Here is a 72089-nt window from a genome sequence, read left to right on the forward strand (position 1 = left end):
GTACCATTCAAACAAGGCAAATGGCGCATAAGGAAAGCAGTTGTACAACATTGATTAGCCATCAAGGACGCATAAGGAAACAAGTATCTACTAAATAAGGGTGATGCCACAGAAGGAAAGAAGCGTTACAGATTAATAAGCTCTTGCTTTATTCTTGGAAATTAGGATCCTCAATATTCCTAATTTACAAGAATCAATTCTCTTGGGTTGAAATCTCTGCTGAAAAAGAGTCTAACGACCAATTGATTTGAAGACTATATATTCAAGACTCTAGAGACGAAGAAAAACATACTTTCATCTCATACTCTCAAGCTCTGCTATTCTTGAGTGATATAGTGTAAACAAAAAAGAAAGGAGAAAGATATATATTTCAAGGCATTGTATCAAAAAGATTACGTGTGTTTGAGTGTAGACGTAGGAGCTCCATTCAAACAAACTATTGTACCAATCCATTTACAAAGAACTCAGAAACACCTTGCAACCCAAGGGGGCTGAATTTGGACAAGGATTCACATTGAATCTGAACCGAATAAAATGCACAATTTACTTTGGCTATTACTTTATAGTCGACTAGTGTTCTAGGTTATCGGATATAAAAGTTACAATTCACCCCCCCCCCCCCCTCCTTCTTGTACTTTCAACATTGACAAAGGACTCTTTGCCGATAAAATTTAGGCATAATACATAAACAGGCCCTCAAACTTGACCTCAGCTAGCAAGTATGCCCTCCAACTTTGAGTGTGCACAAGTAGGCACATCAACTTGTAAAAAATTTATGTTTACGTGTCACGTCAGCATTTGTGTTTACGTGTTCAATTTTTTACAAGTTGAGGTGCCTACTTGTGCACACCCAAAATCGAGGCATATTGCAAACCAAAAAGTTTAGAGATATAGTATGTATTATGCTTAAAATTTATTTACCAAGTTTTGTTAATCCATCAAGGTCCCTAACCTTGACCTTCTAGTAGGCTTGTTACCCTTATCTTTCGGTTTGACCGTGAGCCCCCATCATTTCAAGCCAGCTGAGTGTGTAAGGTTACATATTTGATAACTTCGTGCTGATGTCCATTGTCACGACCCAAACAATGACTAATGCCACCACCCGTCCAAATATAATCGACCGAAACTCGAAAACAATATGGCAATGCAGAAAAGAACGCCCTCATCATGTCATACTTCAAAAGAACCTCGGACCACAACTTAACCAAACATAACAAAATACGGATTCACATATCCAAAACGAACTACATCTTTATAGCTGACCAAACCATATATATAACCCACATATGTCTATAAACCTCTAAGAGTATAACAATGTCTACGTCAAAAAAATTCTCAAGCACTTTTCCATAGCCGGTAAGCTAGAGGATCACCAACTTTATAGTCGTACTCATGAAACGTCGACGGAGCATGCGAGTATGTAAAGCATTCCAGACAAATATGATAATCAAGGAATACCAAAACATCTGTACTTTATGAAATGAGTCATGCATATATATATATAATATACCGTACCCAGTCCATTATGGAACTCGGTGAAACAATCATATATCTACCGTACTTGACCATGTAGGTTCGGTTCGATATCACCGTACTCGACCATGTAGGTTCCTCGATATCACCGGACTTGTAGGTTCTTTCAACATCCCGGACTCGACCACGTAGGTTCGGTTCGATATCACCGCTCGACCATGTAGGTTCTGGCTCGATATCACCGACTCGACCACTTCGTACGTGGCTATATATACATATATAGAAGTGCATAAGTAAAAGCAACATTTTCATCATTATTATCCTTGTTGAATACATCTATCCTTAGCATTGTAAGATTTTGGGAATCATGAACTTCTAACATTTCTTTTGGAAGCAATGATGTTATGGAAAACATACATGTATGGGTTCATGGGAAGAGGATCATGCCTTTAGCAAGAAAGTGAATAGCCTAACATACCCGTTCGACTTCCTACTAGTTACGTATCCGTGTCAAATCTACATTTAAGAGGATTTACGCTAACGTTAGACTCATCATCGCACACTCGTCCTAAGTTTTCAAATCAAACTATTTTATATTCTGCCGTGTTCAAAAGATCTCCCCCGTTTATATGCCTAGCCCGAAACCTCAATTCAAAGAACCAACAACAACAACAATACCAACATCAATAACAAGATTTCCAAAGCCTAATATATACCATAAAACAACATGTTGTTTTCCAACTTCGTAACTAACCCACTTACTATACAATTATTTAACGACTTTATCTCCGTAAATAAGCCTTAAATAATACCAAAAGAGAAAGATTCATACCTTTTTCTTGTCAAAACGATAATATCTTCAAGATTCAACCTGGAATACAAGCTAAATCCAATGCAAGTTAATACCGTGATCACAACTACGCGCTATTCGAGCCTTGATTAGCTAAAATCACTCAATTCTCTCAACTTTTTATGACCAAAATACCCCTATATGTGCTGAGCTCCCAATCTGATTTTTTTGTGAAAAAAATGGGGTTTTTCCCCTTTTATAAGGTTCAAATTCGGGGGGTCACTGTAGCAGTACTGTAGCAAGTACTGTAGCATGCGTTTCTGCTCTGTCAGCTGAACTTGTAACGTCCATAATTCTCTACTCCGATGTCCTATCGATGAGCGGTTTGTTGTGTTAGAAACTAGACCCGACGAACTTCATTTTAGGCTTTTGTTTCACTTCAAAACACTTCATATGCTAAGAGATATTTGTCCCCCAAGTTGGACCAAAATTTTCACACACAAACTTCACTCATCCTTTCTCCAAAGTCGTACTACTCCATTACTTCCACTCATTTCCTTATAAAACCTTCCGGTATACGTTACATACATCCTTCACTTATTAAATATACTTAGTAATGCTTGCTCCATACATTCCAAAGTGGTTTTACATAACCGTAACACAACATACTTATGTTTCAAATTTGATAAGTGCTTCTTCGAAGATATGGGTGTAACATCCCTAGTCTCAAATTCTTTGAATTTAGCGGAATAACATATTCCATTTGCATCAAGAGAACTCCTCTGCTTGAGGAAATTATAATGTCCTTGGCTGAAAAAGTGTTTTTTCTTGTCAAAATGTGAGAAAACTGAATTTTATTATTTTTAAAAAATGTGGAAAACCCATGTTTTAAACTACATCTGGAAGACTAGATTTTCTTTTTTTTTCATATCTATAAAAAAATAATCAGTTTAGAAAAAAACTTTAAGCTTTAATGACAATTAATTAGGTGTAATTAAACATGAAGTACCCAACTAAAAAATGACACGTGTCAAATTTTTATGCTTTTCACTCTCCCAAAGAGAGTGAAATACACTTTAAAAAGCTCTCTAACCTAGCAAAAAAATAAAACCCTATTATACACCAGAAACAAATTGAATGGCCACGGCGGCTGGCAACCAACCACCACTAGTGGTTGGTCAGCCTAACACAAACCCAACACCTGTAGCAAAGTACTTGGCGGCACTAAACAATAATGTGAATATGGAGACCGTGGAGCCTATGGATCTTAAACCTATTATGTATTTGCATGGAGAACCAACCATAATGTGGACGAAGGAGGAGTTTGAGCGCCTATGTCTACGACAAAACTTACAATATGCTGTGGTGGCTAAATTTTCCTATGGCAGACCAAATCAACACACTTTGAGGAAAAATATGGCAACACAATTGGAGATCAAAGGAACTTGCACTATTGGGTATCTTGAAGAAAGGCACGTTTTACTTAGACTATAACGTTTTACTTAGACTATCTCGTTTGGAGGATTATGCAGCATTAATGTCCAGAGCATCGGAATTACATGTTCATAATAGATACTTCCCAATTCAATTCTTGAAATGGGGTCCATGATTCAATCCCAATGAAGAGACTGCGGTTGCAATATCATGGATATCATTTCCGGGTCTCCCTACTAATCTTTTTGACAAAGAATCCATGTTTTCCATGGCAAAAGCAGTGGGAGCTCCATTAGTGATTGATAAAGCTACAAATAATCGGACTAGGCCGAGTTGTGCAAGGGTAAAGTGGAGGTAGATTTATTGAAGGAATTGCCAAAAAGGATCCAAATCAATTGTATTGATGAGGAAATTAGAGAGATTAAATCAAAATGGAAAAAAATTCAATATGATTACTTACCAAAATATTGCACACATTGCAGACTTCAAGGACATGACATAGAGGGATGCTGGAATATACATCCAGAATTTAGACCAAAAAAAGAAAATGCAGAGCAAAAAGAATATTTAGATGAGGGGACTAAGGAAAGGGAGAAACAGTTGACAACTAAAGCAAATATATCTTCTGAGAAACAGCATCCAAATCTGGGTAGCAAAGGTGATAAACAACAGCCAAATTTGGAAAGCAAAGTTAATGAGCAACACCAATACAATCAGGGAAACAAGGGGAAAGGGAAGAATGAGGAACAAGCAAGCAAACATGCATCAAGGATTCTAAAAGCAGGCAAAATGGTGAGAAACATGAATGAACAAAAACAATGGAATGTGGTTCATAGCAAGAAAAATAAATAAAACAATAATAAAGACATACAACGAGAAAGAGGACAAAAAGAGGGGACGATGCAAGTGAAGAGTATGAAGGCAAGGAGAAGGGGACTGAGAACAATAATAAATTCAGTTCTCTGGTGGATTTAGACAATGAAGAGAATTTAAAAGAAGTATAAAAGTCTCAAGAAAAGGGCAAGAATGGTGCAGAATCCTCCAAACCTTGGGTTGAGGATTCATTTGGAAAACAAGAAGATAAAGAAAGTGGAATCAAAGGCAAACAACAAGAGCAGCATCCAGATAAGGAGAAGGAAAGCAAGGAGAAAAAGCAAAATCAAGAGGATAAGGTCACAATAAAAGGACAATATAATGCAGAAGGTAATAAAGATAGGATTGCTATCTCTGATGACAACAAAGTCAGTGATAGTAATCTGCAAGATGAGAATAGCATTCACATAGAGGAAAGCAAAGAAATGGAAGCAGAGAGTGTGAATAATGTAGACACTTACATTATTCATAAACCAACTGAGGAGACACCACCGGAGGAAAAGCCACCAGATAAACCAGGTGAGCAAATAAAAGATGCAGAGTCAAATAGAGATGGGAAGCCAACTGAGAATATGAATACAGGAGATGCTCAACACACCATGAAACATCCAGAACCACATGTGTAATTAGCAGAGCAATCACAAACCAATGACAAGGAGAATGAAGAGATATGTGATGCACAAAACAATAACTAGGAGAGGGGATAGTCAAATGATAACTTGGAGATGCAAGCAAAGGAGTTGGGACTAGTGGAAGATAATAGTGACTCACATGCAATGGACCATGGAGGTGTGCAGATTGATAAACCTCAAATTGATATTGGGGATGATGATTATGTAGAACAGAGCTCACAGTCACAGCATGAGGAAATTACAGGCAATATAGGAGATATATCTCCTAAACACATAGTAAGGGCAAGGAAAGAAAGCAGACACACAAGAACCATCAGAGATAAGAGTGTTCCTCCTAAAATAGCAGGGAGGGGTGTGCAGACAAGGCTAGATATTGCCAAATCATCTCATTAATGAATCACTCATTGATATGGAATATAAGGTCTGTAAATACTCAGCAGGTCGTTGAGAGGGTAGTCATGATGAACAGGCAAAAGCAATTTAACTTTGTAGCATTAATGGAATGTTTTCAACATATTAGACACATTGACATGTATAAACAATATTTGGGAATGGGAACAGCTTGGCCTAATACCAATGGGAAGATATGGGTGTTTGTAAAGGAGGATGTTCAGGTAGATATAATTTTGGATACTGTTCAAGTATTAACTTTGCATCTGAGCCAGATAGATGGACCTCAGGATATCACTGTTTCATTAATATATGCTAGTACTGACAAAGCCACTAGAATAGAGTTATGGGATGCTTTATATTATCTATCTACTCAGATTCATAATCCTTGGCAAGTGGGTGGTGATTTCAATGTAATTCTTAATGAGGTTGAAAAGTTTGGTGGTTTGCCAGTGTCATTTGTGGAGACTGAGGACTTCTTACACTATTTGAATGTATGTCTACTTTCGGATCTTAATTTCATTGGTAGTATTTATATTTGGTGGAATGGAAGATCAGATGAGGCATGTATATTCAAAAGATAAGATAGATGCTTGGGAAATCAGGCCCTTGTGAACAAATTTCCCAATCTGGAAGTTGAACATCTAATTAAACAAGGATCTGACCATGCCCCTCTACTGATTAATTACAAGGAAGATAGCGGAAACATTAAGAAGTCTTTTAGATTTCTCAATTTTTGGGTGGAAAATGATACTTTCTTGGATGTTGTTAAACAGAACTGGGTGGGAAACTTTGGTCCAGACCTTTTTTTAAAGTGCACAACAAAATGAAGCAAGTCAGTAAAGCATTCGCTAAGTGGAGCAGAGATACATATGGAGACATTTTCAAATAAATTGCAACATTAGAGGAGGTGGTTAAGGTACATGAGGTGGAATTTGAACAAAATCCCTCTAATTCAAATAGGGGGAGACTACAAAAAGTACAGGCAGAGCTCATCAGATTTTATGCAGTGGAAGAGAAGCTCTGGAAACAGAAGGCTGAGATGCAGTGGTTCAAAGATGGAGATAGGAATATAGTATTTTTCCATGCTCATGTAACTGGGAAAAGAAAGATGTTGCAAATAAAGAAGATTTAGGACTCTAGTGGGAATTAGCTTGAGCAGGAAGATGATATCATTCAGGAAGCAATCAGATTTTACAAGGACCAGTTCTTTGAGGATCATATTCCAACAGATTTTGATATCCTGAAGCATATACCTCAGATGGTCACTATAGAACAAAATCAGTTGATTCATGAAATTCCAGAAGCAGAAGAGGTGAAAGGAGCAGTTTTTGGGTTAAATGCAGATAGTGCAGGAGGACCAGATGGATTCACTGGGAAGTTCTTTCAATATGCTTGGGAAATAATTGCTGAAGACATGGTGCAGATGGTACAAGCCTTTTTCTGTGGGCATAGTCTACCTAGATACATTACTTGCGCTAATCTGGTCCTAATACCTAAGAAAAAGGAGATTATGACATTTTCAGACTTGAGGCCTATAAGTCTAAGCAATTTCACAAGTATGATTTTCTCGAGAATTATCCATGACAGGCTTGTTCACTTACTTCCAGCCTTGATTTCACCTCAATAAGCTAGCTTTGTGAAAGGTAGAAGCATAGTGGAGAACATCCTTTTGGTGCAGGAAATTGTGCATGGTATTAGAATTAGGGGAAAACCAGCTAATGTGGTCATCAAATTGGATATGACTAAGGCTTATGATAGAGTTTCCTGGCTATTTTTGACTAAAGTGCTTAGGCAAATGGGGTTTGGAGAAATGTTGATTGATATGGTGTTTAGAATTATTTCAAATAACTAGTACTCCATCCTTATTAATGGATAGCCTCAGGGGTTCTTTAAATCCACAAGGGGGGTGAAACAGGGAGATCCTTTATCACCAACCTTGTTTATCTTAGAAGCTGAGTGTATGTCAAGAGCTTTAAATGTCCTTCACGAAGATGGAAAATTTAAAGGATTTGGAATGCCAAAATGGAGCCCCTACATCAATCATCTTGCATATGCAGATGATACTATCATCTTTGCTTCTGCAGATGACTATTCTTTGAAGAAAGTGATGGAGACTCTGACTGAATATGAAAAGACCAGTGGCCAGAGGATCAACAAAACAAAAAGTGCAGTGTACATGCATGAGAAAGCTTCAGAGATTGCTGTGACATTGGTGAATAATGTTACAAGGATACCAAGGAAAGAATTCCCCTTCACATACTTAGGGGTGCCTATTTACTATAGCAGAAGGAAGATTGAGCACTATAAAGAGATTTCTGACAAGGTAAGTAATAGGTTGTTCTCATGGACTGGAAAATTGCTTTCTATTGGAGGCAGAATCACTCTGATAAAGCATGTGCTACAGAGTATGCCCATTCATCTGTTGTCAGCTTGTGATCCACCTGCTGGGGTCTTAGCTAATTTGCATAGGATGTTTGCAAAATTCTTCTGGAGTAAGTCTATAGGAAATTCCAGTAAACACTGGACCTCCTGGACAGTGTTGTGTCATCCATATGAAGAAGGAGGTCTAGGGTTTAGAAGTCTGCAAGATGTATCTAAAGCTTTTTTGGCTAAATTATGGTGGAACTTTAGAACAAAGCAGTCTTTATGGATAATGTTTTTGAGCAATAAGTAGTTGAAAAAGGAGCATGCTGTTTTAGTAGGATGGAAGAGAGGCATTTATGTTTGGAAGAAGATGTTACAAATAAGGGATCTGGTGGAGCATGAGATTTGGTGGCAACAAAAGCAGGGGAATTCTCATTTCTGGCTGGATAACTGGACTGGACTAGGTTCTTTATATCATGCTACTGGTACTAATTTTGATTATGATAGAACAGTAGTGCAAGTACATGAGGCAGTAGATGTAGGGGGATGGAATGAAGGCATGCTAAGGGATTTGATTCCTAATAAAATTGTGGAACATATCCTAAGCACTGTAACACCTCCAACTAATCAAGATGCAGTAGATAAACCTTTCTGGAAGTTAGAAGCTAGAGGCAAATTCACAGTTGGTTCTGCTTATCAATTTGTGAGACAGAGAAAGGAGCCTAGTCTTTTATATAATAACATGTGGATAAAAGGGCTTCCTATTAAAATTTCCTTCTTTATGTGGAGATTCTGGAAATTTAAAGTCCCTTTAGATGATGCGGTGAAGAAATGGGGAATCTAATTTCCTTCAAAATGCTAATGTTGCCATAATCTAGAGATTGAAAACTTTTCACATGATTTCTTAAAATCTCCAGCAGCTCAGTTTATATGGCAACAATTCAGTAGACTAGTAGGCTTAAATATACAGGGGTTATAGCTTTCTCAAGTTATCAACCTTTGGTGGGAAGCTCCAGTGAACCCTCATGTAAGGTATATATTTAAAGCTATTCCAGCAATTATTGTTTGGGAGTTATGGAAGAGAAGGAATGCTATTAAACATGGGGGAAATATGTCGTATGTTAAGCTTATGTACCAGATCATGCATACTATTGTTCAATTCATGAAGGTAAGAAGAAATAATTTCAAGTATGTACCATATAGATGGCTTGAACTGGTGGCAGTGTTAGAAGCTTATACTCCCAAAGTTAAGATCAAACAGGTAATGTGGAAATTCCCTGAGGAAGGATGGCTCAAATGCAACAGAGATGGGGCCTCCAGGGGTAACCCAGGAAGAAGTTCTTGGGGATTTGTGTCAGGAATAGCTCAGGAGATCTTATACATGCTCAAGCAGAGGAGATGGAGGATGCATATACCACTAACACACAAGCTGAAGCCATGGCTATACTAAAAGCTCTAAAATACTTGAGAGGATCACAGGTAAATCAGGTTATTATAGAGACTGATTCTCTATTGTTGGAAAAGGTGATCCATAAGGTCTGGGAGGTACCTTGGCAAATTGTTACCCAAACAGAGGAGATCTGGGGACTTATGATCTATATGAGGGTTAATGTGAACCATATCCTAAGGGAAGGGAACAAATTAGCTGATTACCTTGCAAATAGGGCTCTGGATCAAGGAAGACAGTGTTTTACCTCTTTTCAGTAGATGGAAGAGCAGGGAAGAAGACTGATTAACAATGATAAAATGCAACTACCATATTTGAGAAGAAGATCATGCAAATGAATAAAGCCACTGGGAAGACGTACTTGAATTTCTATGTCCAAATCTTATGGAAGGAGGGCATAAGAATCTTTTATAGTAACTGTTTGCTTCATTGTATAGGGATAATACATATTAGAGATACACATGCTTTAAACATCTGTGGGGGGAACAAGAAGCAGCTAACCCAACAAAGGAAAGAAGGAAACTTTATATATTGCATCATATGCTTTCCGCTAATAATTGATAGATGGGTGGTATTAGTACCAACAGATACTCATCCCATCGAACAAAAATTAGATGGAAGAAATAGGATGCAGAAACAGAGGGACATCATACTGCAACAGACAAAACCAAGGAACAAGCAGCGGAAAGAAAAGGAAATTCATACGCATCAGCATACATCAAGATATCCAAATGGGGACAAACATTTTCAACAAACAATCAGGGATATACTAGCAAGGGAACAACAACAGCTATAGATTTCATTTGAAGGAGGCTTTATACAAAATTGAAGGAATACATAGGCAGATTAACAAAGATGACACCGGAAAAAAGAAACATACCGGACGGACATCATTTTAGATCGCAAACCCAACCATCAACTTTTCAGCTGTCGCTTAAAAAATAATGAAGGGGGAGGTTTTTTTTTTTTTTTTTGCAAGCTCGATCTTCAGCTGCTACAAGCTCTTCAATGGACTAGATTCATAGTAGCAAAGAGATCGATCTCTGATTTTGATCTCCAGTTAGCACATTTCACTTTCCAAATTAGGGCTTTTGCTTTGGTTTATTTTCTCTTTCTTTCTAGAATAGATTCACTTTCCTATTTGTTTGTACAGACTTGGTTTTTGTAATAAATAAATAAGCAGCCTGCGTGGCCAGGTTTTAAAAAAAGAAAAAAAGAAATACACTCTCCTTGCCACGTCAGTGCTTAGGGTGATAATTATTCCGTTTTATAAAAGTTCAATGGGGTAATAGGACCCTTGAAAAGGTAAGATGTGCTGTAGCAACTTTGATCAAAGTTCAAGGGGGTGACAATGCTTTATCCCAAATATAAAAGATAAAAGATAAAATCATGAAGTAGAGAGAGGGAGCATGTTTATGAGAGTTTTATTCAAGTTATATGATTAGAAGTGGAATTTCTTTGCTTTCCTGTTTTTGAATTATTTGCAAACATTATTTAAAGGCATAATACATAAATATACCCTCAAATTTAGCTTCAGCTGACAAGTATATCCTCAAACTTTGGGTGTACACAAATAGGCACCTCGACCTATCTTCACTCTGTCAGTTGAACACTCAAACTTACAAAATGATTATCTAGACACTTTCAAAATTTATGTGCCACGTCAATGCCGTGTCAGCATTTGTGTTTACGTGTTCAGCTTTATATAAGTTGAGGTGACTACTTGTGTACACCCAAAGTTGGAGGACATACTTGCCAGCTGAGACCAAGTTTGAGGGCCCGTTTATATTTATGCCTTATTTAAATCCTACCATACTTGATAGAATAATTAATTTGTCCTTTTATTTTCTTTACAAAAATTAGAAAATATAAATAAATTTCAACATAATCTGTCCTGCATAACTGCACTGTGGTAACTGGTAAGCATTAGGCTACGCGTTAAAAGTCACCATTTAAGCGGCATCAGACAACTGAAGAAAAAGAAACGAAGAGACAGTGAAAAGTTGAGGCAGTTTTCAATCTCTACTATATGTAAGTCTATCGACTCAGTTATGTTGCTCTCTCTAATTTCTCTTTAACGTAAGAAGTTGTATATTTGCCTTCTTTTTTTGTCTTCTTATTTGCCTTCTTTTTTGTCTTCTTATTTGCCTTCTTTTTTGTCTTCTTTCTTGAATCAAATCAACTGATCGTGCACCCTTCACCTTAATGTTCCCTTTGCAATTCCCACTTTCATTCCACACCATTGTCTTGTATTGGTGAATTGGATAGCAATATTACACGAAGGAATTACCGAGTTTATTTGGAGCCTATTTTTGCTTACTAATGATTTGAAACACAGACATTGGTAAGAATTGCAAAAAAACACGAGACATTTGGTCTCCAAACGTATTTGTTGTTTCCTTTGCCCTATTTAGAGAAGGAAAATAACTACGGAATCAAGTTTGTTTGCCTTCTTGCTCTAACAATCTCTAGGTTTACGGGTTGCTCCTTATTTTCTCCAAGTGCTAAATCTGGTATTCATGCACCATGTGCTTATTTTACTTTACTTGCTCTCCATTACTTTCTTGAATTATAAATTGTTCCCTTACAACAGGTCATCATCGAGATTCATCAAACTTCCCTATAATAAAAATTGCTTATGAAAATTTTCTTTCAATTTCACCTCCTAGTGTGTTTTGGTTGTCCTGTTTAGAGAAGAAAATCCATTTCTTTAGATGTTCCTCGCAATTGAATAGCTAAATGCACTTATTCCCTCCAAAGCCCATGGTACATATTGTCCGCTTTGGCCTAACAGACCTCACAGATTTATTACTCGGGCTATGCCATCGTTGAGCAAAAATGCGTGCGTACCATGTGAATTTGTGCTATACCTTATAAAGCTTTTTACTTGTGCAATCTTTAAGGAATTAAAATTAGACGAGAATATTACATATGAATTCTAATCTTGCATAACATCTTTCCCGTCGATGCTCTATCTGAGGCATGCTCCGACTTTTATTTCTAATATGTTCCAATTGATAGTGCTAGCTCTCCTGAGTCTTTTTTATCTACTGAAACTATGTGATTAGATAAAATATGTCTTACTTATATCTTTTTGGCAGTTATGTATTAATGGCGAAGGCTCATGACTATTTGGGAAATGTATGGTGAACTGTGAGTTTAATTGGAAAGAAAAATAAAGTAACAGCATTTTCCTTGAGGAACCCTGGCTAATGCGAGGAAGAAAATCATTATATAAAATTTCAACAAGTTAGATGGACTTAATTAGGGGAAGAGTAATGAAACCTAAGTAGGGGTTTTTTGGCTTTATTTGTTGATATTAACAATGTTCTCTCAGCATGAAGTTCGTGGTCCTCCAATCTTCCAATTTCTGCTCTTTCCTCTCTTACATACCTTAATTTTGTCTCTCTGATATAGGAAAACATAAAAGTATCTAGTTGAAGACATTGAACAATCAGTCATTTAAGGCTATGTATATGCTGCTGAAATATGTATTCATGTATTCATCTAGTTGAAAACATTGAACAATTGCATATTGCCTTTATATCGAAATTCTATTGAGAAATATTGAATACTTTGAAAATCGAGAAGTGCATTTGCTTGGTACTTTTGCTTAACTTCCCGGATTTTCTTGACTTTCAGAAGTGCCTGCAAACTCGTCAATACTTGACCATGAAAAGTGCGAGGAGATCTGGTGTAGATAAAATTAGCAATTTGCCTTGTAATGTTCTGGATGGAATTCTAGGGTGCTTGTCTTTGAAAGATGCAGTAAAGACCAGTATCTTGTCAAAAAACTGGCGGTACAATTGGGTAACACGTACAGAACTTGATTTTGATTATCACCTTTTCAGGTCACTTGCACATGAGCAAGAAGCTAACACAATCATTTACCAGGTCCTATTACTCCATAAAGGACCAATACTGAATTTTATACTCAGCGGCTCTAACTTGATAAGCTTTCCTGAAATTGATCACTGGATACTCTTCTTGTCAAAGAAAAATGTCCAAAAATTCACCCTTCAGATATATTCACGCAATAGCTATCATTTACCTTCCCACCTTTTTACATTCAAGCAACTAAGGCATCTGGAACTTGGTATGTGCTTGTTCCACCCTCCACCCGGTTTCAAAGGATTTGAGAAGCTTATCAATCTTGATCTTAAGGACGTCACTTTTGTTCCAGCAGTACTTAAGAATCTTATTTCCAGGAGCCCATTGCTTGAAAGATTGAGGTTGTGTTGGTGCACAAACTTTGACACCCTTGAAATTGATGCTGTTAATCTCAAATGCTTTGCCTTCAGAGGAGCATCGAAGTCCATCTGCTTCAAGAACGCCCCTATGCTTAGGAAAGCTAATGTGTATCTTACTTCACCCGCTTCAGCGGATGCATCCCCTGTTTGTTCCAATCTTACAAAATTCTTCTGTTACATGCCTCGCCTAATGGAACTGGATATAGGTGGTTTTTTATTGAAGGTAATGAGCATTTGTGGTATTAGTTATTATAGTTTAGTGAAGTTTGGCACTTATTATAACCAAATGATGCATCTGATTTGTATCTTTAACAATTTTTTCACATGCTTCTAGTACTTGACGATGGGAGGTCTGCCGGAGAACGCTCTGACTACTCTGAACAATGTCAAATCTCTTAGAATTGGGGGAATGTTATTTAGGACCGTTGAGGAGGTTTCATGTGTTATTTACTTGATTTCAAGCTGCCCCAAATTACAGGAGTTGACTATTGAATGTGTAATCACTCTCTCCTTTTTTTCCCATTAAGGTGATTTAATTTTTGTCGTGTGAACCCAGGCTGACCACTTCCTGATATTCTTTAGGAAACAATGAACACAATGAACGATGTTGCCGAACCTATTGTACAATTCTTACGAGACCAATCAAGCTTGTGTGGTGTTGTGAAGATACTTCAAAGAGTGTATATGTGTATGTTCAGTGGTCTTGAGATGGAAATTGAATTTGTGAGGTCTATATTAGCATATGCACCTGTACTTGAGGAAATTTCCATTTGGAATTATTCATGTCTCCTCATTCAGACGGGTAAGCAACTGACGGATAAGATGAAACAATTCCACCAAGCATCACCCAATGTTGAAATCATAGTTGATGAAGTTGATGTAGAAGATTAGTATTAGTTTTTGTTGATGGTGCAAGAGAGGGATCTTTTATTATTATTGGTTTTTGTTTTGTTTGTGGAGCTATTGCAGCAATTCTTGAGTTTGGATTTGCCTGTTATGCACTGTTTGTGTTGCCTAAGATACTTATATAAATCTAATTAATGGAAAAGGGTCATATTTGCCCCTCTATTTTCTAAAGTTATTCATATATCTTGAGTATTTGACTATATATTAGCCAACCATTACCCTTTTGAACAAATTTGGCCCTCAACCATTAGAGACTCGGTACCTACGAATTAAAAAGACATGTGGAGGGCCATATACACATTTGTATATGCCCGATAGCTTTTACTCAAACCCAAACCCCTTATTTGAAAGCATAACTTACTTAATGCTAGTGAATAACATTTAATTTGATTCTATTCTACTTTCTTTTCAGTGTCGGTTACCATCTCGAATTTTCTCATTAGAGAAGAAGTAGGTTGTTTGGATTGGGGCTTAGGTGGTACATTTGAGGATGCTTAGGTGGAACAAGTTCTAGGGGAATTGGTGAGAGTTGAACCTCCTCGTATTTTCACCAATTTAGCAAATTAGAGTAAGAAAATCTCTTATTTTTAAGAGAGTATAGTGATTTCCAAAAGGTTTATAGGAATTCAATTCGAGTGGGGGCCTAAAAGAGAGGACCCAAAAAAAAAAAAAAAAATTCTTCAACAATAAATTAGTATTATTTATAGTACCACTGTTTTCCTTGGTAATTTTTGTCTTTCCTCTCTTTCTTTAGGGGTGTCAATGGTACGGTTCGAGCGGTTATTTTATAAAAATTATAACATACCGATTTTTCGGTTATTTTATTTAGTATAACCAAAATTATTAGACTTTTCGAAACCGTCCCATCATCTCGGTTTTTCTTCGATATCGGTACGGTTCGGTTAATTTTCGGTATCTTTTTAAAAACAAAAACTTCATGTAAAAATCATTAGTAAAAGTTAGAATAAAATACCATGCATACTCCGGTTGGACTTTGACACAAACTCTCTAGACATTTTTACTGTTTAAAAAGTGATGACTCAAGAAAACATGAAAGACGACAAGAAAGAGATTGATCTCACTATTTTACGATAGTGTAAAACAATGTTAAGCAAAGAAAAAGATATAATTTAAATCACACAAGTGGAAGAAATCAATCAAGATGAGACTCAAGAATTGAGTCTACTAAGATTAAGTATTCAATAAGAGAAATATAATTTAAATCATACGAGAGAAAGATATCTAATATCTTGTAGTTCGCTATCCAAAATCATTCTATTACCTTGTAGCTTACATGTTAATTATTGAGATCCCAGAACCAATTTAGTTTTAATATATAGAAGTAGTATAATAGGTTTCAGTGTTAGTACCTTGGGTGTTAATTATGTTACCTGCTAATAGTTGTTTCCATCACCCCAGGCCCAAGGTGAAAATTTTAGTATTTTATTATTTTGAAACTTATTATCTAAAATATATTTACATATAAATATATTCTGTACGATTTGGTATCTTTTCGGTTTATTTTTATAAAAATAAAAACCAATCTAATTATACAGTAAGGTTTTAAATTTATGTAAAAACCGTCAGTTTTCTTAAAGAAAATGTAAAAATCGGTTCGGTACGGTCGGTTAAGTCGGTTTCTTAAAAACTATTGACACCCCTTTTCTTTCATTCTTTTTTTTTCCTTACATACATATATGCCCCTCCCACGTAGGTTTTATTGTCGTGACCATCTCTAAGCGATTTCTATAAAGTCAATCGTCCTTTTTATGTAAACCAAGCTACGATTGCGTAGCACGATAATGCCATGTAAATTGTATTGTAAAGTTGCATAAAAAAAGGAAATTATTGTATAAACACAATTGATGTAATAACATTAATAAAAGACAAGTGTTCTGAATCAAAACACATTTTTTAAGCATCGGAATGGTTAATTAGATTGTAACCTAAAGGAAATATGCATATTAACTAACAATTAAATCCTTGCGAATAAATCCAATCGTACTCAATAGTCAATACCAGCACATTATCATAAAACACCAAAAACATTAGAAGCAAAAAAGAAAAATATATGTACTACTTTGTTACTAAATTAGGAAGCACTATAAATTAGAGGCAAACTAAACATAACTTTTAAACCCTAAAGATGTAAAAACAACACGTGATATGCAATTAATCAGATGATTGTGTTCATTTTTTTTATAAAAAAAAAATCAGATGATTGTGTGTTTAGAACTTATCTCAGTAATTAAATTGTAACCTAATATGACCTTTAACATATTCTTGCGGCAAAGATAAATGTGCCAATGAAACTCTATATAAAAGGTGGTTCAAAGATTTCTTTTTCATGTAATATTCCTATAATGACTTATAAGGATCGAATTCAAGAACGAGTAAGACATAATAGCCAAAATAGCTAAAAAGTTGAACTTAGAATTAATAGTTGTTCTTTTAGGTTTAAGACATATGTTCAAAAAGAAAAAGGATTAGAGCTCATTAATGAAAATTGCTCAATATTTGCATTTTATATTTATATTCGTAAAATAATATAGAAGATTATTTTTCTATCAATAGCTGTTAGGACATTTTAGTTTTTCTATTTTAGCAGAAAATGCTTACCATCACCTTTTCACCGAACAAACTAGCTGCTTGTTATTAGTTTCAACAATTCTATCCAAATACGTAACTGATTCTTATAAACTCAATTCCAGCACCTAAAAGTATTTTTCAGAACTTGATGCTTATCTACAACCTTTAACCCGCTAATCCAAATGGATCATTATTACTCACCCAAGCCCCACACAAAATTACTACAACATTTGAAACAGAACTAGACAGCTCTCAAAGATTATTGTGATGTTTTGTTTTTGCCAAGGCTTCGGGGGAATGAATCTTGATCTATTGTGTGCTTGTTTGCCTAAACTTTCAAAATCTTCTTATTTGGAAAAGTACTTTTTGTTTAACTAAAAAGAACTATATGATAGTATCAATCTGTGTTTGACCGGATCAATTGAGAAGCACTTTTGTTTGTATCGTAGAAGTATGCTTTTGGCCAGTCTTTCGCAAAGTGGCTTTGAGCTCTAAATTGCGGAGAAGACGTGCCAAAATTCACTTTACTGCTAAATTTTGAAGATTGTCCACGTTTTGATCTATGTTTACTAGTTTGCATAAAGACAGAGATGCGTGTGTCTGTGACTTATCAATGGAAAGTCAAGATTTCTTACATCATGTTGCTCCCGTAACTATCACTGCCTTTTCCTTTAGACGATGGGGGAATATATGAAGAAACTCATAGTTAGATGCAAAATTTACAAATCTGAAAACAAGAAGAAAATTAATGAAACAAAAAGAGACTATGAAAAGCAACTCAAAAGTTAAGGTAGCTTTGAGTGGACTTCGCTACAGGTATGCTATGGACTCAGTTATGATATGTCTGATTTTATTATGGTGTTGTTCTGTCATGTTAAGTTTCTCTTCTTTAATTTTTCTTTTTCCCTGTAAGAACTAGGTGTATAATCTGATTAGTTGCCCTCAAATTTGAGTTCATCAATTCAGCTTGTTATGAACCCTTAATTTTTCGTTATGTGTTTTCTTGACAATTCCCACATTGTCCAGTCCACACCCTTAACTCTGTTTCGTGTAATATGATAGTTTGTGTTTCTTGCAGTCTATTTGTTCATAATTGAGATGAAATAGGTAGATTTTAGTAATATATAGTTTGCAAGAAACTCACAGCACACAATATAAAGATCGCCTTTATAATATTTGAATATAAGATTCATAAGACCAAAAAAAATGTACAATTTTTTTGCCGGTACCAGAAAAATCTTGAAAGTTGACTTTGTCTGCTACCGACATCCTTCGTGTTGTTGCTGGTGCTGGGGTGTTGGCCACATATAATAAGCTTCAGCTGATCGTTTTCCAAGAATATACTGGTTTTGCCTAAATTCAGACCATATACATCAGCATTTAGGTATCAGATGTTGATGAAAATCTGTGTGCTGTGTTGGGATATATACTATTAACCATGTGTTTGTATATAGTATTTATTATAGAATAATTATTTATTCATTGTTTAATAAAGAATTAAATAGATCATGTACTAGTATGTGTGTCCTTTACTTATATAGAGATGATTTAGTGTATAAAGTTTAGCTTATACATGGAAGATTTGATGGTATTATAAGTATAAAATTTATATTCACAATCTAAGTTTGGCACTTATTATTGTACCAACATGATATAATGCATCTGATTTTAAAATCTTTATCATGCATTCTAGTACTTGACGATGGATAAGTGTTTTTGCCCGAATATATAAAACAAATTCTCTAGTTCATTAAATGTACTTATACTCTTAATCTTGATATAATTATTATGATCACCGTGATTTGTTCATTATTTTGATTTATTAAAAGGTACGACTCAATTGCCGAGATGTATTCCTGGTAAATTGGATAATGGCAAATTACATTTGTGAAATAATAATTAGTTGATAGAATCCATTGACTTTGAGATTGATGTAATAAGTCTCTCCTTTTTTGTATCCCATTAAAAGGACTGATTTAATGAATTAAATTGTCGTTTAATTTAATTGATTGGTATCAATCTTAACATGAGGAGTTAAATAAGATTTAATGAAAGATTTCGAAATTAACACAATGAACGATTTTTAGTGGAATAATTCGTAATTTATTATGGTAGGATTAATTACGAATTAATTCCATAATAGAAAGCCTGTGTTTCGTGGTCCCCGCTTGCCCGAATAATAAAGAATTAAATGGAATATTATGTGTAAAATAAAAGTGGTTTTGAAAAAGGGAAACCCTAAAACTTGTAGTTATAGTATAGGGGTTTATTCCATTAGCATTTATAAGTTTCTACACTTTATAGAAATTCGCTTTTCGTTGAGAGAATTATCCATTTAGGAATTATTCATGTCTCCTCATTCAGGTTTTTTGGGTAGACAATTCGAGGTTACATTCACGCTTCAAGATAAGATCAATTTTATGTTTGATTAATATCTTAATTATGTGTTGTCTATATTACCCAATGTTGAAATCATCAATTGATCAAGAGTTGCATCTAAATAGATAACCTAATATATATATATATATGTTGTACGATTATGTGCATGTACACGTTGTATTTTTTGTGTCTGTTTTGTACGGAAAAGAAAAGGAGGGTGGCGTTGTTGTTTTCCGCTGCTACTGCCTATGAGAAGAATCGAAGATAACCGACTTTTGTAATTCTTTTTGTGATTGAGTTTAATTATAAAAAAAAAAAAAAAAAAAGGGAAAACTGGTGGTTGATTCGGTTCTCGAGGCAGTGGACTTGTTTTCTTAGTACTTTGATCAAAATGGATACAACATTGAGATTACTGTGGCGGCTAGGTTTTTTGACAGAGGTGAAGTTTTCTTTTGCTAAGTATTCCTCTGCTTTATTTGTCATTTAAAAAAAAAAAAAAAAAAAAGGGTTTGACTATATATTAGCCAGCCAATTAGATTTTTGATTTTTTCTTTTTGTCTAAATTTGAGCCCTCTCTCCATGAATATATTGACTTGTATATCTTAAGAATTTTAAAAATAAACGACCATTCAAGTGGTTTGTTTATTTGGAATTATTATAAATTTTTATATTTTATATATGTGAGATTATAATACATGAAAGAGCTTATATCCATGAACTGATCTGCTGGTCTGTGTATTCACATAATATTTAATATTTGTCTTTTCTAGTTACTTCAAGAATGTATATTTGATGCCCTGTTTGGCTAGAGAAGTTTTATCATGATTCCTCATCATTGTTCTAACTTTGAAATAGAGCCTTAGAGAAATTGAAAACTAGGAATATTACTTTGATCATTAGAAGTACGGTAAAACAAAGTAATTCATTGTTTGTCTTCTTTCCGTGGACATCAAGGATGCTTTCCTGATTTCAGTGTTTATATGAATATATATAATTCAATGGTATCTTATATGAAGTGTTTTTGCTCTCAGAGAATATAACCTCCTATAATATTTTCACCATAAATAAATAATTACTATCAATTTTATTTATAATCATTTAAATCTCTTAAAATTTTATAGATGTGAGTATTTCAGTGATTTCCAGATTGAAGGATTTAAATAGGATCACTATATCATTTATTTGAGTTATTAAAATATGCTCATGTACCTTAAATTCTTTAAAACTGTATCTTTTTATCATTCCTAAAGAGAGGATCTTTACCAAAAAAAAAAAAAAGACACATCTTTTTTTTTGCAAAATGAGAAAACGTTCTTGGATTTATAGTACATTAATCGAGAGGATAATTTGTTGTGAGTAAGTGTTGTATGTCTTCCCAAAGTCTCTTTATTGTAAAAAGAGAATGAAAATGAGAATCTGTTTTTTTTATAAAATTTATAACATACCTGTTTTTCGATTATTTTATTTAGTATAACCAAAATTAGGCTTTTCGAAATCGTCTCATCATCTTGGTTTTTCTTCGGTATAGGTACGGTTTGCGGTTAGATGGTTTTTGGTTTTTTCGTTTTCTAAAAATTAAAAAAAATTACTTCTATGTCTAAAAATCTTCCTTATGGTTTTCATGTTAGAAATAATAATTTATGTGTTGACTTTAGGTCTTCTCTCCATCGGACTTTGACAAAAAATCTCTAGGATAACATTTTATATCGAGTTACATGTGATAGAACTCAGAGAAAACATAATGATATTCACTTGGCTTAAAGAGATTGATACTCACTATTTTACGAAATTTATAGAGTAATAACATCACATATATATGTTGCATGAATTGTTCTTTTATATGGAAATTTGTTGTTCAAGATATAATTTAACTGGTGAGTTTTGAATTTTATATTCAATGATTACATAAACATGCTAATTTCCAAAAAGCAAGATGAGACTCATATATTTTAAAATTTTGAGTCTACTAAGATTAAGTATTCAATAAGAGAAATATAATTTAAATCATACGAGAGAAAGATATCTATTATCTTGTAGTTTGCTATCCAAAATCGTTCTAATCCTTGTAGCTTACATGTTAATTATCGAGATCCTAGAACCAATTTTGTTTTAATATATAGAAGTATTTCTTCAAAATAGGTTTCGGTGTTAGTACCTTGGGTATAATTATGTTATATGTCGATAGTTGTTTCCATCACCCTCGACAGATTCATTATGGTAAATTATTGGTGAAAATTTTAGTATTTTATTATTTTGAAACTTATTATCTAAAATATATTTATATATTAGGTATGGTTTTGTAACTTTTGGGATGAATTATCTATTTATTTTTGCAAAAATAAAAACCAAGTAATTGTTTATGTGTGATGTGTGTTTTGAAATTTATGTAATAACTAATGATCTATTTCTGAAAAAAAAAACTTTAAAAATCGGTTCGGTTCGTCGGATAAGACATTTCTTAAAAACTTATTGAAACTTTTTCTTAGGAAGAATTTTTTTTTTTTCCTTACATACATATATGTTCCTCCCACGTACGTTTTATTGTCGTGACCATCTCTAAGCGATTTCTATAAAGTCAATCGTCCTTTTTATGTAAATTATTTTCTATCAATAGCTGTTAGGAGATTTCAGTTTTTCTATTTAGCAGAAAAATGCTTATCATCACCTTTTCTTATTTAGAAGGAAAATGACTAAGAGACTTCTCTCTTAAAAGGAAATATTAGTTTCTAACCATTCTTTGTGTGGTATAATGAACTTCAAGGCAACTGATTCTTATAAACTCTCAATTACATTTATTTGAGCACCTTAATGTTTTTTTCAAGCACTTGATGCTTATCTACAACCTTTAACCCGCTAATCCAAATGGATCATTATTACTCACCCAAGCCCCACACAAAATTACTACAAAATTTGAAACAGAACTAACGGCTCTCAAAGATTATTGTGATGTTTTGTTTTTGCCAAGGCTTCGGGGGAATGAATCTTGATCTATTGAACAATGTGATTGTTTGCAAATCTAAACTTTCAAAATCTTCTTACTTGGAAAAGTACTTTTTGTTTAACTAAGTTTTTGAAACAGAACTATATGATAGTATCAATCTGTTTTGAACTATTTATCAATTGAGAAAACTTTTGTTTGTATCGTAGAAAGAAATAGCAAATAGTCATTTTGGCCAGTCTTTCACAAAGTGGCTTTGAGCTCTAAATTGCGGAGAAGACGTGCCAAAATTCACTTTGCTACTAATTTTTTAAGATTGTCCACGTTTTGAACTATGTTTACGCGTGTGGCTGTGACTTATCAATGGAAAGTCAAGATTTCCTACTTCCTGTTGCTCCCGTAACTATCACTGCCTTTTCCTTTAGACGACGGGGGAATATATGAAGAAACTCATAACTAAGTTATTTTTTGCAAAATTTACAAATCTGAAAACAAGTAGAAAATTAATGAAACAAAAAGAGACTATGAAAAGCAACTCATATTCTAACAATTGTCATGGTTAAAAGCTTTGAGATGGATATATACTTCGCTACAGGTATGCCTATGGACTCAGTTATGATATGTCTGATTTTATTATGGTGTTGTGTCCTTCTGTCATGTTAAGTTTCTCGGAAGATTAAATCGTCGGTTCTTTAATTTTTCTTTTTCCCAATCTAAGATGAAAAACTAGGTGTATAATCTGATTAGTTGCCCTCAAATTTGAGTTCATCAATTCAGCTTTTGTATTATATATAAAATAAATTCCTAGTTCATTAAATTTTTCATTAATGTGTTTTATTGACAATTCCATTATTTTGATTTATTAAAAGGTACCAGTCCACACCCTTAACTCTGTTTCGTGAAATATGATAGTTTGTGTTTCTTGCATAAGTCTATTTGTTCATAATTGAGATGAAATAGGTAGATTTTAGTAATATATAGTTTTAATTTAATTGATTGGTACTCAACAGCACAAACAATTTATGAAAGATTTCGCCTTTATAATATTTTTTAGTTATAAGATTCATAAGACCAAAAAAAATGTACAATTTTTTTGCCGGTACCAAAAATCCTTGAAAGTTGACTTTGTCTGCTACCAACATCCTTCGTGTTGTTGCTGGTTCCTGGGGTGTTGTTTCTACACTTTTTCCATAGAAATTCAGCACAAATTTCGATCGTTTTCCAAGAATATACTGGTTCTAGTGGTGCCTAAATTCAGACCATATACATCAGCATTTAGGTATCAGATGTTGATGAAAATCTTTTTGCAGTTCCATGTGAGGATTCGTTTTACGTTTTACCTCTTTTATTTTATTGAAAAATTTAATATTTAATCAGTTTCAGATATATTTCACACAGTTGTATCTCTTTATACTCAGGCAAATTATGTTTTTTCCTGTGCTTTCTGTTTAAAAGAACAATAGCTCGTATTTTCCTGTTCAAATTCATAATATGTCTGTTACTGAATGAGCTATATAGAAACCTCATGATATACATTGAGAAATTTTAATGTTTAAAACAGATTAACTTTGGAAAGAAATATGGCTCTGGTTGTGCCCAAATCAGACCATATAGCATCCTCTAGAATTACTTGGAAGTACCCACTGTGATCCAAATATGTCCAATAACATACACCATAGTTGCCGTAGATAAAAGTCTAGTATTTACGTCAGGAAGGATACAAAGGCAGAGCCTTTCCATTGAGTTTCAAATCGTGCACCACATTGCCCTCTGAGATTTCTCGGTTATCAAAAAAATAACTCCCAGGCTACCTTAGAGAGAAAAAAACAGATGTTTTACATCATTTGAATCAGCTTTACACAATAAGCATTGAGTGCATAGTTGAAGTTCCCTTTTCATCAAGTTTTCTTGCATTACACACGCTTTGTACAACTTTATCCAGCTGAAACATATCATTTGGTTGGAGAGATAGTGGTGCACAAATTGCTTAGCTTAGAGTACAAAGACAATGCATTTTTTTAATCTTCTGTGGTACATCTAGTTCTATAGCAATACCCTTAGTTTAGGTCTTAGTTTCCCTCTGCTTTTCATAGTCGTTCACAGTTTGCTTTGATTCCTTCCCGGATTGTAAAAGTTATCTTCCTTTTGGAGTTATGTAACAAGACACTGTAAGAATATGAACTTGAAAAAAATAAAATTAAAAAAATCAAGCTAATGAAGCTCAAATAGACTAATACAAACCTTGTCAAGTCAAGAAAAGAAGAAAACCAGAAGTAAACGCAAATGTGAGACATTTCACAAAATAAAGCTTCAAAATGAACATAGGAGCAACATAATCCATTACGCCAACGTCTTCTTAACCTCGACATCTGAAAATTTTAAAAATAAGATAGTGAGTCAAACACTTATAATTAGTTTCCAATATAGAGAGTTGTAGCTGCACCATGCTAAACTTAAATTATACGTCAGTTTCCACTTGAAACACATGTTAACTTTCTTAGAAACGTCGAAACTTAGTCCCTGCAATGACAGCTTCAAACATTGGTATAGATTTAAAAATGTAAAATTTACTAGCTTATCAACTGAGGCCAATCCTTATCAAAATCTTCTACTTATTGAAATTATTGGAAATAAAAATATGCTAAGTTTAGAGCATCGATTAGTTGTTGTTATAACAAAAGTATAAAAGCTAAGATATTAGTAGTTACGATTAAGTAAAAGATCAGGATAGAGCTTAATTGAATACCTGAAGTCCTGAAACTTATAACTTGTCTAGCATGGTTTCTTCTTCAGTAATTCCTTTGACCTCGCTGCCGCTTTCTCCTTCGCATAATAATTTTGTGTTCCATCTCTTCAATGATTCTTGCAAGCCATCTCAGATTTGGAGTTGAAATCATGAAATATATTATGGATAATTCAATACATAGCCCACTTCCATATCCCATAAAAGCAGCTTTCCAAAAATCATTCAGAAATTCAGAATGGCTTTCTTGATCGTCTAGCACAGATGTGGTATCATTTGTCTCTGCTACCCTATCATCACCACAACCTTTTGAAACAGGGAACCCACGTAATCCATTATTGCCTTCATATGAATTGTTCTCAAATGTAGCAAATTGTCGTCCTTGAGGGATGCATCCTTGGAGATGATTGTGAGAGAGATTTAAGAATGCAAGAGATGTAAGAGAAGCAAGTTGTTGTGGTATCTCTCCCGAAAGCTCGTTAAACGAAAGGTCCAATGATTCGACTACAAATAAACTTCCAAGTGATGGTGGTATATGACCTTGTAATCCATTATGAGATAAATTCAGCACCCGAAGTGCAATGAGATCTCCCATAATACTTGGAATACGTCCTTCAAATCTGTTACTTGAAAGATCGATTGTCGTGTAACCCATCAAAATTCTATCCAGTTCAAGCTCCAGTCCCTTGGTTGAAACTGTTACAGAATCATTGTAATCTCTCTCTCCAGATTTACCAAGATATGTCGGTACCTTCACTTTTTGATCAATTATCCTCATTGCTTTCAAATTTTTAAACAGACTAGTCGACAAGTTTCCTGTGAAGGAATTGTAAGAGAGATCCATGATTTGAAGCTCACGAAACATGTTTTCATCATTTGAAGTTCTAACCAGTCCATGCAATTTATTCGATCTCAACCTTAACACTTGCAGCTTTGGAAGAGTTTCAAGCCACATCGGGAATGTGTCGTTAAGGTGATTATCTCCTAAATCAAGAACTTGCAACTCCTTGCAATTGGCCAAAGATCGGGGGATTTTCCCCTCTATTGCATTGTCATGCAAGTCAAAGCTTGTGAGTACACTTCCAATGCTAAAAGTTGTTGGTAGAATCCCAGAAAGATTGTTTTGGTGGATATCCAAAACCTCAAGATGACCACCCATTTTGCCAAAACATTGTGGAATTGGTCCCTTTAGACTATTTCTGCCCAAATCTAGAACCCGTAGTGATGTTAGCTCGCAAATAGACGAAGGGATCTCTTCACTGAAATTATTATATGGTATTGTCAGTACTTGGAGTCCACTGATATTAACTACACATTGCAGAATTTCTCCCCTCAAGTTGTTTCTCCCCAAATACAATACTTTCAATGATATCAAATTGCAGATAGTTGAAGGAATTTCCTCAGTGAGATTGTTGTTTTGGAGATACAGATATTCCAAGTTTCTCAAGTTGCCAAAGGAAGCAGGAATCGAACCAATAAGTTGATTAACAGATAAATACATAGTAACAAGGCTTTTCAGATTCCCCAACTCACTAGGAACGGGACCAGAAAGGTTGTTAACATAAAGAGACAAAAAGATACAAGCCGTTCAAATTCCCCAGTGAAGCAGGAATAGAACCATTAAGGAAATTAGTAGACAAGTCTAAATAATTAAGAGTACTTAGGTAACCTATTTCTTCAGGAATGGAGCTAGTAATGTGATTCTCACAAAGAATCAAAGAGGTCAAATTGGTCAAATTCCCCAATGAAGTAGGAATAGAACCATTAAGAGAGTTTTTACCCAAAATTAGTTTATTAAGAGACCTTAGGTAACCTATTTCTTCAGGAATGGAGCCAGAAAGGTGATTCTTATCAAGATACAAACTAGACAAGCTGGTCAAATTCCCCAGTGCAGCAAGAATAGAACCATTAAGAAAATTATTAGATAATTGTAAAACATTAAGAGCCCTTAGGTAACCTATTTCTTCGGGAATGGAGTCAGAAAGGTGGTTCTCATAAAGAAACAAACTAGATAAGCTGGTCAAATTTCCCAATGAAGCAGGAATAGAACCATTAAGAAAATTATTAGATAATTGTAAAACATTAAAGCCCTTACCTTCGGAATGGAAGAGATAAAGAAACAAACTAGATAAGTGGTCAAATTTCCTATTTAGAACCAATAAGAGAGTTAGTACTTAAAGCTAGAGAAGTAAGAAAGACTATTCTTATAAAGATACAAAATAGACAAGTTGGTCAAATTCCCCAATGAAGCAGGAATGGAACCATTTAAAAGGTTGTCAAAGATGTAAATTGTCTGAAGCTTGGCTAGTGAGCCGAGCTGTGGTGGGATTTTGCCTGAAATCTGATTGGTGTGCAAGTCAACATATACAAGATTAGTAAGATTACCAATTTCAGGTGGGATGGTGCCAGAGAGATTGTTCACGCTGAGATCAACATATTCAAGAAATGGGAGAGTTGAAAATGGAAAATCATAGAGTGTACCGATGACACTAGCACCTCTAATATCCAACTTGTTTACCCTGCCATTAAAGCATAGAACTCCATGCCAGTCCCTGCATGCATTAGAACTTTGTGTCCATGAAGCCAATAAGGAATTATTCTAGTTCTTGAATGTTGCTTTCCATTTTAAGAGAGCAGTTGTTTCCTCAATGGACGCAAAAGTAACTGTAAAGAGACATAAGAGAATGAGAAACTGAAGTAGTGAAAATATTTTGGGAACCATCATCATAAATTGCTACACGATTTTGAGTTGGATTAATTTTGCTTTTGAGGAACTTGTGCAGCATACACTTTTATATTGTAGATTTTTTTTTTTTTTTTTTGTCTTCCCAGTCAATGGCATATAATTGTTTTTGTCATGTTCTCTCTTGTCTATACTAGATTGTCCATATCTTGCCTAAAATTATAAGTTTCAATCAGATGAGCGTTGTGAAAGGCAGACTTATTTTAAAAAGAATTAACCTATTGCCCAATAATTTGTCTAGTCAAGCACAAGAAGCCAAATGAACATGGAAATATTGTTCTCAAATTAGTCAGGGTTAAGTCATATATATATATGATAGAGTATCATGACTCTTTTTCTATAAAATAATTTTGAAATATTGGTCTTTAATTTCATCAATAAGCAAAGACAGGGATTCTTAAAATCACTTTATCTCTCTAGTAAGCTGTTTCTATGATACTTTATTCTAGATGGTCCTATATCTTGCCTAAAATCAGAACTCAGTTCAGAGAACCAAGCATTTTGTTTTTGGAATTGATACTATAAATATATGTTATTGGCCGGCCGATAATTGGTGTAGTCAAGCATAAGAAGCCAAATAAGTAGGAAAACATTATAACTTTCAAACGGGTCTAGTCATTGGTCATCTTTTGTAAGTATTTAATTTGTCTAAAGATATAAATTATCTTTTCTGAGACCTAAATAGACATCATATTTAGAATATTCATTCTCAACTCAAAGAACAAGTCTTGTTCTGTTGATTATAAAAAATTATCGGCCAGGTCTGTTCGTCTAAGAAAATAATTTATTCTATTATTTCTTGTTCAAGACCAAATCCAATCCCTCAAGAAAGTAAGAAAAAGAAAACATATATCTACATTGAGAAGACAAAGATTTATTAAAAGTTTTAAGACTTTCCCATTCATTTTGGAGTTTAAAAAGAGGTGTGACAATTACCACTTACACACTTAAATTTGCGGGGTCTTATGATCCCCTAAACTATTTTGAATTAGAATTATTAACTCTCCCAAGTGTTGAGCTTGCAAAGAGAGTATATTTCACACTCTCGAAGAGAGTGAGAAGAAGAAGAAAATGTTTGAAATTTATTTTATCATTTTTTATAAAATATTTATTTTTCTAGTTTATTTTTTTCCATTTGCTCATTTTGTTTTTCTTGTATTTTCTTTTCCTTATCTTTATGTTTGTCTTTAATCCTTTTTGTTCGATTTTCTCAACTGCATCAATATTGCGCAAGTCTCCACCATTGCAGAAGTCATCACCAGTGCCAATAATCTCTCTCATCGTTTTTCTTTTTCCAAAATCAGGAAAAGAAAATCCTAGGCACAATACATAAATAGACCCTCAAACTTGGCCTCAACTAGCAAGTATACCCTCCAACTTTGGGTGTGCACAAGTAGGCACCTCAACTTGTCTTCACTTTGTCAGTTGAACACTCTAACTTACAAAATGATCATCTAAACACCTCAACTTGTATAAAGTACACCTCGAAAAGTTATGTGCCACGTCAGCATTTGTGTTTACGTGTTTAAATTTTTACAAGTTTAGGTGTCTACTTGTGCACACTCAAAGTTAGAGGGCATATTTGCCCGCTGAGACAAAATTTGAGGACTTGTTTATGTATTATGCCAAAATCCTGTTATCGTAGAAAAATCACCGCTCTCATTGAAAATACAGCAAGCACCACCAACCCCCCCCCCCCCCCCCCCCCATCCCACACACACAATAATAATAATAATAAATAAAGGACAACTATAGCCCCTTTCTAATATTTTCTTGTTTTACTAATTCTGCGAACATCTTTTTCGAAAAGTTCATTAAGAATTTTACCAATAATTTCAGTTTCTGTTATATCCTTAGGGATTTTTTATATGAGTTGATATGGTTAGAAAGGGGTGGATCCATCAAGAAGATCAATAGTTCTCTTGTGATTTGTAGATCTTTTATTTTTTACCTTTGTTTCTTGTTACCAACCTCACCATACATGCAATTTTGTATAACTTTTTATCGGTCAATTGTCACTTTCTTTCTTTTGAGGACTTTTATGATCAATTTCAATTCCATCATATTTGTGACGGTTGGGTTTGGTCCTTGAAATTGTAAGTAGATATTAAATCTTGTAAAAAAATTTCTCGGATTAAATTATTGTTAGATTAATTAGAACTGGGCGTAATGGATAGAAGAAAGTAGTGGTGCTGCTTGTTTGCCATCCGCATTCTCGTCTAGTTTAGGATTTGCATCAGAAATAACAATTTTGTTACTATAATTTTTGTCAAATTTATTCACCCTTTTAGTATATAATATCTACACATGAGTTATGGGGCGGGTAGGTTCTTTTTAATGGAGTTTGTATTTATTAGATTTAAGAAAGAAAAAAACATTTCCCACATAAAGTTGGATTTTCCGGTAGATGTGATTATTGTGTTAGTAAGCTCAAAGTTTTGTTACTTTTGTGTTATAAATTATAGTTAAGTGATTTTGGTGAAAAAAGTGATAGTTACGTGAATTTATTGTTAGAAAACATAATTAAGTGACTTTGTTGCAAAAAGGTGATAGAGACCTCTATGAAATTTACCCCTCAATCAGTATTTCCGGTGGATTCTTTCTCATCAATGCCATCAAGGGTAATTCAATTGGTACTGAAGCATTGGGTGAATTTGATATATTACATTGTCATGATCAAAACATTTTTGGATAGTCGTGATTGAGCCTTTTGATTCCGAAACTGGAAAACATTAAAATATTGAGCGATTTTCAAACAATACATTCTTCATTGTTATTTACCAGTCATTGTTTTTCTTTTAGTGGAATTTTTTCCAAAAAGATATTTGCTAGGATTAATAAAATAAAAGAGAATATTAGAAAGGATAACATAATCATAGCACTATTTTTAAAATTAAAAATAGATAGGATAAAAGAATTGTTACAAAAAAATTAAAATAAGGAAGATAAACAAAATATCAAAAACCAAAAGGAAGGGTAGGGCTATGAGGTCAAACATGTGGGAACGTAGCTAAAATTATACCAAAAGAAAACAAATTAATAAAGGGGAAAAGAGAGCATAAACCGGACAACTAGCACATTTCTTAAACAGTTTTTTTGACCAAGTTGAACATCCTCGTATTCCTCAACAAACTGAGATTAAGGAAAAAATTTATGGTGGGGGAGGCACGCCATGTCATAGTTGTGTGAGTGTTTCATTAATTGACAAGTGTACATTGTGGGTCCCATTTTAATTTAACTTTTCCTTCTTCCTTTACCCATCACCCCTTATTCCAAGCACCCTCATGACACCAGTATTACTAATATATCGAATTTTGTATTTCCGCAATTAATTAATGAAGGTCGTTTAAAATGTAGAAGGATAATGATAAGAATAAAAAGGTTGAATATACTCTGAGTAAGAATAAACATCAACTAAAGTAACCTTCCAGTCATTATGCCAATTCAAAGGTGCGTTTTACGTAGATTTATTTTTTGTATTTCTTATAAACTTCATTCACTTAATTAAAATCATAAATCTTAAGACATTTTCTCCTTAATGCAAGAAAAGGGTAATAACGAATTATAAGTTGGAACTCTTTTGGTATCGGATTTCTTTTAACTCGATGAATATTTTTTTGACGCAAGATATAAATTTATATGTAAGAATTAAAAAACAATTAAAATAAATAGTAGATATAAACCCATAATTTTTAATATATAATAATTGCAATGAGAACTTTAAAATTTGAATGCATAAAACTTAAATCTTTTATCCTTCATTGATTATACCAAGCACCAAATTAATTTGGGTCGATTTTTGCTTAAAATTAAAATCAAATCAAGTTAGTCGATATTTAATTATTAAAACTACACCAAATCTGATATAATACACATTTATCACATTTGGTTGTTGTTGGTTTGGGTCGATTTTTTTATTTTAAAAAAATATAATGATATTAATTTATTTTTTATTTTTTCTTACAATAACAAAAAGAATTTGTCATTATTTGCTAACTATAATCATTTACCGCCCTTTTATTATTGTAGCTGTAATTTCCTTGAATTATGAGGAATGTCTTGAGATCTATGAGCTTTAATTAGATGAATAATGTTTATAAGAAATATAAAAAAACCTATAGCTAAATATCTCATAGTTTTTATTATATAAATTGATTTTGATCATTTTTTTCTTTTAAGAAATGGGCTTAAGGCCTAAAACCTATTAGTCTATTAGAGATAAATAAAATTTTGATGAAAAATTATATAAAATACTTAAAATTAGTATAAAAATAATATACTACATACAAAATAATTATAAAAAGGGTATATATTAAGGACTTTCAGTTAATGAAAACATTAAAATAGGGAAGAAACACGTTTCTTTGAGTAAACAAATAAAGAGAAGAAATAGAAATTAGAAAGCTGCTGGATCAAAAAAAAAAAAATTGAAAAAGAAAAAATAGGACAGCTGGGACTTTGGCCCCTTTTTCTGAAAGAAAATTTAGGCAACGAATGAGAGGAATCCCATACAAGTATTGTCTGCCACCTAATAGTTGTGCCTCTCACACCAAGCTGCTACTGGATCAAAAAAAAAAAATTGAAAAAGAAAGAAATAGGACAGTTGGGACTTTGGCCCCTTTTTTCTGAAAGTGGGACCCAAATTTCCACTTGGCAACGAATGAGAGGAATCCCACACAAGTATTGTCTGCCACCTAATAGTTGTGCCTCTTACACCATAAAATTTTTCGAGATTAAGCATGCAAAAGAAAAGAAATTTCTAGCTACGCTGCAAATATCCAATTATAAATTCATCAAGAATTTCTCAATTTTCTTAGACTTTGAAAATCAATAGTAGTAATTAACTAGACTTAGATTCATGCATGCTCTCACCAGGTCACCCATAAAGAACAAAAAGGAAAGGCTTTTCATCACCCCAAAGTCCTTCAAATAAAACCTTGTATATATTAGGATTATCGACATGTGTAGTCACTTTATCTACTTCAATCATCTTTTCTTTCTCATTTAGAACTGTAATTTTTGTGCGAAACACATCATAAGTAGTGTCTTCGATGGGGAAAAACTTGAGCCCATGGGAGGTTTAGGTACACCTGGTGGACTACATACCACTCCTCCCCATTCAACATTCGTAGCAAAGCTTGCCAAGCCAATGAAGATTCTTTGCGGTCAAAACCCAACTTGTTCATGGCTTTTGATAATAAAAGCCACCAGTTTCCATTGGCTAAATCCTTATTTTCAAAAAGGAAATGTCAATGTCAATGATTATGTGCCTTTCAGATTATAATCCTTATACTTGTAAAAACTTTGATATAAATTCTAAATAAGAATATTAAAAACGAAATAAAAAGTATACCTGGTCAATGTACATCGTTCCTATCCTTGTAGTGCCTCCACGTTGTGAAAGACTATCCATGTATGACATATCAAGAGGTATCTCAGTATTTACTGATACAAATCCAGGACATAGGTTAGTGATGCAATACGTTTTATCGACCTAAAAAATAGAAAGATACAACCATACATGAACTTTTGTAGATCGAAGTAAATTGTTAAATGAAAAGATGTACTACTTTGATGAACTCACGATATAAATGATCAAGGTACGTACATAAGATAAGTTACCTGATAATGTATAAAAAGTCTAGTTTTATTGTCCCCATATAATGTTGGCTCCACCTAAAACATGAAATATAAACATTATAATAATCAAGTGCGAGTTTACTGATATATATTTTTTTTGCTTAAATAAAGTTTCTAATTTACATGTTAGATAAAATATTCCATCCTAATGACATCTTATTCTCATAAATCAATTAATTAAGGATGAAAATAGTCATGCTAAACTTACTCTCCAACCAACTTGTAAGATATTCTGAGTCTTTTTGAATTTTTAGTCGACATGCACTATGTTTATGGCCTTCAACACAAGGATTGTAAAAATTAGTTGCAATTCCAGCTCCCGCAAACTTGTTATTTGGATGATTTGGAGTTCGCGCTATTGTGAGCTGAATATAATAAATACATAATTTTGGTAACTCCAATAAATTTTCCAGATTAACCTCTGTATATACACCAAAACCCTATGTTTTTCTTTTCGAGTACAACATATGGTGCGCCCTACGGAAAAGTGTGGAAAATAGAGCCAAAATTTGAACCTTTCATATTGTACGATAAGTGAAGCAGACAACCAAAAGCCAACCCCTAAATTCCAAAAATAGAGACCTTGGCAGCACAATTTGATATCTGAACCTAAGAAGCCCCTTGTTGTAAATTAGACTATATGGATAAGTTAGAAAGTAGTGTTAATCCTGTTGGTGCTATCGAAAACTGATTGTTTTCTTAGACATATCATCAACATAAAATAAATATTATAAACTTTTTAATGCCTTCATTATTATTCGTCATATAAATAGATCCTCAATCAAACACAATTTAAAACTGAAAAAATAAAAGTATGATAATATCTTCACAGTCATGTATTGCACCTTATATCCTTTTCAAGATATGTATCTTCCTTTTGGCTCACTATTGTTGTTGCTCTGCATTAGATGTATTGCAATATATGAGTTTTGCCACGATGATTGTAAATTAAGGTTTGTATGTTTGTGTAGTAACTGTTTTTCTTATCTATAAATAAATAGATTCTTAAGTAATGACTTCTAATGTTTAGGTATGAATTATTCAAGCAAAAGCAGTAAATTGTTCATAAATTATCTTAGGATATCAAAGTGAGCGTCGAATGTGACATTATGACTAATGTATTTGGCGGTGGCATCAATCACCATATATATCTTTCTGATTTAAACTCTTCTTCAATTCAACCTTTTAAATTTTTAGCATTGAACCATTATATTTCTAATAACTTATGGGTTCATATCTAATATTTATTTTATTTAAATGCCACGATAAATTTTGGTAAATTTTTACATATAAATTTATATAAAGACGACGAATGGAGATATTGGTTAACGAAAAACAAAGAAAAAAAGTTTGGGATTCAATTGAACCCAAAAGAAATTATAATATAGCTCCATCCGCCCCTACATTGATAAGATAAATGGCATACGTCTTTGTCTTATAAGATCATCTTTTGCAATTCTCTTAATAGGAGACGTGAAAATGTTACATCTTCTATTTTTTATTAAGGACAACCTCCATCTTTGGATCATATTGTCGATGACCTGCTAGTTGTTGAATCACTTGAATTTTTCTTTATCCTAGATAAAGTGGATTTATCTGTCCCACCAAATGTTTAGTTGTATGCCAACAATATCATATTCTTGTGAAAAAAAAAAAAAAGTTGAAGGTAAATGGAAAGAGAGTGGAGATATGCCTTAGGATGAAAATTATGGTCCTTCAACAGCGGATGACCAAATGCAGATTGTTTGTAGAAATCTACACAATCATATATATCCCCATACTTAGTCTGCAAACAAAAAATCCATGAACCAAGTAATTTAAATGACATAATTACATATCTTGTCATTGAATAGGTAAATTTTAGACACAAAACAATCTCAGAGAGGCAAAGGTTAGTAGATGGTTATACTGCTCCTATTATTTAATATACGGAAAAGGCTCAAATATGCCATGCAATTATCAGAAATGGCTCGTCATTGTGTCATTTATCAATAGTTTGGCTCATTTATGCCATTGAACTATCGGAAATGACTCATTTATGCCACTCATCAAAAGTTTCGCTCATTTATGCCATCGCCGGCCATTACCAAAATGACTCATCCATGTCATTTTTCATTAACGCTAGTTTTGCAATACCAGATATGATACGCTACCTCCAACTAGATGTTGTGGGTGGGTCGGGTGTATGGGTCGGATTTTTTTTTATTAATTTGGAATTTAAATTAGGCTGATTTAATTAAACGACGTATACCTCTAATTGGAGGCCACACGCCATATTTGGTATTATAAAACCGGTGTTAATGAAAATGACATGGATGGGTCATTTTGGTAACGACGATGGCATAAATGAGCCAAACTATTAATGAGTGGCATAAATAAGCCAGTTTCGATAGTTCGATGGCATATTTGAGCCTTTTCCGTTTAATATATTGATATTCGACCTTGAAGTCAAAATAGGGGTGTGTGTGTGTAAAGAGTACTATAGTGTAGAGGGTTCACAATTTTCACGTACAACAAAAAATTCAAAAAAGGGAAAGAATGTAAGGTCCATTTCCCAAAAACTATGTGACAGAGGAATATTAGTTTTTTTTCTCCTACAAGATTGATTTTATCAAATAAAAAAGGCTCAAATATGCCATCGAACTATCGGAAATGGCTCATCTATGTCACTCGTCAATATTTTGGCTCATTTATGCCATAGCCGTTACCAAAATGGCTCATTCATGCCATTTTTCATTAATTTGGGTTGGATTTTTTTTTATTAATTTGGGATTTCAAATTGGGTTGGTTTAATTAAACAATGTGGACCTCTAATTGGAGGCCACGTGTCATAATTGGTATTGTAAAATTGGTGTTAATAAAAAATGGCATGAATGAGACATTTTGGTAACGGTGATGGCATAGATGAGCCATTTTGGTAACAACGATGGCATAAATGAGCTAAATTATTGACGGGTGGCATAAATGAGCCATTTCTGATAGTTCAATGACATATTTGAGCCTTTTCCGTAAAAATAATAATGTCTCAAGAGACTTACGAGTACAATGAACCCAAAAAATACCTTAAACAATTTTGACTGCCAGCTTGTTCAAAAGTTTTAGCAGTTTTTCTAACTCATCGTCCTCTAATTTAGATATATTTCTCTCTCCTTGTACTCCATAATAACTCAAAAGGAAATATATATATTAATAACAAAGTTTGTTGAACAACTTTTTGATGCATTTTTTTTTTTTTATATAGGAAATATTCATTTCTTTTTTATAGGCATTGATGTTAGGTTGTTTCGAAAAATCAAACTATTGAACACAACATAACTCCAAAAAAGTGAATTTGATCTGTTAGGTGTATGATACCTTTGCTACTATAAGGGAGACGTTATATAGAGATGTAGAAGAGACTAAGTTGACTATTATAGAAGATATTGAATTTATGCGTAATCTTCTGAAGTACGATTAACAGAATCTAAAAAGATCAAATGTTGATTGCTCATTTGTAACTAATATCCAAAATAACAATATGAACATAGATTTCGATATAATTAACTGAATTAACAATGATTTTCTGTTGATGAAGATTGATGGTTTCACATCTACATAATATCCAAAAAGAACTTTTGACCATATGACCAAGTTGGTGGTTTATGGTGTAGTTAAACAAGGTGGTAATTTTTCTCTTGTTGAAGTTATTATAATAATATTTTACTAATATATATTTTTTCCAATTAAAACTTCTAGGGGTTATTTTTTATTATTCAAAAGCAAGGGGTCCAAAATAGCAAAATGCAGAAAAGGAAGAAAAAAAAAAAAAAGGAAATAACTAGTGTAGCAACAAATAATATTTGTTAGGTTTCCAAATTGAATCACCGCTTTTCTCTTCTCATTGTTGGTCGTCAATGGCGACTTGATGCTCTTCCCTTTGATTCCCTCTCTTTATTGCTTGTTCATAGTAAATCTATCGCCACTGGTGCTCTCCGGTGGAACGAGGTAAGATCACCTTCTCCTTTCTCGTTATTCATCTGAGCTCTCTGCATCTGTCCTTGAGAAAATGACCCGCTGTATTAATTACTCACTGTACTTCTTTGTTTGAGTTGTTGCATGTTGATTCGAGGTTGTTCATCTGTTAGGGTTTTCCTTCTTTGTTGTTCAACCTCTCCCGATTCTCGTATCTCCCAATTGTTTGTGTACTGATCTGCTGCTAGCTGCTTGATTTGTTGTATATATTGTTCACCAGCTAGTTTTCCTGTTTCTGCTTTTATTATGTTCCTTGTTGAAGCTGAATAGTTATTGTTGCTGTGATTGTGTTGCAATACTCCTCTATATTAGCTGCATTTTTTAGATCTAATTCGAAGATAAGTGATTTGAGATTTGTCACTATTAAGTATCCTCCTATCACTGTCCAACTCCATGAAATTTTGACATTTGACTGTTCCTTTGTCTATTACGTGATTAGCCAGTGCATCTGCTAATTTTTTGCCATCTCTCAATATATGTGAATATTGAATGTGCATATTCCTATCAATCTCCATGATTTCTTCATTCCATCATGGAATACTCCACGGTGGTTTCCATCCCTTACTTAATATCTTCTGTAGTAACTTAGAATCTGTCTGAATTATGATGTGATTAAGATGATTTCCTTTGGAATACCTCAAAGATTCCACTATTGCCAGCTCCTCTGCTTTAGTATTTATACCATACCAATCTCTTCAGCATGTGCATAAATTAGATCCCCTTCTTCATCTCTCAAGCAAAACCCATATGAACTCCTTCCAGGATTGCCTCTAGAGACACCATCGGTGTTGCAAATGATCTAACCTGCTGGTTGAAATTGTCACTTGACTTTAGTAACCTTCAGCCTTGGTTTGCAATTCTCCATAGTTAGATCGTATCCCACATCTGTGTGGTACTTTTTTTATGAAGGGATTCCTATATTGCACCAATCTAAGCAAAGTACCATAGATCAGATAAATGCATCTTCCAAGTGATCCCTTTGCCCCATGCTTTATAGCATTCCTTCTCTTCCACAACCTCCATATGATTACAGTATGAACAACTTGAAATATTGGCTTTAGTCTATCATTAACAGGGGTTTGCCGCCATTTCAATATGATCATTGTAATTGTAATCCCTCCACACTGACACCTGCAAAAGAACAAAAATAGGACCAAGTCCTGTTAGCAATAAAAGATGTAGCAAATAGATGTTGGATTGTCTCCTCCTTAGAATTTGAACAACACCAACATCTAGATACTATATTATACTCCATTCTTATCAAAACATCATCCAGTGGAAGTTTAAACTTCCAACACCTCCACATGAAATAGGATATCTTAAATGGAAGCTCTTTTTGTCCACATGTATCTATACATCTCATTCCTTGAACTTCTCAATCTCAGATACTCCCAAGCTGATTTAACAGTGAACTTTCCCTTTGTATCCAATAACCACCATGGCCTATCTATCTTATTTTCCTCATTTGGTGGTGGTATTATGGATATGACGTGCTCTATTATCTCTTCTGAAACCAATCCAGCTAATTTAGCATTATTCCATCTTCCATGCTGATAAATATCTTGAATGTTCTCATTATAAGATTCCCTCTATGCTGCATAATATGAAGCATCCAATCTTGTCTAGTTGTCAAACAAAAAATGTGAATTGTCCAGTTTTTTTTACCACTATAACTGGAGTGCTATTAAATCCCTGGCTTGCAACATCTTCTTCCATATCTGAGTTCTATACTTCCATTGCACCACCACTTCATTCTCCTTCTTGCAATACTTGTTACTCATAAATGCACTCCACAATGACGGCTTGGTTCTACAATTCCACCAAAGCTTGCAATATAAAGCCATAGAAACATCATGTAGTGATCTAAACCCTACTCCCCCTTCAAGTACTGAATGCATATATGAGGCCATGATGCCCAGTGTCTGTATTTTCCTCCAATTGTATTGCTCCAATAAAATTGAGCAAACATCCTATGCATTGGCTTTATGACACCATCATGAGGGTTTACTGCAAATAGCATGTGTATTGTAAACTCTGAAGGACATTTTTTATCAAAATTGCCCTTCCTCCAAAAGATAACATTTTGCCCTTCCAAGATTGTAGCCTATTCATTATCTTATCCATTATAGCATTATAGAAATCCTTTCTTCTCCTACTGTAGTAAATAGCACACCTAAATAAGTGAAAGGGAGGTCCCTCCTTCCTATTCCAGTTACAATTTCTACAGTAATGCTTGCTCGCCCCCCTCCCCCCCCCGAAAACATTGTGATGCATATATAAAGAACTTTTCTCATATTTATCTTTTGTCCAAGACTTCTCATATTTCTTCAAAATCTCCATAACCAGTTGTAATGACAGTACATCTGCTGATAAAAATATAATCATATCATCTGCATAAGCCAGATGACTGACTTTGGGAATCCATTTAGTCATTCCAAACCCTTTGAATTATGGTATGGGATAATGGATCCCCTTGTTTAACCCCTTTAGAGAACCAAAAAAACCTTGTCCTTGTCCATTTAACAACATTGAGTACCAATTATTACTTATTATTCTGAAGACCGTGTCAATCAACCTCTCAGAGAATTCCATTTTTCTCAACACTTTAGTTAGAAAAAGCCAGGAAACTCTATCACATGTCTTAGCCATATCTAGCTTTAACACTACATTAGCTGTTTTGGTTCTCAGCCAAATGTCAACAATGATCTCCTGTGTCAGTAAAATATTCTCCACTATGCTCCTTCCCTTTACAAAACCAGCCTGATTTTGAGAAACAATAGCAGACAACACATTCACCAACCTCTCATGAATCGATCTAGAGAGGATTTTGTTCACAAAGTTGCTCAAACTCTTTGGTCTTATATGTGAAAAAGTACTGATCAAGTCCTTTCTTGGCAATAAGACCAAGTTTGTATGAGTGATAAACTTTGGTAATTCTGCACCACAGAAAAAGGCCTTTACCATGTTAGTGATATCCTTTCCAACTTATTCCCGACATGACTGATAGAACATTCCAATAAACCCATCAGGTCCTCCAGCACTTTCTCCATTCAAGCTAAACACCATTTTCCTGACCTCTTCATGATTAGGCATCTAATTAATGGTATCATTTTTCTCTTTTGAAATCATAGTTGGTAAATGATCAAGTATCTCAAAATCATCAGGATCAGTTTCTTTAGCGAATTGATCTCCGTAAAATCTAATGTCCTCTTCTGAAATTTCTTCTTCATTTTCAATCCAATTGCCATGTCGATCCTGTATTCTTCTCAATTGTAACCTCTTCCTTGAAACTATGCATGAATTTTTTTTGTATTCCGATCCCCATCCTTGAACCATTGCATTCCAGCCTTTTGCTTCTAGAATTCATCCTCCAAATGCAGATATCTGTTCAAATCAGCTTGAACTTTATGTAGTCTTGCCCTATTTTCTGGTGTTAGTTGCAGTACAAACTGTATCTCCTGAACTTTCATCACATCTTCAAAGGGTTCAATCTCTTGAAAAATATGAACAAAAGTAGCCTTTCTCCATTGAGTTAAGGCTGCTTTCACCTTCTTCATCTTTTGGTGAAACAATATGAAAGGATTTTCCATAAAATTTGTTTTCCACTGAGATCTTACTGTATCCAGAAAGGACTCATTTTTCACCCAAAAATTAAGAAGCTTGAAAGGTTTCCTGATTGGCACAGAATTTCTTGCATATGAAATCAATAAAGGAGCATGATCAGACCCAGTTCTGATAAGGATAAGTATTTTGTAGTTCCTGATTTACCAAACATCTATCTAACACTTTGAAAATACAATCTTCTCCATTCTGCCCATTCCACCATGTATATTTACATCCTTTGAAGCCAAGATCATTTATCCCACAATTCTGTATACAAACTTCAACTTTGAAGTCTTGAGTCTCATTAACACTTACTGGTAGGCCTCCATACTTTTCCTCCTCAGATGTTATCACATTAATTTCTCCTCCTATCATCCAAGGACTTTTACTAATATATGACCAATACTGTGTTGTAAAATTATAAAGCTGAAAATTCAAAATTTGTAATAACTCGGAAGAATAAAAAAGGGGTCACATTTGGTAGTATGGAATTAGTTAAACAAAGAAATCTTGAAAATTTGTAGCAACACCAGTTAAGTAAATTACGCCCAAGTCGTTGCCTATAAAAAGCTGATAGTAAAACAGGCGAAATATGAAGGGAAATTTCATCTTTGTGCTGAATATTATCAGACGAATCATCTTATCGCGTTAAATGAATGAGAAATTGAATATTGATGTTAGTTTGTTAAATTGTTAAGTATGTTACAAGATTCAAGGAAAGAACATGGTTACTCAACTCATTTAGTTTGAGAGGCAAATCTGAGCAAGTTCTTCAAAATTAGGGCATATTTGAGACCAAATTCAAACGAAGGAGAAATTTATTCTATTTCTCATAGTTGAGGAGCAAATTTGCACCAGTCTACTAATGATAAGAGCATATTTAGGAGGCATAATACATAAACATACTCTCAAACTTGGCCTCAGCCGGTAAGTATGCCCTCCAACTTTGGGTGCGCACAAGTAAGCACCTCAACTTATATAAAGTTGAACACGTAAACACAAATGCTAATGTGGCATATAAATTTTGAAGGTGTCTAGATGATCATTTTATAAGTTGAGCTATTCAAATGGCAAAGTGGAGACAAGTTGAGGTGCCTACTTGTGCACACCAAAAATTATAGGGCATACATGCCAGCTGAAGCCAAGTTTGATGCTTGTTATATATTATACTCCCTCCGTCCAAAAAGATTGTCTTACTTGCCTTATTAGTTTGTCCCAAAAAGATTGACACATTTCTATATTTAGAAATATCTTAACTTTCTGAGATGATTTACAGCCACGTAAATATCTAAGACTTGTTTTGGACCACACATTTCAAAAGTCTTCCTTTATTTCTTAAACTCCGTGCCAAGTCAAACTATGACAATCTTTTTGGGACTGAGGGGGTACCTATTAAGGAATTTAATAGGTATAACACATAAATAGGCCCTTAAACTTAGCCTCAACTGGCAAGTATGCCCTCCAACTTTGGGTGTGCACAAGTAGGCACCTCAACTTATATAAAGTTGAACATGTAAATACAAATGCTGACGTGACATTGACTTGGCACTAACGTGGCCCTTCAAAACTTATGTGACACGTTAGTGCTATGTTTACATGTTCAATTTTATACAAGTTGAGGTGCCTACTTATGCACACCCAAAGTTAGAGGGTATACTTGCCAGCTGAGGCCAAGTTTAAGGGCCTATTTATGTATTATATCAATTTAATATGAGGGCAAACTTATACTATTTCTCATATTTGATGGGCATTTTTGACCTTTTTCCGATTTTACAATTCCCCGTCTTTACCTAATAACCTCATTCATGAAAACGGCTACACACCTTATTCCCTCAACTGCACACTGAAAAGTTGAGGCAGTTTCCCATCTGTCTGTCACAGCCTATAGGTAAGCTTTATTGGGCCTCTGCACTCAGTATATTTATCTCTCTGATATAGGAAAAATGGAAAATTGTATGTAGTTGAAAACATTGAACTATTATCATATAAGGCTATGCATATGTTGTTGAAATATGTATTCATGTAAAATTTGCATATTGCCTTTATATCAAAATTCTGGTGAGAATATTGAATACTTTGAAAGTGGACGAGTGCATTTGCTTAGTACTATTGATTAACTTCCCTGATTTTAACTTTCAGAAGTGCCTGCAAACTCGTCAATACTTGACCATGACAACATCTGGTGTAGATACAATTAGCAATCTGCCCAGTAATATTCTGGACGGAATTCTAGGGTGCTTGCCTTTGAAAGATGCAGTGAAGACTAGTATCTTGTCAAAAGATTGGAGGTACAAATGGGTAACACGTCAAAAACTTGATTTTGATGGTAAGTTTCTCATGTCTTTCAAAGACATTCAAGTAGCCAAGACAATCATTTACCAAGTTCTACTACTCCATAAAGGACCAATACTAAAGTTTACACTCCAAGGTCCTAATGTGACAAGTTGTCCTGATATTAGTCATTGGATACTCTTCTTATCAGAGAAAAATGTCCAGGAATTCACCCTTCACATTTTCTCAGGCAACGAATATCATTTACCTTCTCAGATTTTTACATTCCAGCAACTATGGCATTTGGAACTTGGTCGATGCTTGTTCCACCCTCCACCTGATTTCAAAGGGTTTGAAAAGCTTATTAATCTTGATCTTCAGTGTGTCATTTTTGATCCAGCAATAATTAGGAATCTCATCTCCAAATGCCCATTGCTTGAAAGATTGAGGTTGAATTGGTGCACGGACTTTGACATTCTTGAAATTGATGCAGCTAATCTCAAATGCTTCGACTTTGTTGGTATATCGAAGTCCATTTGCTTTAAGAATACCCCTATGCTTAGAAACGTTACTGTGTGGCTCGATTCAAAAGTTTTGACGGATCCATCACCTATTTATTCTAATATTACAAAATTCTTCCATTACATGCCTTCCCTGCGGGAACTGGATCTATGCGGTTCAACATTAGAGGTAAAGTACATTTGTGATAATATTAATTATAGTCTACTAACGATAGTTGCTACATATCTACCAAATGATGTATCTTTTAACAAATTTTTGTCTTGCTTCTAGTACTTGACTATGGGAGGTGTACCAGAGAGTCCCCCGACTGCTCTGAACAACGTCGGATCTCTCCGTATTTCGAGCATGTATTTCAGAAATGCTGAGGAGGTTTCAGGTGCTGTCTACTTAATTACAAGTTGTCCTAAATTGCAAGAGCTTACAATTGAATGTGTAAGCACTCTCCTATTTTCTCATTAAACTTATTGAATATGGTTTCTTCATCAGAACCCGCCTAACCCTTACCAAAAATCTTTATTTAGGAAACGGTAGGCACTGTTGTGGAACCTGTTATACAATTCTTTCGAGCCCAATCAGTCTCGTGTGGTGTTGTGAAGCTGCTTCAAAGCGTGCAGATGTGTTATTTTACTGGTTTTGAGATGGAAATGGAATTTATGAAGTTTATATTGGCATGTGCACCTGTATTGGAGGAGATCTTCATTTGGAATGTTGCTCAGTACTTTCATCGGGGTACAAAGATGATGGATGAGATTAAACAATTTTGTCGAGTATCACCCAATGTTAGATTCAAATTTGAAGAAGCTTTTATAGATCCGGAACTGCCATGACTTTGCTTATTATTTTAAGTGGTGCAAAAGCAGGCTGATCTTTTGTTATTTATTTTTGTTTGTTGGTGAAGCCTACGTAGCTCACCTTACAAATTTCAACATTGATTTCATAGGAATTGTGCTCAGCCTACTTTGTGGGGAAAGTTATTTGATTGTTTTTATTCTCTCTTTGGAGTGCACGGTGCATGCTTTTCCCCATCCTCCATTTTGCTTTTGGTGAGCCCCACTACTACTTCTGTGGATTCATTAGTATTGTAATAGTATCTTTTGCATGAGCTGGGGATTCATATCTCAAGCCACCGTTCTCATATCCGGTCTTAGAGGTTCCAGGCACATTGTGGGAGGTCTATGTTTGTAAATGGGAACTATCACTTCAGTTTTCATGTTATGTCATTGACGACATTATTTCCCTTGCCGCTACATATGTATTACTACCATTGGCCCAACTGTGGTTCCGTCACGTCCCAAAATACCCGCTAGATGTGATTGGCACCCAGCAAACACCACCCGCCAGGCGAACCATATATCATACTCTTAATCATTTACAAAAGCACTAAAAGAAAATAAGTGCAGGTCCAACAACGTTATTAATGAGAAAAATGCGAAATAATCGCCAACCAAATCCATAATCGATTTATGAAAACCAACCAACGCTAAGATAAAAAGAATCTCTAGCCCACATCCCACGCTAAGACCATGGAGCATCTAACAGAGTTACATGAGTTTGAGTGTCGGGCATGTAAACCCAAAATAAAAGAAATAACTAGAAATAAACTAGATAAAGTGAAATGGTCGCCTCCACGAACAATGCGATGGCTCACCTCGGCCAACGAATCCACTCACGAAGTCTTCAATTACCGGCCTCGTTCTCGACGATAGTATCGCATGGACATGCGGTAAGGAGTGAGTTATACATAAATATAACCCGCAAGATCCTCGACCCACCACTTCAAATACCCCTGGAACAAGTGTTAGAAAATACAAACACACAACAAGCATAAAAATATTATGCACATGAATATATCATTATATAATAGCAATCAAGGTCCAAACCATTGTTTATCAAATATATTATATATCTCAACACAATTTACACTACGAACCGTCATAAGTGGCGATTAAAGAATTAGTCAACACTATGAATCCACGGCAACATACACAATGTGCCAAATATGTCAGGAAGCATACACAATGCTAAGGGAAGCATACACAATGCCCCAATATCATCAAGAAGCATACACAATGCTAAGGGAATCAATCATACACAATGCCCCAATATAATCAAGAGGATACACAATGCTAAGGGAAGCATACACAATTGTTACACCTCGTAGTCTTGTACGTGAAATCTATTAGGCATTAGTTGTTTAAGTGTCGACGTGGAGCATTTCCTAGGATATGGGAGATTGTATGCATCTATCTCATGGTTACGAAGGTTTGAGTTCATATAATAAGCTATGGAAGACTCTGGGACCAAGCAAATCAAGAAAAATAAGTTTGTCGAAAATTTGAAAAAAAAAAAAAAAAAAAGTTGGCAGAATCAAGGATAGAATTTTGGGTCAAATTTGGAGGGGTATATCCTCATGCATATTAGGAGTTTTAAGGTGTTTCAAAATCCTAAAATGAAGTTCGTCGAGTCTAGTTTCTAACGCAACAACCCGCTCATCGATAGGACATCGGAGTAGAGAATTATGGACGTTACAATTTAGACTGATAGAGCTGAAACAAAGTCTTTACACAAGATCAAGCACAAAGATGTACAATGACTTTGAGCCACGTAAAAAGGTTAAAAACCCCATTTTTTCCATCAAAAACTTCTAAAAATTTCCAGAAAATTCAGCAAGCAAGACTCTAACTATATCACATAAAGGTGAGGATTTTGAGTCAATTTCAAGTTACGGCGTATTAATCAAGGTCCTGACAACGTGTAGTTTCGTTTATAATTTCATTCTGTGTTGGAGTTGGCTTGGAAACAAAGTAAATATTGAAGATCTTGCTACTCTAGTAAAGATAAGGTATGAATTATGGAATCTCTCTCTCTTTATTAACATTGATTTAGGAATATTTATGAGAATAAAATTTATAGTTTGTCGTGTTGATGTTGTTGGCTTATGGGTTGAGGTTTGAAGAGAGTTTGGATGAAAATATACATATTTATCTTGTAGAATATTGAGGATGTTGTTGTTAATATTGTTGGTATTGTTTGGGAGTTGTTTTTGGTATTTGGAGGAAGTAGATGACATAGGGGAGATCTTTTACCCAAATTTTCGTAACCCAAATTAGTCTTCCATAATTAGTGCTTATAAGTTGATGGAAATATGTTGAAAGTATGAGTAAAGGTATATTTCTCAATATATAGGCTCGGGTGAGGGGCAAGCATCGGTGTAAGGAATTCTTTAAGTGGTGGCTTGACGGATAAGGTATGTAAGGTGTTCGTTTCCCTCTTTCTTTGGCACGAATCCAACTAGAATATAAACGCGAGCGTTCCATAACAAATCCACTCCATTCCCATGTTTTGTATTTCAAATCTTAATGTCTTGTTATTTTATTGATTCTTAAAATATTATTTTACTTATCATCATCGATTACTTCTTTGGACTCGATACGAATTCCATAAGCTATTCGGAGGCTACCGACCTTATGTCACTCCAAAAGGCCAAGGTCAGATCATTGACTTCTCATACATGGTATATACATATAAATAAATGTATTTCACTATTTTACTACACCGTGCCGCGCTATAGTCGGCCGGGCATGGCGCGTAAATGCGCATACCCTTTGCTGGGCATGTTATGATATTGCCCCGGACGCGGGCTAATGATGATAACACCGAGCCTTAATGGCCGGGCATGATTTTACACATATAACACCGAGCTTTACGGCCAGGCATGGATACTATCTATTACTTACATATATACATACATACATATATATATATATATATATATATAAGCATATCAATGATTTTATCATGCATTTTATTCTGTGCTACTTCCAGATGTTCGGTTTTTCTTTTGCCTTTATTAATGTTACATTATATCCTAATTATGTTGTTACCCTCCTGCCTTACATACTCAGTACTTTTATCCGTACCGACGTCCCATTGCACGGGACGCTGCATTTCGTCTTTGCGTTGCTCCGACGAGTTATCGAGAAGCAACCGCAAAGATGGGATATTCCGGCTTCGGCGGTGTTAGCAAGTGCCACTTTTACTCCCGGCTTGCTATCTTTTGGTACTTTTCTGTTAGTATAATATGTGTTCATATGTATACTCTTAGAGGCTCATGGACATAGTGGGATATGTAAATATTATGTATGGCCTTGTCGGCCTTGTTTTGGGTTCTTGATATTTTTCTGATAGCCTTGTCGGCTTTATGATATACGTTATGTTGTGGAGACCTTGTCGGTCCGCATATGTACATATGTGTTGGATTATCGGAGATTTATATGTTGGGCCTTTTCTGCATGCAGGTGTTCACGGAGTTATTGTAACACCCCGCATCTTGGAACTATGTCTAAGCTCATATCATTAGAGTTCTAGTGGAAACATTTAAGGTTTGACGTTTTGCGAAAATGGTTCATGGGCCTATTTCGGGCAGCGATAACTCCTTGATCGGTTTGGAATTTGGGAAGGTACTATCAATGAAGTTGTAGTATGCAGAAATACCTTTCTAACGATATAAGGACCAAGCCAATCAGAGATCGGAGCAAGGAGATATGATCGTCTCAATATGGCTAATAGTAAGGCACTTGAAATCCTATAGAATCGGCTAAGTTTTCGATACGTCTGCCTTCCAGTCAACTTTAGTGAAAATCCGTTGGGAATTTGAGAAAACTTCCTCAATGAAAGTTGTAGCCCTTTGAAATAGCTTTCCAACGGTATCTTACGGGGGTCAAACGGACATCTGTGCAAAAGTTATGCCCATTTACTGAAGCCTATTCGCTGGAAATTTTGCCCGGCGTAACGGTGACGTTACGGGCCGTAACATGAGTTACGGGACCGTAACAGTGGGCCGTAACACGTCAAAAATTTCCAGAACCTCACTGGAAATTTTCACCAAGATACGGTACCAAGATACGGTCCGTATCTCGTGTTACGGGACCGTAACAGTGACCGTATCTTGGTCCGTATATACGTTTCGGGTCACCTGACTTCGGGAGGCCATAACCCTATCATAAATTGGGAATTTGGGAAAACTCAAAGAACGAAAGTTTTAGATAATTGAAAAACCTTTCCAACCATAGGTCGTGGGTTCATAGGCGACGTCGGGATAGGGAGATATAGACGTTTTAAGACAGATAGGTCTCAACCCGTTTTCAAGTTGGGTCAACCCATTTTCCCCTTAGTATTTAAGGGAAATGAAAACCCTAGCAGCCTCCATTTCCCTCAAATTTCAGATTTTTAGAGAGAGGAAGTGAGAGAGAGGAGAGCTAGAGAGAGAGAAGTAGGAAATCAACCAAGTTTAAGGCCCCAATCCCGAAGCTCGTGAAGGATAAAGTGTAGTACAAGTTGTTGCCGTCATTTTAAGCTAAAGATCGGACTTGGGGGTGTTGATTTCGTGGTGACTACCCAAAAAGGTAATGTTTCTACTCCCTAATCAATTGTAGTTGTGAATTGATGAACTCTTGGGAGAATAATAATTGGTTTGTTGAAAAGAATCATATGAACTATGCTAGAGTTGTTGGATTGTTGACTTGGAATTGTTATATTCATATGGGTGATGAAGAATGATGTTAATTACATCTAATTGAGATTTTAGAATTTGCTAGAAGTAATAGAATGGGGATTTGGTGAAGAAAACACCATTAATGAGGGTTGTGGAGTTTCATGTCCACCAAGTGTTTGATAAAATGCTTAGATGAACAAAGCATGGATATTGTTGCTAACATAGAATCCCTATGACATGTACTTGCTATAGATTAAAGTTGAAGGGATTGGAGGACATTGTGATACGCTCAAAAGCAGGAAGTTAAGGTATGTAGAACTTCCACCCACGTGTGGGAATCTCTCACGTTCTTCCCCATGATCCGTTTCTTAAAATCCATGAAGTTCAAATCCTAGGGCATTAAACCCAACATATTGGTAGCCCGTAATTATGTATGTATGTACATGAATTTTGTATCTATGTTCGTTATTGTATTCCTAATCCTCCATTACGGATATTAGGAATCCTAGCTAAATCCATGAATCATGAATTCTTCCTCATGTGTTCTCATTATGTTTATATGAAACTTTATGATTTCATCCAGGAAGTTACAAGCATGTTTTGAAGTCAAGTATATATACATGATTATGAACTATTGTTATTACTCATGCATCAAAAACATGTTTTGCAAGATTATGACAAGTTATCTTATGAAACTATATTTACAAGTTATGATTTATGAAAACCATGTACAAGCAAGTTATGATTCATGAAAACCATGTACAAGCAAGTTATGATCATGAATACCATGTACAAGCAAGTTACGATTCATGATATACCATGGGCAAAGCAAGTGCCACTATTTTACATGTTCATGTTTTGGGAGTTGCATTAATTGAGGAGGGCTTCGGATAGCTGAAACTACGTAGCCATCAGTAGATGAGGATCGCTCCACCCATGTCCCGGACGATCTCTCATAATGACTTATCCTTTCATATTTTATTAAATCTCATGTTCCCTGGCAAGGATCGGTGTTCTGTGGACGCAAGCACCGAACCATGGATCGGTTATAAGTTATTGCTCTCCCCTACTTATGATATTTTTACCATGTTTTATATATATATGTATACACTCATGTTCATGTCCAGGTTTTCGGTTCGGTTCTTATCATATTATTTCACGTCCCATGTTATTTCATTCGATTTGCTTTTACATACCCGGTACATTCAATGTCTTTGACGTCCCCTTTATCGCCGGGGCACACATTTCACGATACGGTACGATATACGACGATACATGCTCGGTAAGGACGACATCCGTATCGGCTTATTGGTGAGCCCATCTCATTCGGGGTTTAGTCAACTTTGTTTTTATGGTTCGTTATGCATCTAAGGTATCTTTCGGGGCCTTGTCCCGGTAAGCATGTTTTCCGATCGGACTCATGATAGAGGTTTCATAGACTAGACAAGTCGGTTATGTTATGTCGTACATCGGAATCGTATAGCCATTTTTGGCTCATTCATGTTATTTCCGCACTCATGTTTAAACAAGTATTTTGTTAAGTATTATGACTCACCATGTTTTATAAAGGCTCATCATGCATTCACGTTATATTCCGCTTATGTTATGTATCATAATAATTCAGCAAGCCATGTGGTTCGCTCGGTCACATGCAGTCAGGCACCGAGTGCCGTGTTACGTCCAGGCCATGGTTCGGGGCGTGACAGTTATGGTATGTGATGTTCAAAGTAACTATTAAGTCAGGTGGTTTCGACCTACGGGTCGGAGCCCATCATACTCCTCATTAGGGGTGTGACAACAATGCCCCAATATCATGGCTCACAGTTATATCACATCACAAAACAATTTATAAAGAGAGTTTTGGATTATTTGAAAATAAAGTATATGCGGTTGGCCTTAAGGACCACCGATTCTGCCATGCACACGCTCGCCCCAACACATGGACTAGGCAGACAAAACACATTTTTAAAACGGGTTTTGAAAAGCAAGTACCCAAAGCTTAAAGTCTCACTTACCTCAAATTCACAATTCAAGCACACTTCCCAATAAATCAAAACTGTGTTCTCGAGTCTCCGGATTGCCTCAAACTACACAAAAACGGATTTAGAATGGTCAAAACCCTTAGGGTAAACCGCTTCTATATTTTTAGAGGCTTAAACGGTTAAAGTCAAATTTTAAAGGACGAAAACGCCCTCTGGTCAATGTGTTCAAAACCCGACAAGACTTATGTTTTCGGAAAGGCCTTAACGAGAGGATTCCAACGATATACAGAAGTTTAAAATCCGACACTATTTGCCCTTCCAAATCAATGATTTAGGTTGAAGAACCCTAGGGCTGAACTTTCTCAATTCCTCAAAATATCCCCATGGTTTCATCATAAAAATTTACCCATAATTATGTAATAAACTTAAATAAAGGACTAGAGTAATTACCTTGATGATTTGGGGTGAAAGTTCTTATTTTCCTCCTCTCCTTTCTTCTCTTTTTCTCCCTCTCTTTTCTTTCTTTTTTTTTCCTGCTGGTTTTCTCTGCCTCTGTTTGCTCGTCCTTTTTTTTTTTTTTTGGTTCCTTCAGATTGTAGTGTTTCACATTAGCCATCAGACTTTTTAAAGTCTTTTTTTTTTCTTTTCCTTTTCCTTTTTGGGCTTGGCTACATTCCCTCTTTTCTATTTTTTTTTCTTTTTATTTCCTTCTTTTATTTAGATTACCAACTAAGCCTTAAAAAATATATGGGTTATTACATTCTCCACCACTTAAAATGACGTTCGTCCTCAAACGGATCTAGATTATACCTGTCGCGTCAAATAAATGAGGACATTTACCTCGCATATCCATCTCAGACTCCCAAGTAGCCTCCTCGGTTGGATGATTACGCCACAACACTTTGACTGAAGCTACCTTCTTCGACCTCGGTGTCGCACTTGCCTATCAAGAATAGATATCGGACCCTCCTCATAAGTCAAATTTTCATCGAGCTCCACATCCTCTGGTTGAATCTTATGGCTATCATCACCAACATATCGTCTTAGCATAGACACGTGAAATACAGGATGAACAGCAGACAATCTCGAAGGTAAAGCAAGTCTATATGCCACCAACCCAATTCGATCCAAAATCTCATAAGGACCAATGTACTTAGGACTTAACTTACCTTTCCGACCGAATCTCATAATTCCTTTCATAGGGGATACTTTTAGAAAGACTTTTTCCCCCTTCATGAACTTCATATCACGTACTTTCTTATCTGCATAGGACTTTTGTCTGCTTTGTGCTGTCCGAAGCCGTTCTCATATCAATGCAACTTTTTCCAAGGCTTGCTGCACCAAATCTAGACCTAATAGTTGTGCTTCGCCCGGTTTGAACCATCCAACTGGTGAACGACACCTGCGACCATATAGAGCCTCAAACGGCGTCATTTGTATACTCGATTGGTAGCTGTTATTATAAGCAAACTCTGCCAAAGGCAACTGATCGTCCCATTGACCACCAAAATCAATCGCGCAAGCTCTAAGCATGTCCTCTAAAATCTGAATAACTCGCTCGGTAATCGTCCATCGGTTTGTGGATGAAAAGCGTATCAACTCGACCTTCGTGAACCCAACGACTTCGAAAAGACTTTCCAAAACTCGGCCCGAGTAAATTGTGCACCTCGATCAGATATTATAGAAATAGGCACACCATGAAGTCGTACTATCTCACGGAGGTAAATATTTGCTAACTGCTCTGCGGTATGAGTAACCCGAACTGGTATAAAATGAGCAGATTTGGTGAGTCTATCCACAATCACCCAGACTGAGTGATGTTTCTTGAAAGTATTCGGCAAACCAACTACGAAATCCATCGTAATCCTTTCCCACTTCCACTCGGGATAATCAAGTTTTGCATTACTCCGCCGGTTTTTGATGTTCATATTTGACCTGCTGACAATTTAAGCAACTTGTCACATGTTTCAAAATATCAGCCTTCATACCTTTCTACCAATATAAGCCACGCAAGTCTTGGTACATCTGCGTAGCACCTGGATGGATGGAGTATCGCGAGCTATGAGCCTCTGCAAGGATTAGTTGCTTCACATCACCCACCATAGGAATACACAGTCTACCATGACAACGTAACACGCCTTCGCCATCAATAGAGAATGACTTAACGCCCCCATTTGCACTCGATCTCGCAATCTAGCAAGACGGGATCTTCATATTGGCAAGCCTTGACCCGCCCTACTAAGGACGATTGTGCCACCATAATCGCAAGTAAGTCCGCCTTCGTATGATCAATCGGAACTCCGCGCTAATGCCCGAATATCCTTAGCCATAGGTCGTTCTTCAGCGCAAATCGGCCGCGCCGCCCATAGACTTTCTACTCAAGGCGTTCCGCCACCACATTCGCCTTACCAGATGATACAAAATAGTAAGATCATAATCATTAAGTAACTCTAACCACCGTCGTCTCAAATTCAGATCTCTTTGCTTGAATATGTATTGCAAACTCGTGATCGGTATAGATTTCGCACGCTCACCATAAAGATAGTGACGCCAGATCTTGAGTGCAAATATAACTGCGGCCAATTCTAAATCATGAGTTGGATAATTCTTCTCATGTTTCTTTAGCTGTCGAGATGCATAAGCTACCACTTTACCATTTTGCATCAAGACACAACCCAATCCGACTCGAGATGCATCACAATAAATGGTGAAACCACCCTCATCAATAGGTAAGGTCAAAATCGGAGCCGTAGTTAATGCAGTCTTTAATTTCTGAAAGCTTTCTGAACATTTATCCGACCACCGGAATACCACACCTTTACGAGTTAAACGTGTCAATGGAGCAGCTATCTTCGAGAAACCCTCCACAAAACCTTCCGTAATATCCAGTAGTCCCATGAAACCGCGTATCTACGTGGGAGTAGTGGGTTGAGGCTAATCCGGAACCGCTTCAATTTTCTTTGGATCAACTTAAATCCCATCTCGGGACACCACGTGTCCTAAAAAGGAAACCGTGTCAACCGTAACTCACATTTTGAGAACTTGGCATAAAGTTTTCGTTCCTTAAGCCAAGTGTCGTAAGATAACTCTCAAGTGTTGTCCATGCTCAGCCTCACTCCGAGAGTAGACCAAAATATCATTAATGAACACAATCACAAAATGGTCTAAGTATGGCTTGAATACCCTGTTCATGAGGTCCATAAATGTTGCGGGGGCATTAGTTAGCCCGAATGACATCACCAAAAATTCGAAGTGCCCATATCTTGTCCGAAAAGTCTTGAGATGTCCTCGGCCTTGATTCTCACATGATAACTCGATCTCAAGTCGATTTTGGAAAAATGAGTAGCACTCGTAGCCGATCAAACAAATCATCAATACGAGGCAACGGATACTTATTCTTGATAGTCGCCTTGTTCGCCGTTGCACATAGTCACCGCACATTCTCATTGTGCCATCTTTCTTCTTCACAAATAACATAGGTGCACCCCAAGGCGATACACTAGGCCTAATGAACCCCTTATCAAGTAGCTCTTGGAGTTAAGCCTTGCTTCTCTCAACTCAGCTGGAGCCATACGATATGGGGAATAGAGATAGGTTGAGTCCCTGGAACTAAATCAATACTGAACTTGATTTCTCTCATCGGGGGTAGGCCGGGTAAATCTTCATCCGCAAATTAGCGAACAACAGGAACACTATCAATAGTAATATTCTCCGCTCGAGTATCATGAACGGTGGCAATAAAACCCAAACACCCATGATTAATCATTCGGCGTGCCTTTACATAAGATATTATTTTTCCTTGAGTCACAGGAGTCATGCCTTTCCACACTAAAGGTTCTCTAGGAAAATTAAAATGTATAAGCTTAGCATAGCAATCAACCGATGCATAACATGATGCCAACCAATCCATGCCCATAATCACATCGAAAGCGGACATCGGTAACACACATAGATCAACTATGGTGTCCCTGACCTGAACAGATATCACACAATCTCTATAAACTCTATCAACCTCTCCCCCACTGGGGTTTCTACCACATATGGAACATTAATAGACTCAACTCCCCGTTCTAAGAATATAGCAAAAGAAGGAGATACATACGAATACGTAGAACCGGGATCAATAAGAGCATATGCACCATGAGAACCAATAGTAATAATACCGTGACTATCGCATTAGATGCCTCGACATCCCGTCTAGTCATAGCAAAGAATCTCGACGTCCACCCCCTCCCCGAGCAACTCGTGCACCCCGTCGTCCCCGTCCACGAGCACCCCGAGAGTGGTCTACCGGGCCGAATCCGACCCGTGTAGTCGTAGTAGTTCCCTCGGGCCGTGTCTAGTAGCTCGACTAGCATCGTAATTTCCTTTAGGACAAGATTTAGCAATATGCCCTTTTCACCACAAGTAAAACAAGCCCCATCCGCCCCGAAGAACGACCGCGTGATTTCTACCACGGTTAGAACACCTCGGATGATAACCTCGATATATGAGTTATTACCCTTCCTCCGCATCCGTCGTCGTCCCCGTCTAGCGGAATAACCACTAGAAGACTGTACCACTAATTCTGACTGAGTAGATCTAGACTGCCCACGATAAAAACCACTCTTACCCCCAGATGGAGCACCATTAAACCACCTGTGTTACGTGGCTTTTTGCTTTCACGCTCAACTTTGTCCATTTCTAGATAGGACTCGTAACGGAGAGCAGTGTCAACTACATCTGAATAGGTACCATATCGCACATCTCGTACCACAGGACCACGATAGCGATGCTCAAGTCCATCCACAAATCGTCTCACCTTTCTCTCTGGATCCTCTACCAAATAAGGTACATACCGGATAAATCTATAAACTTGGCCTCATATTCTCAGAATCATATAGTTCCCCGCCGTAGATTATCGAATCGACGTCTTATGTCATCTTGCTTGCTTAATGGAATAAACCTGTCCTTAAACAGCGCTAAAAATTCTGACCAAGTAATAGGTGGTAACCCTGCTTGTCTACCTCTCTGAATCGGAATCCACCAAGACTCTGCAGACCCTGAGAATAAGAAAGTGGCAAATTCCATACCACGAGTCTCCTTCACCCCCAACGCAGTCAATATCTTTTCACAACAATCAATGAACTTCTGAGGTTCAATAGAAGTTGGTGAAGCATCAAACTCTGGTGGCTTAAGATTTATGAAATTCTTAAACTCCTTGGATTGCCCTGCAGACGGGACAACCTGTTAAGGGGCCAACTGAGGTGTCTGATTAGCTGTAACATTCAACTGAACTTGAGCTTGTGTTTGTGAAGTAGCTTGAGGACCTGAAATTCCACCATGATTAGGCGTCAATGTCTCCAACACATTCAATAATCTGGTCACCACATCTGCGGGCATAGCAATAGTAGGGGCGGCAAGAACAAAGCCGGTGGAGTGTTCGAACCACTTGTTCCCCGCACTTGCTCCGACACAACTTGGGGCTGACCCCCATTCACAACTTCAGGCTGAGGAGTGGCCTGAGTCCTAGTCTGAGCTCTAGTCTGATGAGCACTAGCTTGTTTACCACCGTGGGTAGCACTCTGTCCAGCACCACATTTAGCAGATGGAGATGCGCGTTTCTTAGCCATCTACGAAATAAATATTACAAGGTTAACAAGGAATGAAAGAAGGGAAAACTTCCTAGATGTCCAGTAGCCTCAAGGTCATAAGTATGGGCGCCTACATACCCATGAACAAGACTCTACTAAACACTACTCCATGACCCGGGACTTAAAGCCTAGGCTCTGATACCAACTTTGTCACGTCCCAAAATACATGCTAGACGTGATTGGCACCCAGCAAACACCACCCGCCAGGCGAAACATACATCATACTCTTAATCATTTACAAAAACACTAAAAGAAAATAAGTGCAGGTCCAACAACGTTATTAATGAGAAAAATGCGAAATAGTCGCCAACCAAATCCATAATCAATTTATGAAAACCAACCAACGCTAAGATAAAAAGAATCTCTAGCCCACATCCCACGCTAAGACCATGGAGCATCTAACAGAGTTACATGAGTTTGAGTGTCGGGCATGTAAACCCAAAATAAAAGAAATAACTAGAAATAAACTAGATAAAGTGAAAATGGTCGCCCTCCACGAACAATGCGGTGGCTCACCTCAACAATGTAATCCACTCATGAAGTCTTCAATTACCGGCCTCGTTCTCGACGAGAGTACCGTACGGACACGCAGGGTGGAGTGAGTTATACATAAATATAACCTAGTAAGATCTTCGACCCGCCACTTCAAATACCCCCGGAACAAGTGTTAGAAAATACAAACACACAACAAGCACAAAAATATTATGCACATGAATATATCATTATATAATAGCAATCAAGGTCCAAACCACCGTTTATCAAATATATTATATATCTCAATACAATTTACACTACGAACCGTCATAAGTGGCGGTAAAGAATTAGTCAACACTATGAATCTACGCAACATACACAATGTGCCAAATATGTCGAAAACATACACAATGCTAAGGGAATCATACACAATGCCCCAATATCATCAAGAAGCATACACAATGCTAAGAGAAGCATACAAAATGCCCCAATATAATCAAGAAGCATACACAATGCTAAGGGAAGCATACACAATGCCCCAATATCAAGGCTCACAGCTATATCACATCACAAAATAATTTATAAAGAGAGTTTTGGATTATTTGAAAATAAAGTATATGCGGTTGGCCTTAAGGACCACCGATTCTGCCATGCACACACTCGCCGCAACACATGGACTAGGCAGACAAAACACATTTTTAAAATGAGTTTTGAAAAGCAAGTACCCAAAGCTTAAAGTCTCACTCACCTCAAATTCACAATTCAAGCACACTTCCCAATAAATCAAAACTGCATTCTCGAGTCTCCGGATTGCCTCAAACTACACAAAAACGGATTTAGAATGGTCAAAACCCTTAGGGTAAACCACTTCTATATTTTTAGAGGCTTAAACAGTTAAAGTCAAATTTTAAAGGACGAAAACGCCCTCTGGTCAATGTGTTCAAAACTCGACAAGACTTATGTTTTCGGAAAGGCCTTAACGAGAGGATTCCAATGATATACAGAAGTTTAAAATCCGACACTATTTGCCCTTCCAAATCAATGATTTAGGTAGAAGAACCCCAGGGCTGAACTTTCTCAATTTCTCAAAATATCCCCATGGTTTCATCATAAAAATTTACCCATAATTATGTAATAAACTTAAATAAAGGACTAAAGTAATTACCTTGATGATTTGGGGTGAAAGTTCTTATTTTTCTCCTCTCCTTTCTTCTCTTTGTCTCCCTCTCTTTTTTTTTTTTCCTGCTGGTTTTCTCTCCCTCTGTTTGCTCGTCCTTTTTTTTTTTTTGTTCCTTTAGATTGTAGTGTTTCACGTTAGCCATCAGACTTTTTAAAGTCTTTTTTTTTTCTTTTCCTTTTCCTTTTTGGGCTTGGCTACATTCCTTCTTTTCTATTTTTTTTTCTTTTTATTTCCTTCTTTTATTTAAATTACCAACTAAGCCTTAAAAAATATATGGGTTATTACAGGTTCCATGTTACGTTGATGCATCTTCTGACAATTAATCTTTTTTTACTTTCTCAAGTCTTAGTTATGCCTCTGAGCATCCTGCGGAGTGTGTCATACATCTCTTGAGAACCCAAGGAATGCCACATAGTGTACTAAAGCAGCTCAACAGCGTGAATATGAACCGCCATAAGTGGTAATGAAGTTGAAATGGAATTTTTAAAGTATGTATTGCCATCTCACTACTCGAAAAATTATATTTGGCCATAAATTTTTTTTTTGTTGCCATAGATTGATTATTGTTGCAAAAAGTACTTTTGGCAAAAAAAAAAAAAAATTTTGTTGCATGAACTTTTTTCATCGGCTGTTATTGCAACAGCATGCAACAACTTTTTTTTTTTTGTTGCCAAAAGTACTTTTTGCAACAATAATCAATACTATGGCAACAAAATTAAATTCTTTGGAAACAAAAAAATCATTTGCCAACAATAAAACTATGTTGTTGCCAAATATAAGAAAATTTGTTGCGATTTTTATACTTTCTTGTAGTGTCTGCAACTGCACTCAAGAAAGTATGCATTGCGACTTGTGCATAATTCATTCATAGGGGAACGGAAATGATGGAGGAGATGAAGCAATTCCCTCGAGCACCACCCAATGTAGAATTTATTTACAAAAAAGTGGATATTCAGTTGAAATTAGAAGGTGGGGCAGTTGCCTTGATGCTTGTTGGTCTCCCTGTACTATGGTAGTCTTAAAAATTCCAAGTCATTGTAATTCAAATTATTATGCGGTCCGTTTGAACCAAGGCATTTTAATTTCATGTAGGATTTATATTGAGATCCTTTTAATGGAGGATTTCACCTTATGCATTTCAAATTCTCACGCTTTAAACTTTTGTCCTTTTTTTTGGCCGACTATCTTCACAAATAATATTGCTTCCTAAGAAGTTGAAGTAGTCTTAGACAGCAGAATGGAGTTTTAGGCAGGTAGGTGGCAACTTTTATTTCATAAAATTTTTGAAGTTTTCTACCCCAAGAGCTGTAAGAATGAGGAAAAAAAAGAATGAGAAAGTGATTGTTGAAATGCAGGACGACAAATTGAGTGAAAAAGGTGGGGCAGTTGGATTGACGCTCAAAGATGAGAGCATGCTTGCTGGCTGACGAGGTTGATGTGCTTGAAAACGTGGAAATTGGAGAGCAAAAGTGGAGGGATGACACTTAACAAGTTCAACTGGAGGATTCAGATCTGAATTCTTCAGGGAATTTATTGATTGGCCTAGAGGCCCTTGAAGCGGAGGCAAATTGCATTGGATGAGAAAAATGGGGGGAGAGATTAGAAACATTAGACAATTGGTTTCCAACTTTTGAAATTCACACACACACACACACACACACACACACATACATGTAAATAATTAAAAGCTAGAGATAATTATAACTGAACCAGTATGTCCATTAATATGAGGAATTGGGAGAGCTCGCCTGCAGAAATTTCCCTACAACATTCTTGAGCAGATTTTAGAATCCTTGCCTTTTTGCGATGCTATAAGGACAAGTAGTTTTTCAATGGAACAGAGATGCAAATGGGTATAAGTAAGTTCAAAATTAGTGTTCGACCCCAATGACGTTGACAAAGGACTCTTGAAAACAATTATTTACCAAGCTTTGTTAATCCATCAAGGACCTGTGGAGTCCATCCCCATGATTGCAAAGAAAGAATTTGGCACAAGCCAAATTGCAAGTTTTGTCAAATATAGTTGCAAAAGTTGAATTTGGCAAACAAATTGCAACTTTTGTCAACAATAGTTGCAAAAGTTGAATTTGGCAACAACCAAATTGCAACTTTTGTCAAAAATAGTTGTAAAAGTTGAATTTGGCAACAACCAAATTAAATGCAAGGATGAAAAATGGCACATTTCATCCCTATAAATAACAAGCTCTCCATCATCTTTAAACACACCAAAAAAGGAGAGAAAAAATTGTAGAGAGCAAAGTGAGGTATACCATAGACTGTGTAAGAAAATAGTCTGTGAAGAAAAATAGAGTGTGAGTGATATTGTAGTGAGGTGGAAAAAATGAAAAGAGTGTTTTTTTCTTTTTGAGTGTGTAGTGGTCTTTGGAGTATTTATACTCGTGACTACACAGTGTAAAATTCCTTACTATAGTAATATCAGCTGCTCCTCTTGGCCGTGGTTTTTCCCTTATTCAGAAGGGTTTCCACGTAAAACCTTGGTGTCATTATTCTTTATTTATTCTTGCTGATTTAACCATAAGCTAGTGTTCCACGTTTATCACTAATACCGTGAATATTATTTTTGCGGGTTTATTTTATTACCAACAAGTGGTATCAGAGCCAAGGTTCTGTCTGAGTATGCTCTGTGGTTGCAGCACGATCCGAACTTCCACATCGTAAAAGAATTACTTTGGTCTCCGAATAAATAGTATTTGTATTTGTGATAAACGATGGAAGCCAATACTAGTAGAATGGTTACTTTGAGTGGCGTAAATTATGCCATTTGGAAGGGGCAAAATGGAAGATTTGCTCTATGTCAAGAATTTTCATCAACTTCGTCTTTGCTACTAAAAAGCCCGATAATAAATCGGATGAAGAGTGAAATTTGTTGCATCGGTGATTTGCGACTTTATTAGACAAATGGGTTGACGATAATGTGTTGAACCATATTTCGGGGAGACACGTACTCGGACCCTATGGGAGCATCTTGAAAGTTTGTATGCTCGGAAAACCGGTAATAACGGATGTTTTTGATAAAGCAAATGTTGGGTTTAAAATACCACGATGGTTACTTGCAATGACGGATCATCCGAATATTTTTCGTGGGGATCATGAACCGGTTATACGCTATGGGCATTAACTTTGATGAAGAAATTCAAGGCTTGTTTCTACTTGGTTCCCTACCGCATTCTTGGGAAATTATTAGAACTTCATTATCAAATTCGCTCCGATGGTGTGATCTCTATGGATCTTGCCAAGAAGCAGTTTTTTAAATGAAGAGATGAGAAGAAAATCTCAAGGTTCCTCCTCATCGATGTCTTGGTGGTGACACTAGGGGGAGAGGCAAGAATCGTGGTTCTCAAAATAGAGAGCATCATAGAAGCAAATCCGTAGGCGACTTAAAGATATTGAGTGCTATCATTACGGGAAAAAAGGCACACAAAAAGTTCTCACGGATTTTGAAAAAGGAGAATAGAGATAAGGAGGAAAAGAAAGAAGATGGCAATCGTGTTGCCGCCGTCACTACGAAGATCTTGTTCCGTCCTTGATACGGATACGATAAATATTGCTTGTGATGAGTCAAGCCGGGTTGTGGACAGTGGTGCCGCATCTCATGTGACATCAAGGAAGAATTTTTCTCATCCTATACTCCGGTGACTTTGGAACTTTGAGTATGGGTAATGAGACCGTATCTAGTGGTGGCCGGTGTTGGAACGATTTGTTTGGAAACTAGTATTGGAACTAAACTAGTTTTAAACAATGTAAAGCATGCACCTGATGTTCGTTTGCACTTGATCTCTGTCGGTGTTTTGGATGATGAGGGATATGTCAGTACCAATGGTGCTCGAAAGTGGAAGCTCACTAAAGGTTCCATGATTGTGGCTCGGGGCGAAAAGCGTCATGGTCTATACTGGACTACGGCCTCTACCTGTGTTGATATAGTGAATTCAATTGAGAGCAATAGCTCTTCAACATTATGGCATAAGAGGCTTAGCCACATTAGTGAGAAAGGACTAAATGTTCTAGCCAAAAAGAAATTATTGTCAAATTTCGAAAGTGCTAAATTAGAAAAGTGTGAGCACTTTGCTTGGAAAACAAAATAAAGTTTCTTTCAAGTCTCATCCTCTCTTCAAGAAAGACAGTTGCTTGAGTTGGTGCATTCGCATTTATGTGGTCCAACGAAGACAAGGACTTTGGGTGGTGCACTTTACTTCGCTAACTTTATTGATGATTGCTCAAGGAAACTTTGGGTCTACGTCTTAAAGACTAAAGACCAAGTGTTGGGTGTCTTTAAGCGAGCTTCAGCCTCGGTTGAAAGAGAAACAGGAAAGAAGCTGAAGTGTATTCGTACTGATAACGGTGGTGAATACTGTGGACCATTTGACTAATACTGCAAGCAACAGGGTATGAGACACCAAAAGACTCCTCCTAAGACTCCCTCGGCTTAATGGTTTAGCGAGAGAGGATGAACAGACCTTGATGGAAAGAGTTAGATGTTTGCTTTTACAAGCAAAGTTGCCGAATTCCTTTTGGGGTGAGGCATTGTTGACCGCCGTACATGTTATTAATCTATCCTCGCGGTTGCTTTGCAAAGTGATGTTCCAAACAGTTTGGTATGGCAAGGATGTTTTCTATGACCACTTGAAAGTGTTTGGTTGCAAAGCTTTTGTACGTGTGCCTAAAGATGAGAGGTCAAAATTAACTGCCAAGACAAGGCAGTGCATCTTCATTGGTTATGGCCTTGATGAGTTTGGTTACAGGCTATATGATCCAATTGAGAAGAAGGTCGTGAGAAGTCGTGATGTTATCTTCGTAGAGGATCAAACCATTGAAGATATTAACAAAGCGGAGAAGATAAAATCTTCAAGTTCTGAAGGTTTAGTTAATCTTGATCAAGTCCCTCATACAAATGTTGATGACGTTGGTGGGCTCGATGACGATGGTGATGCCCAGAATCATGTCCCAGATCAGCATGTTGATGATGATAATGATGCTGCTATTGATGAGGTAGATGCTCCTACTCATGAAGTCGTGGATGACTCAGATATTCCACTTAGAAGGTCTACTAGACAGCATGTTCCTTCTTCCCGTTATTCACCTAATGAGTATGTATTACTCACTGATGGGGGAGAACCTGAATGTTATGAGGAGGCCATGGAAGATGAGCACAAGGATCAATGGATTGAAGCCATGCAAGATGAGATGAAATCTCTGCATGAGAACCATACTTATGAGTTGGTGAAATTGCCTAAGGGCATGAGAGCTTTGAAGAACAAATGGGTGTTCAAAGTTAAAGCCGAAGAACACAGCTTGAAGCCCAGATACAAAGCTAGATTGGTTGTTAAGGGATTTGGTCAAAGGAAAGGTATTGACTTTGACGAAATATTTTCTCCTGTCGTGAAAATGTCCTCCATTCGGACAGTTCTTGGTTTGACTGCTAGTCTTGATTTGGAGATTGAGCAGATGGATGTGAAGACTGCTTTTCTTCACGGTGACTTAGAAGAGGAGATTTATATGGAACAACCTGAGGGCTTCAAGGCAAAAGGTAAAGAAAATCTTGTATGCAAACTTAAGAAGAGTCTATATGGATTGAAGCAAGCTCCCAGACAGTGGTACAAGAAGTTTGAGTCTGTTATGGGGGAGCAAGGCTACAAGAAGACTTCTTCAGATCACTGTGTGTTTGTACAAAGATTTTCTCATGATGACTTTATCATCCTTCTGCTATATGTGGATGATATGTTGATTGTAGGCAAGAATGCTTCCAAGATTGATGAGTTGAAGAAACAGTTGAGTAAGTCTTTTGCAATGAAAGACTTGGGTCATGCTAAACAGATTTTGGGCATGAAAATTACTCGTTCGAGAGATGAAAAGAAGCTTTATTTGTCGCAGAAAAAGTACATAGAACGTGTACTGGAGCGCTTCAATATGAAGAGTGCTAAGTGGGTTAGCACACCTTTTCCTGGTCATCTGAAACTGAGCAAAGAAATGTGTCCTACAACAACGGAGAAAAAAGAGAGAATGGCCAAGATTCCTTATTCCTCTGCCGTCGGAAGTTTGATGTATGCAATGGTATGCACTCGACCAGATATTGCTCATGCAGTCGGTATTGTTAGCAGATTTCTCGAAAATCCAGGGAAAGAGCATTGGGAAGCTGTGAAGTGGATACTCAGGTATCTAAGAGGAAGCTCAGATGAATGCTTGTGTTTTGGAGGATCAAATCCAATTTTGAAGGGCTATACAGATTCTGATATGGCAGGTGACCTTGATAACAGAAAATCCACTACTGGATATTTGTTTACTTTTTTCGGGGGAGCTATATCATGGCAGTCGAAGTTACGGGGGTGTGTCGCCTTGTCGTCTACAACTGAAGCGGAGTATATTGCGGCTACTGAAGCTGGCAAAGAGATGATATGGCTCAAGAGATTCCTTCAAGAACTTGGATTGCAGCAAATGGAGTATGTTGTCTATTGTGACAGTCAGAGTGCAATAGACTTGAGCAAAAACTCCATGTACCATGCGAGAACAAAGCACATCGACGTCAGATATCATTGGATTCGTGATCAGGTAGAGAACGAATTGTTCCAGGTCAAGAAGATTCACACGAGTGAAAATCCTGCAGATATGTTAACCAAGGTGATTCCCGAGAGACAAGTTCGAATTGTGCAAAGAACTTGTCGCATTAATCGATGCGAGAAGACGGAGATGCCTCCTTCATTGAATGGGTCCGGAGGGGAGATTTGTGGAGTCCATCCCCATGATTGCAAAGAAAGAATTTGGCACAAGCCAAATTGCAAGTTTTGTCAAATATAGTTGCAAAAGTTGAATTTGGCACCAACCAAATTGCAACTTTTGTCAACAATAGTTGCAAAAGTTGAATTTGGCAACAACCAAATTGCAACTTTTGTCAAAAATAGTTGCAAAAGTTGAATTTGGCAACAACCAAATTAAATGCAAGGATGAAAAATGGCACATTTCATCCCTATAAATAGCAAGCTCTCCATCATCTTTAAACACACCAAAAAAAAAAAGGAGAGAAAAAATTGTAGAGAGCAAAGTGAGGTATTCCATAGACTGTAAGAAAATAGTATATGAAGAAAAATAGAGTGAGAGGGATATTGTAGTGAGGTGGAAAAAATCAAAAGAGTGTTTTTTTCTTTTTGAGTGTGTAGTGGTCTTTGGAGTATTTATACTCGTGACTACACAGTGTAAAATTTCTTACTATAGTGATATCAGCTGCTCCTCTTGGCCGTGGTTTTTCCCTTATTCAGAAGGGTTTCCACGTACAACCTTGGTGTCATTATTGCTGCATTTATTCTTGCTGATTTAACCATAAGCTAGTGTTCCACGTTTATCACTAATACCGTGAATATTATTTTTACGGGTTTATTTTATTACCAACAGGACCACTACGCAAATTTAGCCTCCCAGTCCGTAACTCTGAGCCTTTTCCAGATACTGATTACTTGATTATGTTTCTGTTGAAGAAAAATGTCCAAGAATTCTCACTTAGATTTTCTAACAGAACGGACTTTCATCTCCTTTCTAACTTATTCAAATTTTAGGATCTAAGGCACCTGGAGCTGTTAGTTGTCAATTCCACCTTCCTCTCAACTTTAAAGCTTTTAGTAGGCTTGTTACCCTTAATTCGGTCTATGACCTTCGTGCCTACATCTTTTCAGACCTTCCTTTCAGGTATCCCATTACTTGAACGTGTAACATTGAACTAGTGTACTCCATTTGATAACTTCATTATTGATGCCGAATGGGTTTTAATTTAGTGCCTGTTTGGATAGGCTTATTTTAGTTGTTTTTAAGCCAAAATAGCTTTTAAGCACTTTTGTAGTGTTTGGGTAAAAGAAAAAAGTGCTTTTAAGCACTTGTCTTTAAGCAAAAATGACAAAAATATGCCAAAAGCCATAAGTTAGGAATGTCAAAAGCCATAAGCCCATCCAAACAGGCTCTTAGTGTGACCGGTAAGTGACATTGATCCTTTAATTGAAGGCCACATGTCCAATCCGTTTTTAAAAAAAATGTATTTTCTGGTATTTAAAATCGGCTATTTGAGTCGTTAATGGAAAGTGGTACGAATGTGCATATTTGGTCACAACAATGGCATAAATATGCCAACTATTAACGAGTGGCATGACTGAGCTATTTCGGATAGTTCGATAACTTATTTGAGCTTTTTCCTTAAATAAATATTAGTTCAAACTTCCGACATAGATGTTTAAAATTTGACCTTGACAAACCAAACTTCAGATGTGTCTGTCGGCAATTTGGCCTTGACAAGCCAAACTTCTGACGCGTATGCCGAAAATTTGCTTGCACAAGAAATATGCCAAATTTCAATCGAATTGTGTAACAAAAGATGCATATTTTTGTACAACTTTGGGGCGTATATGACGGAAGTTGATTTCGAAGTGGCTAAACTTACAAAAAAAATACACTGTGACTATGATTTAAATGGGCACGAAAATCGGCTATTTCTGCACTTCCCCCACTAACAATCGCCTGTATTTTGGACCAAAACATTGTTTTCAGAAAGAATCCTTATAAGATTGTCCCCAAAAAAGAACCAAAAGAATCCTCAAATTAAATTTGAGGTGCCTACCTGTACACACCCAAAGTTGGAGGTCATACTTACAAGCTGAGGCAAAGTTTGAGGGCCTATTTATGTATTATGCCTTCTTTCTCTAGTAAAATTTTAACAAGGCACATAAAATGGACATCTCCATAGGGAGTATTGTATAATAATAACATCATGGTGATGGGCATAACTCTACTTCATCAAATCAATTACTCAAATACTTTTCTGTTGCTAAACAGAAAAATTCGTCGCTAATCCTATTTAGCGATGGATTATAAAAAAAATTGTTAGCTACGAGCAATTTAGTCACGGGTTAGCAACGAAGTTCGTAGATAATTCTATTTTTTTTTTTGTAGTGTTATTTAATTATATAACCCCTAAATGTTAATACTCATGTTCATGACATGATTTAATATTTTTTAAGGCAAAATACATAGACGGACACTCAAACTTCGCTCCAACTGTTAGTTTGACACTTAAACTTACCCAATGATCATCTAGACACCTCAACTTAACACGTGTGTGTCTCGCAGACGTACGGATTAAGACAGATATGTTGCGTTGTTATCTTCATATTTGAGCGCGTGAGATGTTATTACGACCCATTTAACAAAATCCTATATATGGGATATTGAGAATCTTGTCACATTTTCCAGTAGGAGTATTACTCTCTTGTTTTCTTGTGATTTTCTTTTATTTTACAACACTATTTATTTCCCAAATCTCTCGGTGAAGAGTTGAAGCAGCTTTCCACCTCTCTCCCTCAACGGACGCTTGCCTCTGGACTCAATCTGATTTTCATTTACTGTTTCTCTCTCATGTAAGTACTTGTATAACCTTGATTACTTCCTGTACATTTTGGGGGAATTGTGTAGCAATATTACACCAAGTAATCCTGAGGGCCAGTGGCGTAAGGTTCGAAACTCGGTAGATAATGGGTCTGCCCTCTATTTTTCTCCGATTAAATACTACTACTAGATTTCTATCGCAAGGTTTGAATCCGTGATGTATTCATAACCTCGCATCACGCTCAACACTCTTACCACTAGACCAAAGCCCCTAGAGTTGGAATACCCCAGTTTTTTGGCGCCTATTTGTCACACCCCAGTCCTGATGGGGCATGATGGGCACTCGGCCCTTACTTAGAGCCGAGCGAACCCACTAGTTCTCGTTATACTCATAGTCTCATTGGGCCCTTAAAGCATGGAATGAAATGCATGATGAAAGTTTTTTTAGAAAAACATTCTTTCCGTCTTTATCAAATCAAGTAAGATCTGCAATCATATGAAACCTGTAAAGTAATGCATGATAATACATCGGCTTACAGAGCCGCTTGCAAAACTGACATACTATATATACGTGACTGCACGCAAAGTCTCTAACATATATCATCATACCATTACATGGATACTGCGACTCGGCAACACTCCGGAAAGAAATGGAGCTCGCCAATCCAAATGAACATCTTCTAGCCATATCCTCTACTCATCCGTATACACACACGCGTGGCATGAAACGCGGGTCCTGCGAAGGGACGTCGGTACGAATAATGTGCCGAGTATGTAAGGCATGAACAATAACATAATATAGATATGGAAAGTAACAATGAGTAAGAGAGATAACCTGAACATCTGGATGCCTCATAAGGCGGATGTCATGCATGCTTAGCCTTTAAAAAAACATTTCATACATATACATAGTAACATGCCCGGCCATAAAGGCTCGGTGTGAAAGTAACATGCCCGGCCATGAAGGCTCGGTGTGATATATAAGTAGTATCATGCCCGGCCATTAAGGCTCGGTGTTATCATCATTAGCCTGCGTCCAGGCCTCCCGCGTCCGGGCAATATCATACTTATCACACCCGATCCCCGATGGGGCATGATGGGCACTCGGCCCTTACGAGCCGAGCGAACCCACTAGTTCTCGTTATACTCATAGTCTCATCGGGCCCTTAAAGCATGGAATGAAATGCATGATGAAAGTTTTTTTAGAAAACATTCTTTTCATCTTTATCAAATCAAGTAAGATCCGCAATCATATGAAACCCGTAAAGTAATGCATGATAATACATCGCGCGCAGCCGCTTGCAAACCGACATACTATATACGTGACTCTGTCTCGCAAAGTCTCTAACATATATCATCATACCATTACATGGATACTCTGACTCGGCAACACTCCGGAAAGAAATGGAGCTCGCCAATCCAGCTGGAACATCTTCTAGCCATAGCCTCTACTCATCTTTATACACCTGCGTGGCATGAAACGCGCGTCCACAAAATGGACGTCAGTACGAATAATGTACTGAGTATGTAAGGCATGAATAATAACATAATATAGATATGGAAAGTAACAATGAGTAAGAGAGATAACCTGAACATCTGGATGCCTCATAAGGCGGATGTCATGCATGCTTAGCCTTTAAAAAAACATTTCATACATATACATAGTAACATGCCCGCCATAAAGGCTCGGTGTGAAAGTAACATGCCCGGCCATGAAGGCTCGGTGTGATATATAAGTAGTATCATGCCCGGCCATTAAGGCTCGGTGTTATCATCATTAGCCTGCGTCCAGGCCTCCCGCGTCCGGGCAATATCATACTTGTCACACCCCAGTCCTGATGGGGCATGATGGGCACTCGGCCCTTACTTAGAGCCGAGCGAACCCACTAGTTCTCGTTATACTCATAGTCTCATTGGGCCCTTAAAGCATGGAATGAAATGCATGATGAAAGTTTTTTTAGAAAAACATTCTTTCCGTCTTTATCAAATCAAGTAAGATCTCGCAATCATATGAAACTCGTAAAGTAATGCATGATAATACATCGGCTTACGCAGCCGCTTGCAAAATCGACATACTATATACGTGACTCTATCTCGCAAAGTCTCTAACATACATCATCATACCATGACATGGATACTCGACTCGGCAACACTCGGGAAAGAAATGGAGCTCGCCAATCCGGTGAACATCTTCTAGCCATATCCTCTACTCATCCGTATATACCGCGTGGCATGAAACGCGGCGTCCACAAGAAGGGACGTCGCATACGAATAATGTGCGAGTATGTAAGGCATGAATAATAACATAATATAGATATGGAAAGTAACAATGAGTAAGAGAGATAACTCGAACATCCGGATGCCTCATAAGGCGGATGTCATGCATGCTTAGCCTTTAAAAAAACATTTCATACATATACATAGTAACATGCCCGCCATAAAGGCTCGGTGTGAAAGTAACATGCCCAGCCATGAAGGCTCGGTGTGATATATAAGTAGTATCATGCCCGGCCATTAAGGCTCGGTGTTATCATCATTAGCCTGCGTCCAGGCCTCCCGCGTCCGGGGTAATATCATAACATGCCCACCGCAAGGTGTGCACATCTACGTGCCCGTGCGCGCGGCCGACTATAGCGCGCGCGCGGTGTGAGAAAATACATACATATATATATAAAGCATGCATAAGAGCCCAATCAAAAGCCACAATCAGATCGGAGTGACGTAAGGTCGGTAACCTCCGATTATATTATGGAATAATTATCGTCGCTTTGTCTCACCTTGAAGGAACAATTTATTTAAGGTGAGACTATCAATGGAGAAAAGAACTAAGAGGAAACATAGAATAAGACCATAAATCTCATAGGGCATCAAGTCATGTACTTTTTGGAATCTTAAAAGAAATAGTCATCTTCCATGAACAAAATTGAGACATCAAGAAATGGTTCAACGTTTTCATAACGTCATCATAATAATATATAGCTCAGGTACATGGAAATCTCTATGAATAAAATTATCTCATAATAACATGAAATCCGTATGCCTTGGAGCTTGGATAAATAAATCCCTTATGATCATCATCATGATTATCATATAAGAAATTATTCAAATCTACCATCATAGAAACTTTAAAAGTCATGAATCTCTAACATTCTTGGAAATGAGAGTTTTCATGGAATTCAAGCATAGTTTGGTAAGAAAAGAATCATGCCTCTGGGAGCTCAATAACATCATAAGGATCGCGAGATTCGTGGATTTCTAGCATTTGCGGAAACAATGATATTATGGTACGACATAAAGGTTTATAACGAAAGGATCATGCCTTTAAAAAGAAGGGGACTAGCCTTAACATACCTGGAAGACAACTTCTCGACTTCCAACTTATTTCCTGTCTTGCAACTCGTGTAAGAATTATTCGTAGCCTTGTAATCTACATATAGAACCATTCATAATATCGTTAGGATCATCGTCATACGCTCGTCTTAAATACTTAATGAAAGTCCTTTTAGATTCTGCCGAGATTCGGGGCAGCATTTCCCCGTTTATATGCCTAGCCCGAGATTCCAATTCAACAACCAACAACATCAACAACAAAACTAATAGCAATAACATCATTTCCAACACCAACATATGCCATAAAACAGCCCACACACTGTTTTCTACATTTCCCAACTAACCAACTTGGGATACGACTAATTAATAACTTTATTTCCGTAAGGAAGTCGAAATTAATACTAACAACATCAATAACAATATTCTCAACATTCTACAAGATAAATATATGTATTTTCATCCAAATTTCTCTTCAACTCTCAATCCATAATCCAACAACATCAACACAACAACTATAATCTTTATTCTTTCAAATATCCCTTAATCAAACATGATAAAAGAGGGATTTGATGATTCATACCTTATTTTATGAAGGTAGCCCAAATATTCATCATTTTCTT

General features: G+C 36.3%; 3 protein-coding genes and 1 pseudogene across 6 annotated transcripts; 3 read left to right on the forward strand and 1 right to left on the reverse strand.

The window, feature by feature from the left end:
- The first annotated feature begins 5753 nt into the window (after positions 1-5753).
- LOC132031700 (uncharacterized) lies at positions 5754-8803 on the forward strand. Its single transcript, XM_059421637.1, has 7 exons — positions 5754-6086; positions 6198-6387; positions 6498-6685; positions 6773-7021; positions 7274-7420; positions 7472-8185; positions 8270-8803. The coding sequence occupies exons 1-7, from the start codon at positions 5754-5756 to the stop codon at positions 8801-8803; spliced, it is 2355 nt and encodes a 784-aa protein (XP_059277620.1).
- Positions 8804-12661: 3858 nt separating this feature from the next.
- LOC132069334 (F-box/FBD/LRR-repeat protein At1g13570-like) lies at positions 12662-14701 on the forward strand. The gene is made up of 3 exons (XM_059462713.1): positions 12662-13879; positions 13991-14152; positions 14239-14701. Exons 1-3 carry the CDS (start codon positions 13079-13081, stop codon positions 14545-14547), a joined length of 1272 nt encoding a protein of 423 aa, XP_059318696.1. The 5' UTR covers positions 12662-13078; the 3' UTR covers positions 14548-14701.
- A 10107-nt stretch (positions 14702-24808) lies between these two features.
- Positions 24809-28861, reverse strand: LOC132031701 (receptor-like protein 9DC3; annotated as a pseudogene).
- Positions 28862-37421: 8560 nt separating this feature from the next.
- LOC132029982 (F-box/FBD/LRR-repeat protein At1g13570-like) lies at positions 37422-45002 on the forward strand. 4 transcript variants are annotated; one of them, XM_059419419.1, is made up of 5 exons: positions 37422-37578; positions 43348-44169; positions 44272-44433; positions 44523-44625; positions 44760-45002. In XM_059419419.1, the coding sequence occupies exons 2-5, from the start codon at positions 43378-43380 to the stop codon at positions 44783-44785; spliced, it is 1083 nt and encodes a 360-aa protein (XP_059275402.1). In that variant the 5' UTR covers positions 37422-37578; positions 43348-43377; the 3' UTR covers positions 44786-45002. The 4 variants fall into 4 exon arrangements, with proteins under 4 accessions (XP_059275402.1, XP_059275403.1, XP_059275401.1 ...); XM_059419420.1 differs by having other exon boundaries at positions 44272-44377; XM_059419418.1 differs by having other exon boundaries at positions 37423-37578; positions 43348-43534; positions 43691-44169; positions 44523-45002.
- The last annotated feature ends 27087 nt before the right edge of the window (positions 45003-72089 follow it).

Source organism: Lycium ferocissimum, chromosome 9 (assembly GCF_029784015.1).
Source record: "Lycium ferocissimum isolate CSIRO_LF1 chromosome 9, AGI_CSIRO_Lferr_CH_V1, whole genome shotgun sequence".
In the NCBI taxonomy this organism is placed as follows: domain Eukaryota; kingdom Viridiplantae; phylum Streptophyta; class Magnoliopsida; order Solanales; family Solanaceae; genus Lycium; species Lycium ferocissimum.

Excerpts from the sequence above, each read along its gene's own strand:
- LOC132031700 (XM_059421637.1), top strand. The coding sequence starts at position 5,754 with ATGGGAACAGCTTGGCCTAATACCAATGGGAAGATATGGGTGTTTGTA. Across the intron at positions 7,022-7,273 it reads CTGAAGACATGGTGCAGATG|GAAATTGTGCATGGTATTAG; the intron begins GTACAAGCCTTT and ends CTTTTGGTGCAG. Across the intron at positions 7,421-7,471 it reads GAGAAATGTTGATTGATATG|CCTCAGGGGTTCTTTAAATC; the intron begins GTGTTTAGAATT and ends ATTAATGGATAG.
- LOC132069334 (XM_059462713.1), top strand. The coding sequence starts at position 13,079 with ATGAAAAGTGCGAGGAGATCTGGTGTAGATAAAATTAGCAATTTGCCT. Across the intron at positions 13,880-13,990 it reads TAGGTGGTTTTTTATTGAAG|TACTTGACGATGGGAGGTCT; the intron begins GTAATGAGCATT and ends ACATGCTTCTAG. Across the intron at positions 14,153-14,238 it reads AGGAGTTGACTATTGAATGT|GAAACAATGAACACAATGAA; the intron begins GTAATCACTCTC and ends GATATTCTTTAG.
- LOC132029982 (XM_059419417.1), top strand. The coding sequence starts at position 43,378 with ATGACAACATCTGGTGTAGATACAATTAGCAATCTGCCCAGTAATATT. Across the intron at positions 44,170-44,271 it reads TATGCGGTTCAACATTAGAG|TACTTGACTATGGGAGGTGT; the intron begins GTAAAGTACATT and ends TCTTGCTTCTAG. Across the intron at positions 44,434-44,522 it reads AAGAGCTTACAATTGAATGT|GAAACGGTAGGCACTGTTGT; the intron begins GTAAGCACTCTC and ends ATCTTTATTTAG.